Genomic DNA, 70,000 nt, shown 5'->3' with positions numbered 1-70,000 from the left:
TAATCACTTGATCCACTCTCTATATGAGGGGTCTCTGGATGATAAGAAATACTAAGATCCAAGGACGTTCCTACAACTTCAAAGATACATTCCAGAATCTCGAACTAAACTTTGCATCATGATCACTTATAGCATGGTGGGGCAATCCATGCAGCAAGGATATTAAATTTATGAGGCAATCTTATCCATATAATGTCTTGAAGGGGATCATATTTATATTATAATGATAAGAAGCGTTATAACCCAAGTCCACTAGATGTAGATAATTCATCCAATCTTAAGGCTCACAACCATAATATGATCGAAGAATATCTTTAATCACTTGATCCACTCTCTGTATGAGGGGCCTCTGGATGATAAGAAATACTAAGATCCAAGGACGTTCCTACAACTTCAAAGATACATTCCAGAATCTCGAAGTAAACTTTGCATCATGATCACTTACAGCATGGTGGGCAATCCATGTAGTCTGAAAATATCCTTGAGGAAAAATTTTGCAACATCAAAGGTTATATACCTCTTCTTTACTAAGATTGTCAATATGTCCACCACCACTAATATGGAATCATAACTTGATTGAATTAAAGACAATCATCTCCTCTGTCACATATACAACTTATCCTAAACGAAAATCCACTTCAAACTTTTATTATCAGTTACCAAAGTAAACCTTTAGCCAAGAAGGTAGTGCCTCCACAACTTCAATGCATACACTATTGCAAGAAGAAAGAGATAGGCATACACCATGCCTAACTCTTTCTTCTTCTCCTTCTCCTTCTTCGGCATTTTTCTACATTCATTGATGTAATAGCTTGGCTTTCAAAATACAGATTTCAATGACCATGTTAACGATGTCATTGAACCTGTTGAAGAGGAGCTCAAAGATGCAATGTCAAAGATGACGATGTCACTATCTGCACACCAAATGTTGTTGTTGTGCAAAAAAACCCAAAATCAAAAAAAATCCTTCGAATCGACACTCCCCCAGAATGCACGCAGAAATCCTTCAAATCGACACTCCCCCAGAATGTGCGAAGAAACCTTACAACATGCAAGTGAGTCCCAAAAAGCACTCAAAACACTCCGAACTTCAATCTTCTTGTAATTACATAAGTTCCACAATACCTTGGAGATAAATTCTTGTATTTGCTCAAAGATATCAAACTTCTTCTTGGTTGAACATAGAGAAATACCATATTCTTGGATCAGCATATTGGATTTGTCTATCTTGTGCAACTTTAATATCCTTGTGGTGGTGGGTGGATAGATTCAAACTCATGTTCCATTTCATTCAACATCTTCTTAAAGACTTCAACTTTGATTATGGAGTCTGCATAAGTTAAAGTTATGATGCAATCTTATCCGTAAAATGTCTTGAAGGGGATCATCTTTATATTACAATGATGAGAAGCGTTATAACCAAACTCTACTAGATGAAGATAATTCATCCAACTTTAGTGCTTAGGCCATAATATGATTAAAAATATCTTCAATCACTTGATCCGGTCTCTATATGAGGGGTATTTTGGATGATAAGAAATACTAAGATCCAAGGACGTTCCTACAACTTCAAAGAATACAGTCCAAATCTCGACGTAAACTTTGCATCATGATCATTTACAGCATGGTGGGCAATCCATACAGTTTGAAAATATCCTTGGGCAAAACTTTTGCAACATCAAAGGTTATATACGTCATCTTTACTAAGATTAAGTGTCAATATGTGCACCACTACTAATATGGAATCATAACCTAATTGAATTGAAGACAATCATCTTCTCTATCACATATTCAACTTATCCTAAGTGAAAATCCACTTCAAACTTTTATTATAAGTTTCCAAAGTAAACCTTTAACCAAGAAGGTAGTGTCTCCACAACTTCAATGCATACACAATTGCAAGAAGAAAGAGTTAGGCATGGTGTGCAAGAAGAAAGAGTTAGGCATACACCATGCCTAACTCTTTCTTCTTCCCCTTCTCCTTCTCCTTCTCTGGCATTTTTCTACATTCTTTGATGTAATAACCTGGCTTTCAAAATACAAATTTCGATAACCATGTTACCAATGTTGTTGAACCTTTTGAAGAGGAGCTCAAAGATGCGATGTTGAAGATGATGATGTCACTATATCTGCACACCAAATGTTGTTGCTATTGTGCAAAAAAACTAAAATTTAAAAAAAGCATCATTCGAATTGACACTCCCCTAGGATGCATGAAGAAACCTTACAGCATGCAAGTAAGTCCCAAAATGAACTCGAAATACTCCGGAATTCAACCTTCTTGTGATTACATTAGTTCCACAATACCTTGGAGATAAATTCTTATATTTGCTCAAAGATATCAAACTTCTTCTTTTGGTTGAACATAGAGAAAAACCATATCACCTTTCTCAAATTTGCATTTAGATATTCTTGGATCAGCATAATGGATTTGTCTATCTTGTCCAGCTTTAATATCCTTGTGGTGGTGGATAGATCCAAACTCATGTTCCATTTTATTCAACATCTGCTTAAAGACTTCAACTTTGATTATGGAGTCTGCATAAGTTAAAGTTATGAGGCAATCTTATCTGTATAATGTCTTGAAGGGGATCATCTTTATATTACAATGATAAGAAGCGTTATAACCAAACTCTACTAGATGTAGATAACTCATCCAATTTTAGGGCTCACATCCATAATATGATTGAAGAATATCTTCAATCACTTGATTCACTCTCTGTATGAGGGGTCTCTGGATGATAAGAAATACTAAGATCCAAGGACATTCCTACAACTTCAAAGAATACAATCCAGAATCTCGAAGTAAACTTTACATCATGATCACTTATAGCATGGTGGGCGATCCATATAGTTTACTAGGTTCAAATTGGATAAATCTTTGTTCTAGTAATTGTCTCAAGTTCGACGACTTCACCATCTTTTAAGATTTTTTTGATGTAGGTTGTGCTCCCACAATGAATTCAATGTCATAATCAACATCTCAAGGAGGTCGAATTGCTGTTAACTCTTCCAAAAAAACATTATTGTATTCACTCAACCATTGAGGTTCCTTAAAATATGATTCCTTGCTAAACAAGATTAAGCTTGATAGCGTAAATTACATGTTTCTTCTTGAGACCCTTCCACATCTTAGTAGCTTTCACTGACATGCAATTGTGGAGACACGTTCTTGCCAATTCCCTAGACTTTATTTCCATTGAGGTCATAAAAGGAGCTAGTTTGTTCGTATACACTCATGCCTACCTCTTAGCATGTATCTCACATCTATGTTTGGTGCACATTTGTAAAGGCCCCCATTATGATGAGAAGAAGCCATTGGTGCACATGTCTTTGGTGGGAAAACCGACTTGGATACAAACAAGGTCATTATTGTGACCATTGATGGTTAGGAGATGGTTAGGGGTGCAAGCGTTAGCTAGGGCTTGGGGTATGGAGAATATTCTAAGAATATTTACTAGGATACCTAAGTTCATTATTAGTGGCCGATGGATGGTTGGCCACATTCTTGATACGTGGGCAATGACCACGTCCATACTACATAATTGTCCGCATTGTATGCGTATCTACCAGACCACTTATAGCACTATATACGGACACAATTATCATAAGGTAGGGTATCAAATGCTTGTTGGGTATCCACACCCTCCACACTTAGTACTTTCTCCATGCATAGTCTGTCTAGATTGCCATCTAAGCTCTACTTGAGAGCACACAGGTGAACAACACCATCATGTTATACTTATCTCAGTATATTTTAAATTCTCTATCTATTGCATTGTTCATTGCACTTTGTTTTGCTATCTATCTTTTTGTTGTGCTATATTCTTATACAGTTTCCTTATAGCAATGGATGTTTGCCTAGTTCTGATTGAGCCAATCCATCCAAGTATATCATCATAAACTCCCAAGGGTTAAACCTTAAACTTAGATTCGCAGTGGGATTACCATCCAATAAAAACTGAATTATGTCTCTCTCATGTCTAGTGAAGGTAATCTTTCCACTCGACTTAGGTTTACCTTCTTCTATGCAAGCATCCAAGCGAAATGAATGAATGAGAATCAATCAAAAGATTAAAGTCTTTAACTTGGTAATTTATTACAGCTTGAATCACTAAAAATTGAATCACTAAAAATTGTTGATTTTGTCCTTGATGTTCCACCTTGGCATGGACACATCCTCTCTCAAGCTTTATTACAGCTTGAATCACTAAAAATTGTTGATTTTGTCCTTGATGTTCCACCTTGGCATGGACACATCCTCTCTCAGGTTCAACTTCATCTCTCAGCAAAGCTGTAATAGATCTAGAGGCCAAAGATTGTGCAAGAGTCCTTCCTCTTGGATTTTTTCAAGGCTAAGAAGAAGGCTCTACACTAAAGGACCTAGTCTTGGCTGATTCGGGCAGTCATTCATATGGTGTCCCAATGCTGACATTTAAAACATCTATTTTCATGGTATAACTAACAACGCTAGATCAATTATATAGGGAAGTCATGCAGAAGTCCCTCTATTCATTGTCAAATGCTTGAGGAAAAGATCTATGTCCTGACCAATTTTCCTTACTTCATGGTTCTGAAATTGATTTGGATCACTGCTTCTCTTAAGTCTAGGTGGAAGAGGGGCATTTGCTACTCCAAAAGGCCTCTTATAAGTTACAAATCCATTCACATTCTTCTGTGCATTAACATCTGGGAAAGCCTTCACAAAATATTTGGCCATTGTGATGGCTTTAGATATGGATGATGGTTTTGCATTTTTCACAAGCCCCCATCCAAGGTTGGATTCAACTTTCTCACAGATCTATTCAAAAGCTAGAATTCATCCATAGGTGGGGAAAACTTGAGAAGTCCTGGTGGTACTCCTCCAGTGTCCTTCCCTCTTATGAAGCTCATTCATTTTATCATCCTGCAACCTGAGTGGGCAAAATCTTTAACGTAGAAAATTATTCATATCATCCCATCGTAATTGATTCTGATCATAGTGATTAAATTCATAGAAATTATTTCAACCACCTCACGAGGATGGGTGCACAAAACCATGTTAACTAGCATGATGAAGTGGTTAAAATAATCCCCTTCCTAAAAAATAGGTACATGTTTAAGTGGGTAAGATGGCAAAGCACCATACAGTAGCACATGCGGGCAAAACCATGTTAACCACTAGTAACGTGTTTAACATATTCCCCTTCCTAATAGTGACTGCATCCTTGTGTCACCCAAGTGGATAGTGAAGATTGGCTACTACCGGGATAGAGGTGTGGATGATCGAGGATAAGCCGTTAAGTTAGTATGCAAGGTTGACAGATTAGTAAGCTAGATGCATATTGCTAATAATGTTTGAGTAACCATGGTGGTAGGTAGCTTGTCGAGGGTAGCATGAAAGGTATATGTGAAGTATAATTTCTTCATATACAAGGCTTTCTTTTGTGGTGGAAGTGGCTTGGCCCTCCAAAATGAGGTAGTTTTCTAGGTAGTACGGATAGCAAATTTTAATTTGTTGAATTAATGCCAAGACCACCATTGAATGATTTGCATAGGTAGACGACAGCCCAAGCCATGGGCCTTCTTGGTTTAGCATGGTATCAGAGCATTGGTGATCCCACCATCATAGCTATGTTTTTTCTCTATTACCCAAGCCTTAAGCTAGTTTCACAATCAATGTAGTGCCATCCATATGAGGTTTTCCCCATTTTTCCCAGCATTGCTTGGTGACAATGCTCACTTCTAGCCCACCATCTAGGATGGGAATGACTTGAAGTTCATAAAAAGCTAGGGGTAGTGCTACGTTGAGTTCGTCTCCTTCAAAATACTTCCCGAACTTGTTCACACGAACCGTAGGAACTCCGATGTTTTTTTCTAGTTCTATGAATCCTTCCTCATCAATCTTGCTGGAACTTATCAGTTCCACCTGCTCCTCCATTCCTTCTCCAAGCCTTCCTTCCATTCAATCTTTCAAGTTCTTCCATAGACTTGTGGCAATGGCAATCTGGACTTGTGAAGATAGAAAGAAAGAGATACCTATAATATCTCTCAAAACGGGTGTAGGTTCATGAATCTAGTTATCACTATTCGTGCTTAGACTTTTCAAAGTGTAGGGTATAGGGATATGAACATTAGTGTAGGGTATAGGGATATGAACATTAGTGTAGGGTATAGGGATATGAACATTAGTGTCTGATCTCCTTGGGTGGTCATCCCTCAGATTCTTATATGCAACAATAGGGTCCACTTGGTGAGGGACTGTCGTGGCTTCTGGTTCAGCTTCTTGGGGGAGATTCTCAAGGAGTACACCTAGGTTTCCTCGATTGGTTTTATGTTAGGCATAGAGGAACTTCCCCCGTCGTTTGTACTGCCTAAAGTTTCTCCTCCCATCGAGCTTCACAATCCTCGACTATCTCCTAAGCGGCCTTCAGTCTCCCCTTCTCCTTGATCGAGTTTGGACATTTGGCTAACTTCCTAGGCAGATGATTGGGGTCTATTTTTCCCTTTTCTTGAGGGGTGGATGGTAGTATCTTTTCTTTACAGAGATGAGGAAGATGACACATTTGTAGTTGTCCCCTCATTAGATCCACTTTCTATAATAACGCGACTATCACCCCTGATCTTTGTGACCTTTTTCTTTCAAGAGCACCAAGTTGTTCATGCTTGTTTAGGAACCTCCTTAGAAGATAAGACCCTTGCGTATCCTGAGGCTTCCTGCTTCTGTGACGTAGACGCATCAACAAGGCAGTAGCATATGTTGTAGCCTTCCTCTTGCTTTGCATTCATGTAACTACATTTAGAGGTACCGTTCCCTTATGCTCAGCAAGTTAATGTTGATACTTGGTTTAGCTTCATTTCCCTTCCCCATTACACCCATTCTTAATGGGCAATCCTAGTACATATGGTCTATCCCACAACCCGTGCATAAGGGAGCTAAGGTGGGAGCACTAACAAGAGCACTCTCCATCCCTTTTTTGATCCGATATTCAACTATTCGATGAGGCCCAATGTAGTGATAGCATTGCATAGGCAATCATTTAGACACTATTCAAATCTTGCCTTGTGGTATTACGACTGCTAGTAGAGGTATACAGGGTACATGTGCTTTCCCTCCATCAAGTAGTGACTCACGATTTATGGGGGTGGGCTACTTGGCTCAAGGGATTCGAAGATGGTGTTATTGATAGCCACTCCCTCCTTACCTTCTTCAAAAAATTCCATCAAGGTCACTCGAGGTAATGGGGGTTGTGGTGGAAGGATTGGGGGTGGCAAGGGTACTTCGAGTACCTTGAGGATTCCTCAATGGGCCACTTCATGGCCACATTGAGGTGTATTGTGTTGTGCTAGTGTTGGCAAGGCTAGCGGTTGCCTTGGGGTAGGTGTGGTAACGCCTGCTGTAGAGGCCTCACTAAACTTAGTGATAATCATAGAGATGTGGGCCGGTTTATTCTTTTCTGGCCTTGGCCATTACATCGACTGCACAGGTGCTAGTGATACAATTCCTAAAGCTACCCCCTCCCTATTTCCATGGCTATCCTCAACATTTCGAGTGTCAATCCTGCCATAGCCGAGGCTAATACAAGTGGGGTTATAATAGGTGGGGAAGCACGGCTTGGAGGATAGTACCCACCTATGGACCACACCTCCCTCGTGGGCTGGTTTGCTCTTAAAAAGAATCCATATGGTATCTAGGAAGGCGCATAGTGATTGCACATGGGTGTCGTGTGTTGGCTAGAGAGTTCTGGGGGAGTTCTTTCTCTTTGGTTAGAGGTCTTTGGCCCTTGGTAAGCTAGTTCTTGACCTAGGCTTGGCGCTAGCCTACGGTCTTGAAATGAATCTGCCGCCGTCACAGTGGTCAGCATCGCTGCCTAGACTGTTAGATTGGTTTGAACTAGGTTATCTTGGCCTTACCCTACCTGCGGTCTCCAATCTAGCAGGGGTGTGATTGTTCTCTCAAGTTGACAATCCATGCTCATGTCCCTGGGATGAGGCTCTTTTGAATGTGTGTTTTCCATGATAAAGTTTTTTAATCTTGAGCCAACACTCATTTGTGAACATGCAGGAGATCGTAGGGCTTGCTCTTGAGTCAATGGTCTATCCATGCACTGGGTGGCCAATCCTCTTGTCTCTAAGTCGGGGGTGGTTTTCCTCATGCTTGGATGTTCTTCACTTTCATTGGTGCTATCAAAAACCAGCACAATTTGACTCCACCCTATGTTAACCAAAGGATCAAATCTAGTAAGCAATTGTGCGTAGGAGGGTCCACCATTGTCAAATAAGGGGTTGTTTTGTACCAGTTTCCCTAAAAGCATAGATGTATGAATGTGTTGGAATAATAGTGCAAAGTTGAACTTTGGACACGGAATTTTTTGCCCTCTGGGAGTTTAGGAACGGTCGTTCATTTGCAAAGGAACAGACGTTTACCTAATGTGGGTACGACGTGCAAGCTATGACCACTCGTTGTTGGCATAGATACAGTCTTGTGCTAGAAACAAGTACGAGTGTTCCTTTGTGGAGGAATGGGCATTCATGCATCAGAAAGGTATGGCCGTGGATTGTGTTAGAAAAAGGACTCTCACCCGTGGGGGGAAACGAGCGTGAGCTCGTGAAGGTATGACCATTCACTCATGAGGAAACAAACATACGTTTATAAAGGTATGGATGTTCACTCACATACTGACACAAGCAAGTGTCTTAACTGCGTCGAAACAGCATATCTTCTAATAGCCACCTTCAAATATTCTTCTAAACAGTTCAGTTATACCACATGTATGCTCTTTTAAATGCCCATTATTCTCATTTACGAGATAAACTTAGAGAGATTCTCCAACAGGAAGTGAACGGGTGTGGCTAAAGGAAGGTACGATCGTACCTCTATGATGTGAATGGCCATTCACTTCTTAGAGATGCAACCCGAGAATGAATTGTGCCCAGATTGTTTCTTGGTTACTCCTTAATTTCTCCCCCCTTAGTCATGATTTTTTAGGGTTTTCTTTTTATGGATGGCTTAAGCTAGTCCCCAAGCTACCTAATGATACAAGGAATGCCTAATTTAACCTAAGATCAATGGTGGGATTAAGCTAACATACAGTTTTTTAAAAACCCAAAATTAATAGAACCAAGAGCAAAATTAAGGCACTTACTTGTAGCTTTCACTTTTGGTTTAGCCTCTAAAGCTCTTAATGCTCCATTGAAACTCTATTGGATAAACAAAAACAAAACAAAATAACACAAATCAAACAAGCATCTCATAACCAACTCTTACTGGTGAATTTACATTCCATTCGAGCAACACAAGACTCTAGCTTACGAAGAGATTGTGAAGGACCCTTTAAGCTAAGTGTTTTCCCTGGCAACAATGACACCAAAGATATTCACCTAAATGAGCACTCTCCTTGCATGAGAGAGGAAGAAAAGAAGAGAAGAAAGAAGATATGAGGGTCGGTTTAGGAACATGCACTTAGCCAACCCTAAATGGACTAACTCCTCGATGTGAAGTCGCTACTATGAGCTTACTCCACCACCACTTGTGTCACTCAAGTGGAGCTTTCCTTAAGCTAGGTAGGAAGCAATGAGAGAAAGAGCTTCAGAGAGCTCAACTCCTATCTCAATGCCTTGATGTGCATGTGTGTGTGTGTGTGTGGTGTGTGTGTGTAAGAGAGAGAGAGAGAGAGAGAGAGAGAGAGAGAGAGAGCAACAAGAAGAAGAGGGAAGAAAAGAAGCATCACCTAACAAGCACACACACACAAATGCATCAAAACACAAGCTCACCACCATAACCACAAGAGAGCAAGAGGAAAGAAGAAAAAGACTCAATTGTGATAATGGGATTGTATCTCTTTCATATTTCATAAAGCACTTATATACATGAGCTCTCTTTTTACAATGGCCAACTGCCCATTCAACATTGGGAACCAAAACTAGTTCTCTAGCTTTATGTACACCTAGACTTTGCTGCTTATAGGCGGCATTACAAATCTCATAAGCTCGATCATCCCATATCTTTTTACATAAAGCACTTCGCGTGGTTTTGCATAAAAATAAATTACGTTAACATGGTATCAAATCCTAGGGTTTAGCTTTAGGATTGGTCATTAACAAGTGATTAAAAACTTGTTTAGAGGTTATCTTTATTCTTACTAGTTGATCTACTTTAGGTTTTAGATATTTGATTAGAGAGGGCTAGCAAGAAAATCTCTTCAATCTAGAGAGAGAGGAGAGCTTTGGGATCCTTGCCTTGACGACAAAGAGAGGAGAGAAGAAAACAAGGCAATGAATGCCCTTTTGGAGGAGGCCCGCTAGAAAACCCTAAAGTCGACTGTCAAGTAGCCAGTAGAGTTGTTCACAGTCAATTTTTTTATCGACGGTCATCTTTGTCCACCATCGATAGACATCCAACTCTGTCAGGTACTATCTGTCACACAACCATAGCCCCTGCTCTCTTCATCAATCACTACTCTAGCACTTGAAGCCTGCACTACGTAGCTCCATCAACGAGCTTCAATCTCCAGCAGGTGAAATGCACATCTCCATGCTCCTCATCCCGGTTTTGCCATCTAGCTTGGCTACAGCTGCTACTGCTAAATCTCTCTTTCATCAGCACTACCATTGTCACATCTCACACAGTTAGAGATCCACGTCACGAGATAACGAGATAAGGTGTTGCTATTAGGTGGATACGGTTCTCACACATGTACCTTTATAAGAGGGCTCTCACATGCATTAATGCCACTAGACAATGCCTAAGTGCAAACTTGGGTAAGACCTAATTGAACTTGAGTTTTAAGCTTTATTAGCACCACACGCTCATCATTCATGAGTAATCTTCCCATCTTAGCACTCTCAGAGTCACACCTTAGCTCACACCATATTCATCTTTGCTTGAGGCACTCATGTTGAGAATAACACATTGCTCCGATTTGTTTTTCAAAATTCAAATCTCTTTCCAAGCTAATTTTCTCTCTCTAAAATTCACACACAAAAGAGGAAAAGTCATATTTCATTTATTGACTTCAGAGGGATCTTACAATGTCAAAACAAGCTTTATCATTATTGTCATACCATGTGTTAGCATCATTAATGAGAGGCATATTAGAAAGAGAATTCATGGGAATTATTGGGGCGGTGGAACACATTGTGCATGAACAAAATCCTAAATTTCTAGAATGAATTAAGTTCATTTCTTTTCAAATTATCGATGATATATACAATTCATTATGTCAAGCTTTCCATTTTGATAAGGTTCACTAACAAGGGTAGCAGTAGAGGATTAAAAGATGATTCAAATAAAAAAAATAACCAATGAAGGGTAAGGGAGGAAAACAAAGGCTACATTTTTACAAAAGTGGTTGCATACACATGTTGTTACTCTAGTGCGCACACGTCACTAATCTTGTGTTGGCTACTATCAACCCTTACTCCCACCCTATATTTCTTGTGCACCTTTGCTCATGTCTAGATCAAAGCCTCCCTTTACTTCAAATCATTAATTCAATTGTCTTTTTCACATTTTTGTTGATTCAATTACACTGAATATGATTTCTATGTTGAACCACTATAAGACAAAAAAGGTGCTCATAGTAACATAAAAGAAATAATGAGCATACATTGAGATCACCATGCACATAGCTCTACGACATGTACCCCACCCATGACACCACTCTTCTCTCCCGCCATCGTCCTCATCATTGGCATCACTCCTAGAATCAACCCTATCAACTGTGCCCCTCTCCACACCAATGTTCTCATCGATGGAAGGCATCAACAAATGTAGCTATACCTCAATAGCAAGAGAAGCCTATGCAAAGCCCACAATTGCTCCACATCTAATCAGTTCATACTCCATTGCTCAAAACACTTAATTACATTAGGCAGAGAGAGAGAGAGAGAGAGAGAGAAGAAGAAGAAGAAGAAGAAGAAGAAGAAGAAGAAGAAATATTAACATCTTGTAAAAGACCCCCCAATGTGTCTATGAGACAAAAGGTGTACAATGTGTCCATGGAATCTCATCATGGAAAAAAAAGACAAGATAACAAAAAGAACTAGATATGTAGGGATCATCATCGTCATCCTCATCATGGAGGATCACCATCCTCGTCATTGTCGACAGCGGCGGCAATAAATACAAAGTGGGTGTAGAGGATAGGGGCTGTGAGTGTGGAGAGGGAGCTATCCATCCATGTGTGGTAGGGGTCCATAAAGGATGTCCAGCATCGATAAGGGGGTGAGGAGGGCCCCTAGATCTACAAGGCTAAGGAGAAGCTAGGACAAGGTAGTAGCTACTATAGATGTTGAGTGGTAGGTGAGGATCTCATCAATCTGGGGGTTGATGAGCCTAGGGTACACGCTCAAGGTCCAGGATGGTGAGGCCGTCTAGCTCTCTGAAGTGCGATGGTAGGAAGCAGGGTAACTCCAGTCGAGGGGCAAGATGGTGGGCTCCTAATCAATATTATGGTGGCCTCATCCATCTAAATGTCCTCCTCCTATGGGTAGAAAAAATTGGTTATGGTAGATTGAGATGGGTGTGCTAGAGTCAAGAATCTCTGAATAGTAACTCTATGTGTTATCGGATCTCCACAGGAAGAGTTTGAGACAACACTAATTTGGATACTCCATAACCTAAGATAATGGCCCAAACCCCTCTCTAAATTCTCTAAATAGAAAGTGGAATCTCCCCTTGATTTCATAATACACTAACAAATATCTCAAATGTGTAACTATAGCAAGTCATATCAAATTATGTGGTTCATGTCCACATGTGTGAGCCTAGTGTAGGGGGAGTTTGGATCATACTAAAATGGGGGTACTCAACTCATCTGTAGTAGTCCATGTGTGGTGAACCATGTGAGAATAGAAGCATACCAGGATGGATGCACCCCTCTCTCTACTATCGCCCAAGAAGACTATAGTGCCAGGTATGGTAATCATGACAAATCCATGGCTAGTATCCTCTGTATGTATGTGACACTCTGGAATAAGGCCTCTACCCCACCATAGGTGTTGTAGCAAACTCTACTTAAAATCCATGGCAAGTATCCTCTATATGTATGTGACACTCTGGAATAAGGTCTACCACCATAGGTGTTGTAGAAACCTCTACTTGAATGATATAGTGAGGGACAAATGGTTTACTGCGTATCAATCTGGATAGCATTGAAATATGTGGATGCTATATGCACGTCCAATCTGCCTGCGCTAATAAGCCTGGTGCCCAAAATGGGGATGCATACATCATTACCAGATTCACTATTGTGTCAAAAAGCCAGTCCTTCATCTTGGTCTCCTAGAAGTGTGTTTGGTGGCACTGTCTCTCCAGGGAGGTAAGTGCAATGTATCCTCTAGTCATGATGCCCATCTCATGAGGAAGTGTCTTTCTAGGAGGGCAAGTGCAATGTATCCCCTAGTCAATCTGTCTCGTGATGCATGATGGAGAAGCATCTACCAAAGCCTATGAAAGTGACCCCCAACAAGTAGACATATAAGTTTGCTACCTCCACTTGGTTGCCCATGTAGGTGATCTCTATATGTTTCCTCACACTAGGGGAAGTATAGAAGACCATGACTTTGTCTTCCCAAGGTTAACTAACAAGCCCCTCTATAAACAAAAGTCTTATAGGGTATCCATGTGCTTTTGTAGTCCCTCTTGTGAGTTTGCAACAAATAAGACTATATCATCAGCATATAAGAGAATAGACACAAGTATGCTTACTAGGGATGCCCCTCCACCTCCCTCTTTATTAATAAATCCTGAGATCTCATGAACATATAGCCAGAAGAGGGTGGGGGATAGTGTAGCCCTATTTCACCCCAATAGTACTAGATATCTTCTTTGAGAGTCCACCAAGGCATCTCACCCTCCCAAACACTGACTCAAATAAAGCAATAATGCACTGTAGTAAGCGATCACATGGCACCCTATCAAAGGATTTGTGGAAATCCACAAAGAAATAGTAGAGGTGTTAACCATGAACCTTGGCCTACTCAATGATGAGGCTCATGAGTGTGAAGATGTGATCCAGTGTGGCGAAGGTCTTCCTGAACCCCACCTAGTCTCGTGCTCTATGGCCCTCTCTCTCTCTCTACCAATGAGCTAAGCTTTGTCTCCAACATGGATCCATATAGCTTAGCCAAGGTACGGCCAATCATGATGGTCATGTAGTTATTGAGCTCAATAGTGTCCCTAGAGCTTTGTGTATGGGGGAGATGATGTATGATGACCAAGTGTGCGGAAAGCCTTCCGCCCACCAGTGCCCTATTAAACATGTAAGCCAAGAGCCTTCCGCCCACCAGTGCCCTATTAAACATGTAAGCCAAGAGCTGTGCGCAATGGTGTCATGTAAGCCAAGAGGGGTGACAGTGTGCTAGTTGCATGAAATAGGTGCGCCAATCTAATCCCCTCATGATCCTCGGAGTGGCCATTTTGGAGTTCCCAAATGGCCTTTTCGACCATGGTTGATGTGAAGAAAGTGGATGTAGTGGGGCGAGGTTTGAGTGGGCATGGAAGTGGGGGCTGATTTGGGAATATGATAAAGTGAGTGTGCATAAGTGTGCTAGATGTGAGGATTTGTGATGGGTGTGGGTGGACATCATTCCCTCAACCTCTGCAAGGCCTCCTCAGAGTTTCCACTCGAGAAGAATTAGTATATCTCCCAGTATTGCTTTATCATATATTCTCGTTTCTTGCGGCGGCGGCGGGCGGCATGTGGAGAGTGATAAATCCTTTGAGAATCACAATTGAGGATTGGACCAGTCACACTGCTTCTTTCTTGAGACGAGCATGTATGGTGCGGCACTCATCATCATACCAACCATTCTAGCGCATGGTACATGCCTGGCTTAGCATTAGAGCAGTAGTAGGGGATGTACGGAAAGCTGGTTATGGCTTGTAGAAAGTATGGTGTCAGTGAGTTGGGAGGTGAGGGTGGAAGGGAAATTGATGGGTCCATATCTACCAAACCACGATCAATGTTGTTGGCATATATGTGGTCACATTCGTGTGTGGCGTGGATTTTGGTATAGCGGGAGGGAGGTGGGTGGGGGTGGCGGTGGGCTAGGTGATGTTAAAAAAATGGATAAGGAGAGGTAGGTGTGGTCGGCTCCAAGAGGGCATGTGAGGATGGTGAACTCACAAATGAGTGAAGCAAGCTCACGGCATCCCATAACATAATCCATTGTGCTTGATCCTCCACTATATGGAAAGCTTGTGGGTCTCACCAGATAGAGGCCACTATGCCATCTCATTTTATAAATAACAAGAGAGTGCCATGAACCAAACTCTAGGAGATGCCTCCCATATCTAGTGATACCTCCAAGGTTCTGAGAAGCCTACTACCATTTTGTGCCCTCTTGGTCAAGTGCATATAGCCCTCAAAGCTATATAACTAGTCCTAGTGTTGAAGTCCCCAATGAGCAAAACTTCTCCTAGTCCCAACATGGCTAAGATCTCATTAGACAATGATGCATAAGGGGGATCCTTCCTCTCCTCTATTTCCTTAGTGGTTTGGATGTCCTGACTATCCTGTATGGCATATCACAAAGTATCTGGTGCAAAGTAGCAAACTGCCACATGTATGAATCTGGTGGGTGTAAGTTGTAGCTAACCCAGCTAACCCACATGTATCTAGCATCCTCATCCCATCTGACTCTGTTGATCATACCCTGAAGGTGCAACCTAAATAGGAATGCTACTCCTCCTATCCTGCGCGTATGCTCATGGTAATTAAACGACACAAGGCAATCCCCTCTCTGAGCTTTGGTGTGTCTTTGTATAGAAGATGATATCAGAAGCCTCCCACATCTGACCACAAAGTCCCATTGTAGTTCCAGGCTACCATCTTGATGCGTGTAGTCTCATAGACCCTGTGCCCCTATGTAGGGGTGAGGTGCCTCTCCGCAATAATGACTCTCCCATCTCAGTATACTGCCCACTTCCCTTCCTTATGGGCCGCGATGACCTTCTCCATTGAGGCCTTCATGTGTGCCACCTATGTCGGGGTCAAATCCTCATCCAAGTAGATTTTCTCCCCTTTAAGGCTACCTTGGTATCTAAAAATGCTTGGCGATCCCTAATTCTGAGAGGAAACGGAGAACAAGTGGATGTGGTCGGGTGATATCCTTTCCTGCTCTCCATACATCCACAACTGGGGAACCTTCACCTTCAGTTTCTTGCATAGCTCCAAGGCATGTGCCTTGGGTGAGCTACCCTCTGGCCTACTTGTGATGCGAATGTGTAAGGTCTTAGTCTTCCTTTGCTTCTCTTCTTCGAGTGTCTCATGTATAACGTTCCTTTTTGCTTCCACTATGATGGGTGGGGCGGAGGCTTAATGTTTCTTGAGCAATGTTGCCCAATACTTCTCAAGTTCTTATTTTACTATGTCAGCCCATCCCCACAAAATTTCTTCTGTTGTTGCTACCATACTCTCTTGAATCTTTGCCTTTGACTCTTGGTAAGCTCTTCCATGTGTGTGTGCGGTCCCCCTCCTCCTTGATAGCGCCTTGGCATTCTTTGAGCTCATATGTGACACATTCCTCTAGCTCTTTCAGTTGGCTCACCTCACTGAAGAGCTTCTCAACCTTTAAGGTGTGGCATTCTTTGCGCTCGTATGTGAGACATTCCAATTTCTCTTTCAATTAGCTCACCTTAGTGGAGAGCTTCTCAACCTGTAAGGTGTGGGCTTCCTTCATTTCCCCCAATGCTTTGTCATAGGAGTCCTCTCGGATCCCCATTATGTCTTGGATTACCTTAAGGCCATCTTTGAGTAGTGACCCTTGAACTGGTTTCTCCGTGCATGCATTAGGTGTGTTTCCATCTAACTAATAGGCCATTCCATTTCATTAACCTTTGTGGCATTCTATTCAACTAGCTGGGCACAAATAGCTAGGCATAGTTTTAGAGTCCCATTTAAAGAGAGAGGATTATGCTACTAGTAGTCTTTGGGGGCCTGAGCAAGGGTGGACAGGGAAAGGGGAGGTAGAGAAAGAGGAAACAAAGAGAGAGAGAAAGAGGCAACGAAGACAAGTGGGGCAACAAAGAATAGAGAAGGGGCGGATGGGGCAATGGGGAGAGAGAGAGAGAGAGAGAGAGAGAGAGAGAGAGAGAGAGGATATGAGTGCATAGGGCTATTCCATGCGGGGAATGGATTGACCATGTCGCTTCTTGGTTTCAGAGAGAGAGAGAGAGAGAGAGAGAGAGAGAGAGAGAGAGTATTTTGATATTTAGAAATCATAAATAGACACTCATACAGATAATTATTATCTTAGAATATTCTCACAATAATAAGTTACTAATACTCAACCCGTGCGTTGCTCCGATATGTAAAAGAAATTAAGAAGAATGAAAGCTGGAACACAAAGGGCCAAATTAGGAATGGAAACCGGAATACAAAGGGTCAAATCGATGGGATTTTTTCCTTTTATTTTTTAGAAATCCAAGATTATTTTTTTCTCTCCTCTGCTTGTGCCTTGGTTGTCCATGGTTAATATGTAATACATATGAATAAAACACATATATTCATATGAGAGAGAGAGAGAGAGAGAGAGAGAGAGAGAGAGAGAGAGATCACTGGATAGACAATATCAATTTCAATGTTTTTTTAAATGAATAAAACCCTAGTTTTAAATTAAACCATGAAAAAAGGCTTTAAATTCAATTCAACCATGAAATCCTTATTATTGAGAAACCATGAAAAAAGGCTTTAAATTCAATTCAACCATGAAATCCTTATTATTGAGAAACCATGAAAAAGGGTTTACATTAAACAAAATGTTTTTTGGAATGTGTGTATTTCATGAGTGATTCCATACTTTCTTTACAATCTACTTTGAAAGGATTTAGCAAGTGCATGCAAGCTTTTAGCAAACTTGAATGGCCTTAGGCACTTGTTGCATCCTTATTAGTACACAACTTTCTATTATATCTACATGCGTAATGCTTTGTACGCATTTGTGCAACTTTCTCATCGTGACAAAGGTATGCCTCAGTTGTCTTTGCGACAACCTTTTGCTCAATCTTTGGTAGTAGTGGCCCTTTCCAAGAAGAAGAGGTAGACATAAGTACAAGTTGCAAATATTCCCACAAAGCCACTTTGAAAACCCAAGTTTGAGTATTAATGGGTGTAAAGGAAAATAAGTTGATCATTAAGGGAAAATTTTGAAAGATAATGTGTTCACTCAAGTTTGAGTATTTGGTGGGTGTAAAGGAAAATAAGTTGATCACTAAGGTAGAGATTTGAAGGATAATATGCTAACTCAAATTTGTGTATTTCAAAGATATAATGGGTGTAAAGGAAAATAAGTTGATCACTGATTTTGCACCTAGGACACAAGGTAGAGATTTCAATGATAATGTTCACTCATTTGTTTAGATGATGTCTCCTTATATGGTTGTAAACTAAGGGTCATGTATAACGATTGACAGAGGATATGAACATTTCTAGTTACTCCAAAGGTCAAGACCTTTTACATTCCATTTGAGGGATATTTAAGCAAAGCCCAAGTCATCAATTAGAACAATGTATACACTCAATCATTCTAGCTGATGCGTCTCAATTGTGATCCAATATGGATATGATGACGCATATTTGGTGATCCCATTCCATCATAGATGTGACCCTCATTAGATGACAATTGGTTATCGGGTTTATACATACGTTTTGTTGTGATAGTTTAGAGGTGATGATTGTTGATTCAAATCTTAATTTAATAAATGTCAAATTATACATGAGTGTGTGTGTGAGAGAGAGAGATCCTCACCCCTGTAAGGAAAGGTGGGAGTACCTTTGACACCTACACAACACGCGGCCCATAAGTGTCAGTATATATTCATGTGCATATACTCAATTTAAAAAACTCATTAAATTTTCTATGAAGTTATATTCTGCAATTCTAACAAAATGAACCCCTTTACAAAGAGTAGGCTAACAAGCTTTGACCAATTCTCGCAATTGGTGCGATTCATGCAAGGTCCAGTGGTGCATAGACATACTAGGCTGAAGTGTACGTGCACTTCGTCTGTGTGGTTGCTCGTTTGTGGAAAGAGAGATTCCATATATACAAGAAGTTTGGTCCTTGGCCTAGTGCCGTTGTTCATTTTATTTGTGATATGAGGCTGTGACTACTAGGAGAATTTGGAGCTCTTTTCATGGAAAGACAAGGAGTGATTCATTGGCTTGTCGATGAGCTACGTACATGTTACTTGTGAAATCATTTGTCGAAGGAGAGTGAAGATTTAGGAGTAGATGAGGGTAATAAGCTCAATCCAATCTAGTGGACCACATATATGGTTTAGGTGTGTCTTAAAGGCGTCAACGTTGGTATTGGCGAGTGGTAGACGTTTCGAATCGGTGTTTAATTCAATTGGAGCTCATGAATTATTATAGATCAGCAAGTTAGGTTCTCTTCTCTCTCTCTCTCTCACACACCCACCCACCCCTTTTGGGGAGTTTTGCAACGGCATGGTGCACCATGCACAGTAGCATGTTAGAATCCTACTGCCTAGGAAGGATCTTCATGGGAGTGGTGACGTGGTCTCTCTCTCTCTCTCTCTCTCTCTCTCTTCTGAATGATCAGCTTCCATGCAGCCACAGTTCAAAAATACTACAAAACCATCCAAGTTCTGGCTGAATAATATAATCATCATGGCATTAATAAATTAACAAGTCCATAAGATACAGTAAGTTGATAAAAAGGGTAATCGAATTATCACGTGGCATAAAAAGCCACACCACATAGTCCACCTTGAAAGCAGTGCACAACTATGCCTTGAACACTTGACCACCGGCATCAACCAGATCAAAACAGCCCTGTGAGGTGTGGGCATCCGTCCCCATGCTCAAACTCTCTTTGCAGTCTTCCAACACCATCTTGTTCTCTATAATGCGGCCATTCACAGTAATAAAATACTCAATTTAACTCCTGATACCTCAAAGATTTATTCTCTTGAGAGGCTATAAACTGCCGTGCTAAAGAATTAAAGAATTTGTAAGACCCCTTTTTTGACATGGTCTGCAGAAGAAGAAGCGAGGGAAAGTAGTTTCATGCCACATCAGTACTGACCTTGATCTTGGAAAGGCCAGGACAAAGGAGGAGCTTCCCCTGGCAATAAGACCTTGGATGAACTGGCTGTTATCTAAAAGCATGATTCTTACTGCCTTCACAGCCCCACCCATCTAGCCCAACTGAAGAACTTTGCCAATCTTGGAGGTAAAGAGTAGTCTTTCACTACAGCAGGCTCCCTTCTAACGGTCGTTGGCTTAGACCATACATATGTGCCCCTTTCTTGTCGGCTGCCTGGAACAGTGTTATCAAGAACAAATGCAACCAGAAAAGCTATGACCATGTTCATGGAGAAAGTAGTGTTCAGAAAGAAATCAAGCTGCACATATACAAACCTGAGTCAGCAGCTTTTCATAGGCACTGTAAGGACAAAATGAATTCTTATTTTTATTTTTCTTTATTTTTTTGGAGGGAGAGAAAGGGGGAGAGAGAGAGAGAGAGAGAGAGAGAGAGAGAGAGAGAGAGATCATTACCCCTTCTATGCCAGTTCGCACAGGGCCATGTGCAGCAACTGTATATGGCTGAAAATAGCTTGCTACAGTTGCAGGTATCGAACCAGCAGCATAATGCTGGAAGTACACTGGAACAGACAGGGAAAGAAAAAGAGATAACCCCACAATTATAACATTTCGTGAGCTTCCTGTCTCACTGTATCTAAGATTGGATAAGCCAAGGGCTGTGAGCATTGTCCACATGATGCACAGAAGGCCAGCCACGATCACTTGAGGTATTGAGGCAATAAAGGCACCAATCTTTCCTGCAAACAGATACCAAAGTCGATTCAAGTCCAGAATAACAAGGGAACACTTTTCTGGAATGTGCATGGAAAAGGAAATATATCATCAGTCTTGCATATCCTGATACACACGTCACACACACATGGAATGCACAGATAAATACAAGCACACAAACTGCCACACACACGTGGACTGAACAAGTGAATACACGGAGACTAACGAGATGCACAGACAGACAAGGAGTCAACAGTCCTTGTGTCTAGGCAGCATGCAGCCTTACAACCTGTCAGACATCCAGACACAACGCATGGATGGACATGTTTCTTGCATGGAAGATTCACCATTCAGACCATAGAAAATAAAATTTTTGGCAGCTGCCGTTCTAGTTCCATTGCATTTACAGCATTGGCACATGAGCATTTAGCCAAAACTCACCAAGCTTTTAAGCGCTCTTTTAGCAGATTTAGCTAGATTGTAATTGCACCCTCGTTTCACACATTCTTACAGCATACATTTCACCCTCCATAATATGTCCTCCGCAGGACTGAAAACAGTGTTTCGACCCCAACCAACTCCCAAGTTATAGAAATATATTTTCCCACACGTCGATAATATCTTTAAATATAGAACAAAAGCCATCTTGGCCGCTGTTTATCTCAGCCCCAAATTTACCTCATCATAACACTGCATAAGCAGAAGGAAACAAAACTTACTTATGAAGCCCTATCGTAAAGGTCAACATGGTACAGCTTTGCTAAATGAGTGGTAGGCAATGTTGTAAGTCTCTACGCTTCTGACCCTCTTGTTCCCTCCCTCACCCTGCCAACAACCTGCATATTCATGCACGCATTGACCTCACCACGAAGAGGTGAGCGGTCACTGTGATCATAAAAATCCACTATCTACACCACTGTTTGGCTGCAAGTAGTCCTCAATAGGGGTCCAAGTAAACTATAGCCAGTCATGACTACCCACCACAAAAGCATACAGGGATGTCGAAGTTAAGAAAAGATCCCAACCTATGACGATTCACCGCGCGGGCGGGGGGGCGGGGGGATGATGGGGGATTCAAAGCCTAAGATGAATGCATAACTTGAAATGACCACAAAACATACAAGACAACACTTGGGGTCAAAGATGGGCTGAAAACAACACCCCCTCCCCCACACTTCTAGTACTGTTACTACCAAGGAGTATTTGAAAATATATACTTGACGATGGTCAATACAGCTGAAGTGCTAAAAACAAAGCCAAAACAACAGTATTGATAGGAGAATCCCAAGTTTACCCGTAAACAGAAGGGACCCTTCCACAGAGTACCTTGCTTCTCCTTAAGCTTCAATCGCAAGCGTATCATTAAACAAAAGGAATCAATCCTTCCCAGAATACCATGGTTCCCCAAATCTTTCAATGATTGGACCACTCAAACAGCCCTGGTGCTCATTAAAGTGCCCGGGAAGCCAAGCAGTGATGTCTTCAAGAACTTCCAAAAAAGCTCTCCAGAATCTCTTCAAGTTCTCTACAGAGCAATGGGCAACTCCAAACAACTTGAAATGACCACAAAACATACAAGACAACACTTGGGATCGAAGAAGGGCCGAAAACACCCCCCGCCCCCCCGCGCCCCCCCCCCCCCCCCCCCCCCCCCCCCCCCCCCCCCCCCACACACACACACACAAACACAATTGATAGGAGAATCACAAGTTTACCCATAAACGGAAGGGACCCTTCCACAGAGTACCTTGGTTCTCCTTAAGCTTCAATCGCAAGCGTATCATTAAACAAAAGGAATCAATCCTTCCCAGAATACCATGGTTCCCCAAATCTTTGAATGATTGGACCACTCAAACAGCCCTGGTGCTCACTAAAGTGCCCCCGAAGCCAAGCCACAAGTCATCCCCGTATTTTGCCACATACGTGGGTTCAGTCCTCCAAGGCCCGTGGAGAGCTCCTAAAAAGCTCTCCAGAATCTCTTCAAGTTTTCTAAAGAGCAATGGGCAGCTCCCAACAACTTCGACACTTATTGAGCAGTCACCAAATAGATGGTACACTTCATGCATGGCCTTCCAATAGCTTGTACACTTGATGGCCCGCCTTCAAACAGAGAGTACATACACTTCATGAACGGCCTTCCAAAAGCTTGTACACTTGATGGGCAGCCTTTAAACAGCGAGAACATTTCATGGGCAACTTTCCAAAAGCTGTACACTTGATGGGCAGCCTCCAAACAGTGAGTGCACTTTCTGACCGGCCTCCAAACAGGGTGTACATTGGAAGATATTAATGGAGAGTACTCAGTGAAATCTCTAACATAAAGAACTGACTTACAAGGAGTGCCTTATGTAAGCACACGGAAGTAAATGGCTAAGCTTGAAGTGAAAGACGAAACAATTCAATTAGTAAATGGAGCAATTGAAAGAACTGTGTATCATGATGGAAAAAAAAAACAAAGAGAAAGACCCAATGGCTGTAAGAATACACAACAGTGGAAGCTGGATCAGCACAATACAAAGCACTAAATTACATAATGAAGTGGAGAGTAAACAATATTACTGCTTGATTACAAACTGATGATGTCCGCCCACCCGTGTGCTCCAGGTAAGGAGCTTTGATGGTGATCTAGACAGACTCTGGATAGAGGATGTCTTGCTTACAAGGGTGCTTGAACACAATAAACTCAATAATTAACAAAGGCTACCAAACTACTCTATATATATATAGTACCCAAGGTCAGCATGGACGTACGTCGGCCATGTAGGCCAACCCACGAGTTGGTCCAAAATGACCAACCGACCACATCATCTGACTGGGACCATATTAGAAAACAACATTGTCTTGTAGAGACTTTGTGCAACTCCCCTAACCATCTTGCCACACTTGGCCACCATCCAATGTCTAAATCGGGAATTCTCGGGTACTCGAGAGCTCACCACAACGGCTCCTCCTCATAAAGGAGGCCTTATAAAATAGAGCACATTCATCACTTCCATAGAAACATCATAAGGGTGAAGCATTGAGCAAATGCTTTCCCAACACCCCCCCCCCCCAATGTCGACTCGTAGGTGAACTACCTCTCTTTGGTCCAATGCCAAGTCGATGAAAAGATGGCACTCATGCGAATCTCTCCCCAAAGCCTTTGTGAAAATAATTGCACAATTCTCTATCGTCAAGTAGTAGACAAGCTCCACCTCTCTATCCATAATTAGCTCACACACAAAATGATATTGTATCTCAATGTGCTTCGTGCAAGCATGAAACACCGAGTTCTTGGCAATAGCCATGCAACTCTAATTGTCGCACAGCAACAGCCACTCCCTTTTGAGCAGCACCCATGACTCCTAAAATCCTCCTCAACCAGATTGCTTCACATGAAACAAAGCATGTTGCCTTGTACTCAGCCTCTGTAGAAGAAAGTGACAGGCAACTCTGATTGTCGCACAGCAACAACCGCTCCCTTTTGGGCAACGCCCATGTCTCCTAAGACCCTCCTCAACCATACACCTTCACATGAAACAAAGCATGCTGCCTTGTACTCAGCCTCTGTGTAGAAGAAAGTGCCACTGTAGACTCCTTCTTGCTGATCCAGTATGTTATTCCAAACACAATAAGAAAACAGTCACTAGAAACAAATTTCTTGCTATCACAATCTCCTGCCCAATCTGAGTCACAAAATCTAGTCAAGGAATCGCCCAATTTGTAAGTATGCCATACCCACTGATACATTTAATGTATTTCAACACCCGCATCCCTACCTTCCAATGGTTCTCTCAGGGCTGATTGAGAACCTGCTAAGGACACCAACTGCAAAGCTAATGCCAGGCCATGTATTGCATAGGAAGAACAAACTCCCCACCAACTTCTTGTACTCCTGCATATCCACAAGTGGAGAAGCATCTTCAACAAAAAGCTTTGCATCAACTTCCATGGGTGTAACCACTAACTTTTACTTAGCCATGCCAAATGCCATTAGAATTTCTCCTGCATACTTTTGCTAAGAAATAAAGATTTTGAATGGGAGTGATAATTAGGGTTAGGTTTTCATGTGGGAGACATACACAGAGTGAAGCAAGGGAGAGAGAGAGAGAGAGAGAGAGAGAGAGAGAGAGAGTTGTGGGGATAAGTCAACTCACCAAGATGAGAGAGTGTGACTCCCCTATCACACATGTGTATTGCACTAGTACACATAGTGCACTTAGTACATTAAAAGTACTAAGTGTACTATGTACTATAACTTATGGGCTTGTACACACTATAAGGGTGGGCATAATGCCTTTACCCCAACAACCTCCCACTTAAAGACAAAGTGCCCTTAAATGAAGGAAAAGAAAAAATCAGCATGTACATGATAATATACAAGGCCATATCAAGGCTGAAACTGGCCTCATCCAATGCCCATTAAGTGTCTGCAATGAGCAAACCGCTCCGGAGGCAAACTCTTTGTCAACAGATCAGCCGGGTTGTCATCCATATGAATCTTCACAAGCTGAATTTGCTTGTTCTCTATCACCTCTCTCATGAAGTGATACTTCACATCCACATGCTTCGTCTTTGCATGAAAGACAGGGTTCTTTGTCAACTGGATGGCACTCTGACTATCACAATGCAACAATGGAATATCCCCTGTATAACCCAAATTAACCACTAACCGAGATAGCCATAATGCCTCCTTGCAAGCCTCTGTGGCTGCAATATACTCGGCCTCTGTAGTAGATAAGGCTGTGCACTTCTGCATCCTGGATATCCATGACACAGCACCTCCTGTGAATGTAAACACATAACCGGTAGTAGACTTCCGGTTATCTGGATGACCGGCATAATCCGAATCCGTGTAACCATGCACTAATGCATCCTGTTTGCCAAAGCAAATGCACATATCCTGTGTGCCCTTCAAGTATCTCATGACACCTTTCACTGCTTCCCAATGCTTCTTGCCAGGGTTGGCCATGTATCTAGAAACCACTCCCACTGCAAATGCAATGTCTGGCGTAGTAGCAACCATGGCATACATGAGACTGCCACAAGCTGAAGCATACGGAATCTTGGCCATATCAGCCCTGCCACTATCTGACTGTGGGCTGTCCATAGCACTGAGTTTCACATATGGAGGCAAAGGAGTACTAGTCTTCTTCCCCCCGTCCATATTGAACCTCTGCAAAACTTTGCCAATGTATTCCTTCTGAGACAAATACAACACATGCTGATTTCTGTCCCGAAGTATCCGCATACCCAAAATGTGATTTGCATCACCCAAATCCTTCATATCAAAGGTTTGATGCAGCCTCTTCTTCAAGGCATCCATCTCCTTACGAGATTTCCCGGCAATCAACATATCATCAACACACAAGATGAGGATCAATAGACTGCCATCCAAAGCTTTCTTGGTGTATAAGCAATGATCTATGTCACTTCTCCTGAAATTCTGGGATTTCATGAATGTATCAAATTTATGATACCATTCCCTTGGTGCCTGTTTCAGCCCATAAAGACTCTTTTTCAGCTTGCATACAAGCTTCTCCTTTCCACTCACTGCATAACCCTCTGGCTGTTGCATATATATCTCCTCATGGAGATCACCGTGAAGAAAAGCAGTCTTCACATCCATCTGAATCAAGTCCAGATCATCATGCGCAACCAAAGCTAACACAGCTCTAAGTGTGGTCATTTTGACCACTGGAGAGAAGATCTCATCAAAGTCCACACCATATTCATGCTTGAAGCCCTTAGCCACTAACCTGGCTTTGTACCTTGGCTTTGCATCTGGTGCAACTTTGAGCCTGTAAACCCATTTGCATAGCAAAACCTTCTTGCCTGCAGGCAAATGCACCAACTTCCATGTTCCATTTTTGTGCAGAGAATCCATCTCTGACTTCATAAGCACACTCCCAAAGAGCCTTGTCTGCCCTCTGTAAAGCCTCCTTATAACATGAGGGCTCCCCACAGTCAGTAAGCATCAAGTAGTCAACCCCTGGAACAAACCTGTCAGGGGCTCTGGAGGGTCTTGTGGACCTCCGTACCCAATGACCATCATTTGCAGGTTGCTATCCAGCCTGCATATCACCTATTGGTGGCTCCTGTTCCATGCCATAAGGCTGAAAAATCATGCCCGGTATCTCCTCTAACTGTGGTATATCCATAGGGATATCTTCTGCCATCTCTGGCTGTCCATTTGGACCATTTTCAGCCCCATTGCTGCTGTAATGGCTGATTTACAGCCCTTGGTTGTTGTCCATGATGTCCATCATCATCAAAGATGACTCTGCCAGGCTCCTGTTGCCTTGCAGGCTCCTTATACATGCATGTTTCATCAAAAATGACATCATTGCTGCGTATAATCTTTCTATTCACGGGATCCCAAAGTCTATACCGCATTTCGCCTCGTTCACCATATCCTAGGAATATGCATTTGTGAGACTTAGGATCAAGTTTGGTGCGCATTTCCCTGCGTATGTGCACGTACGCAACGCAACCAAACACTCTCAAGTGCTTGTATGACGGAGGCTTCCCTGTCTATACTTCTTCTGGCACTTTCCCACCAAGCCTCGTGTTAGGTGACCTGTTTATAAGGTGAACGGCTGTCATAACAACTTCAGCCCAAAAACCATGAGGTAACGCAGCATGTGACAACATAGAACGGACCTTCTCCTGAATGGTCCTGTTCATCCTCTCTGCTGTCTCGTTTTGTGGAGGATCATAAGGAGTAGAGAGCTCCCTCTTGATGCCTTTAGCATCACAAAAGTCCTGAAACTGTTTGGACATATACTCTCCACCATTGTCGGAACGCAAAGCCTTCAATGTTTTGCCAGTTTGATTCTCAACAAGAGCAACAAACTTCTCAAACACTGAGAATGTATCACTCTTCAAACGAAGAGGATAGACCCACACCTTGCGTGTGGCATCATCAATAAAAGACACAAAATATTTTGCCCCTCCCAAAGAAAGCTGAGGCATCTCACATACATCTGTATGCACAAGCTCTAACTGAGCATCTTTCTGTCCAAGAGCTTTCTTGTGAGGGCACTGGAGTTGCCTGCCATATATACAATGCTCACAAAACTGAAAACTTGAAAACTTTAGAGAAGGCAAGTAACCCAAACGAGACAATTGCTCCATTCCTTTGACACTCATGTGTCCCAACCGGCTATGCCACATAGAGATTTCCGGCAGCTCGGTTGCATTTACATTAGCATGGTGACAAACACCTGCATGCATGAAGTAAAGAGTGTCCACCTTAGAGCCTCTGGCAACAACCAGTGAGCCCTTACTAATTTTCCACTTTCCACGACCAAATGTGGTAACATAATCAGCATCATCAAGCTGTCCAGTAGAAAGCAGGTTCTTCTTGATCTCAGGCACAGGCCTGACATCATGGAGCATAAGCTGTGAGCCATCTGAAAACACAAGCCTCACATCACCTCTGCCAAGAATCTTGCATGCATGGTTATCACCCAAATAAACTACTCCTGACAAACAAGTCTCTGCAACCTGTGACATGAAAGGAGGCACCTGAATCAATGATCCATGAGTGCATACCATCACCATCTCCTGTAAGAAGTGAATGGCATCAAGTGAAGACATGAATAGGACCTCATCCTCACTGTCACCTGCATGTGACACATTGATTTCTTCAATCTTGACTCCACTTTTGCCCTTTGGCTTTACATCTTTGGCTTCATCTTTGTCTTTGTCTTTGCCTTTTCCCTTTTCCTTTTGATCATTTTTCCATTTGTAGCATTGCTTTTTGATGTGTCTCTTCTTGCCACAATAATGGCATTCCAAGTCCTTTTTGGAGCGAGACTTGCTCCTTCCCCGTTCTTGGCTTTTACCCCTTTGCTAGGATCTCCCACGTGCATTCATTGCGTTGGACTTTCCAACAGAGTTGTTTTTCCTGTTCATCTCTTCTTGAAGAAGAGCACCCTCAACATCTGCATATGACAGCATAGCATTCGAATTGCTAGTGGCTGTCCTGAAAGTGTCCCAACTCTCTGGCAAAGTGCATAAGAGAAAAGTGGCTTTTAACTCATCGTCCATTGCCTACTTTTGATTTATAACTTGGCTGACAATACCATTAAACTCATTTAGATGGGCTGCCATAGACGCCCCTTCCTTCATCTGAAGACCTATGAGTTTCTTCAACCAATACACTTTGCTTGAGGCACTTTGCTGGGCATACAAGTCCTGCAATCTTTACCACATTCCCCAAGCTGTCTTCTCTTCACGAATGCTGAAAAGTAAAGAGTCTGACACAGACAACATGATAGTAGATCTTGCCAGCTCATCCATATCTTCCCACTCTTCAGCAGTAAGAGAAGCGGGCTTTACACCCCTTTCTTTGATAGGCTTGTGCTGCTTCTTCTGGAGCAACACACAATGTTAATTGTCTCGGCCCAAAAAGAATTTTGTAACCCTTTGCCTTTTGAGCATACTCCACACCATCTCCACCACTATACGATTATTGCACTCTGCAACACCATTCTGTTGCAGAGTATGAACAATTGTCAAATCTCTCTTGATCTCGTACTCCTTGCAGTAGGCATTGAACTCACTTCATGTGAATTATCCTTCTTGATCTATTCGAAACTTCTTTGGCCTCTTTCCTGGTTGATTCTCTACCAAGTTATGCCATATTTTGGACTTTCCAAAAGCTTCAGTCTTATCCCAAAATTTACACCCACATCTTTCTACTAAAGTCATCGATCACTAACAAGTAGTAGGAAGAACCACCCAAATGCAATGGTTGGCATTTTACCACAAAGATCTGCATGTACAAGCTCTAGAAGAGTCTTTGCACGATTCTTGCTTTCCTTTAGAAATGCATGCTGATGCTACTTGCCCATCATACAAGCTCCACACACATCTAACATCTCTGCAAAATGCTGGTAGATGTGCCACAATCCCAGACCTTCGCATCTCTTTCAAAACTACAAAGCTCAGGTGCCCAAATCTCCCATGTATGATCATAGCCTGCTTGTCCCCACATCGGCTCAGACTGTAAAAACAAACAGCTCATATAAGTTGATGGACCGGATTCCATTCCCAAGACATTGCCATCAGCATCCGTAATGACTACACCAGTCTAATCGAAGAGAACCTTCAAGTCACAGTCAGCTATGGCCGCAACAGTTTCTCTTGATGTATGGAATTGCTGCAACCATAGCTTCTTAGTATCACCATTGCTAGAAATAAAAGAAATAGTACCTAAACGCATGGTTGGGCATTTGGCATTGTTCTCGACTGCTACCAGAATGGACACCCCCACAGGCTTGCGGGAGTAACTCATCATATGTTGGAATGCTCCACTATCCATGATCCATGAGCCATTGGATGTTGAGGAATGTTTTTCTTTTGCATAGATTCCTTCCATTGCCACAAACAGCTTCAATTCAACGTCAGTACTGTTCCTCCTTTCCAAGGCTTCAAAGTGTCATTTTTCTCATCTATCTACATGCTTTGACCACATGACCAAGCTTGTCGCAGTGAAAACACTTTGCCTTAGATTTCTTCTTCTTTTTAGAAACATTGGGATTACCTGAGTCCTTCCCCTTGCCTTTCTTTGCATTTGCGGAGAATGCTGCATTGCTACAATCTCTAGCTTTGAAGCGGGTTGTGCATCTGCGTGTTTAGTGAGGCCACCAAATGGTCATACTTCAGGGGCAACACTCTGATGCATCTTTTTGCCAATTCTTTGTTGGTCATAGTGATCCCCACTGCCGCCATTTTGACCTTGCAGATTCTTTATCCCCGATATGAACTATATTGCTGCTTCTTTACTGTGACATGTGAGGGATTGACCGTCGTTAACACAACCTTAGGCTTACTAAACTTCACTTAATGATGCTTAAGAAATAGACACATAGTGTCAATGCAATGCAATGCAGCTATATTAAATGAGTGGGTTTACAATGAGATCTAAATAGATCTATGATGCTGTCCTAGATGAAGATCCTTCTCGGGATGAGATGGATGAGCTGAATGCTGAAGATGAGGATTGTTCCTTGCTCCGATGCTGAGGTCCACCATTCGATGCCGGCTTCCCTCTCTGTAGGAGGTAGCAATGATGACTTATATGCTGAATATGCTGCCTATGGTGCTGAATATGCTGATTTGATGACTATCTGCTGGATGAACTGCTCTCCCACTGACTTTCCCTTGTCTCCATGGAAGGAAACGCTGAAGGGAATGCTTGGAACTGATGCAATGCTGTCTGTATGCTGAACTGATGCTGAACTGATGGACAGATGACGAACTGATGCTGAACTGATGAACAGATGACGAACTGATGCTCTCCTTGTTGCCTAAGAAGGAAACGCTGAGGAGAGGATGATCAATGCGTTGCTGATCTGAGATCTATGAACTGAACTGAGATGAAGGACTGAATGGATGCGCTTCTTATATATATGTGGGAATAATGTTGGTCGGCCAGCCTTCCTGCTGTCGACCAGCTCCTGGATGCTCACCACCTGCCATAAATGCATATCTGTTGTCGGCTGGTCACAACATGCTGTCGACTGGTCATAAAGTGCTGTCGGCTGGTGCTAACAACCCCGACCTGATGCAACTAAATGCCTTATATGCTTATGAAGGCTAAGGTACTGATGTTGGTGCTCAAACACCCCCATATACATGCTTATGCTGATATATGCCTGAATAATACTTAAATGTCCTGCTTAATGCTTGATGATGCCATGTCACTTGTACACCTGATGGGTGTGTACGTGACATTCCCCTCTGCTAAACTGTTGCTAGGTGGTATACCTAGCAACCTTTCCACTCCCCTGGTGATCCTTCTCCACTGAAACCACTGCCCCCTTCTGACTTCTTCTGCTTGGATTGAGGTCGACTGTAGGAGTTGAATCTTTTGAGCCAAAGACTTGCCTACTGCGGGAACTAAATGCTTAAATGTCTTGCTTAATGCTTGATGATGCCATGCCACTTGTACACCTGATGGGTGTGCACGTGACATTCCCCTCTGCTAAACTGTTGCTAGGTGGTATACCTGGCAACCTTTCAACTCCCCTGGTGATCCTTCTCCACTAAAACCACTGCCCCCTTCTGACTTCTTTTGCTTGGATTGAGGTCGACTGTAGGAGTTGAATCCTTTGAGCCAAAGACTTGCCTACTACGGGAACTGAATGGCAAATGCTACTAAACTGCTTGGAAATACCTCAGTCACCCCTGACTTGTCTGTGGAATCCTTTCACCTACCATCTCCGTCGTTCCTCAAACTCTGAACCTCCTGAGGCGATGTTGGAGAAAACTTCCGTCTTCTTCCGTGGAAGAGATCCCCTTGCTGCTGCCAGTTGAAGTCCAAAACTTTATGTACTCCTTTGATGATGGATGTCATTCTTCCCTAGAGAACTCATGGGCAAACATGTATGCCTTGCAGATGCAAGACTGACTACTAAGATGACTGCTATGCAAGCCATGTGCAACCCTATATGTTGTGCAAGAATGCAAATGGATGGGTTACTAATGTCATTGATTCGGTGATGACCCTGATTCAGCATACTACCACAGCTTTTGAACTTTAAAGCATAGCAAGTTCGAAAGAACTAGTATGAGACGAGGAATCAGACAAGGATTCAAAACCTTCAGCTTGGAGTAGAAAGGCTTTCTAATAAACGTCATGTGCACACCCATCAGGTGTACAAGTGGCATGGCATCATCAAGCATTAAGCAGGACATTCAAGTATTATTAAGGCATATATAAGCATAAGCATGTATATATGGGGGTGCTTGAGCACCAACATCAGTACCTTAGCCTTCATAAGCATATAAGGCATTTAGTTGCATCAGGTCGGGGTTGTTAGCACAAGCCGACAGCACTCTATGACCAGCCGACAGCATGTTGTGACCAGCCGACAGCAGATATGCATTTATGGCAGGCCGTGAGCATCCAGGAGCTGGCCAGCAGCAAGGCTGGCCGACCAACATTATTCCCACATATATAAGAGAAGCGCATCCATTCAGTCCTTCATCTCAGTTCAGTTCATAGGTCTCAGATCAGCAACGCATTGATCATCCTCTCCTCAGCGTTTCCTTCTTAGGCAACAAGGAGAGCATCAGTTCGTCATCTGTTCATCAGTTCAGCATCAGTACATCAGTGTTTCGGCATACAGACATCATCGCATTAGTTCCAAGCATTCCCTTCAGCGTTTCCTTCCGAGGAGACAAGGGAAAGTCAGTGGGACAGCAGCTCATCCAGCAGATAGTCATCAAATCAGCATATTCAGCACCATAGGCAGCATATTCAGCATATAAGTCATCATTTCTACCTCCTACATAGAGGGAAGCTGGCATCGAAGGGTGGACCTCAGCATTGGAGCAAGGAACAGTCCTCATCTTCAGCATTCAGCTCATCCATCTCATCCCGAGAAGGATCTTCATCTAGGACAGCATCATAGATCTATTTAGATCTCATTGTAAACCCATTCATTTAATATAGCTGCATTGCATTGCATTGCATTGACACTATCTGTCTATTTCTTAAGCATCATTAAGTGAAGTTTAGTCAGCCTAAGGTTGTTTACGACGATCAATCTCTCACATGTCACATTGGTATCAGAGCGTTACAGGGTAACCAGTCTTAGATCATTTTCATTGCATCAGTCATTCAGTCAGACATCATGTTAATTGCTTCCGCACAGTTAAACCCAGTTCTCAAAATCTTGCAGGCCATCCTTAGGGATTTTCCCTTAGGTATGCATTGATGACGATGACATAGTGTGTACTTCATTCATTCGCCTCCTGCATAGCAAGTCTTTTGGCTGGTTATTGATGCTTTGAAGGCTCGGGATTCAAGGCAAACCACAGAGCACTCACCTCATCTCTTGGGGTAACTTTTGCAGCATGTTTGTGGGCTGAAAACAGGGCTGTGCAGTCCAATTCAGCAAGGTTCTTCGCGACAGAATTGAAGGTAAACAATCTCTAAACCTACATGAAGCCTATGGCTCTAAGGGTGGAACCTTTGGGTGGCCAGAGCCAAGGTTTTCATGGCTAGTTATTCGGGACAGCATCACTGCTAGAGGGTGTGATCACGGCTCGGAATTCAAGGCAAACCACAAAGCACTCACCTCATCTCTTGGGGTAACTTTTACAGCATGTTTGTGGGCTGAAAACAGGGCTGTGCAGTCCAATTCAGCAGGGTTCTTCGCGACAGAATTGAAGGTAAACAATCTCTGAAGAACCTACATAAAGGCTGTGGCTCTAAGGGTGGAACCTTTGGGTTGCCAGAGCCAAGGTTTTCATGGCTGGTTATTTGGGACAGCATCACTGCTAGAGGGTGTGATCACGTACTAGAGTGTGGATGTGCCCAAGAGACGCTTGGAAGCTTCAGATTGAGTAATCAGGCTCCTGTTTGATTTGTTTTCATCTTATTCTGGATGTATTTGGTACCAGTTTGAAGAGTGTTTACTCTTTCGCACCCGTTCTCTTGTACTGGAACACTCTGTTGGTAATAAAGATACCTCAAGGGGAGACTGGCCCAACTTCAACCCCTAGTGCTATCTTTGTGCAGATTTTATATTGTTGTTTCAATGGTATCAAAGTATGATGATGTCAGATGCTATGCATGATGCCATGATGTTATGTATGGGATAAGGTTTTCTGTTTACACGCTTCCATATTTGCGACAAGGAGCTTTGATGGCGATCTAGACAGACTCTAGACTCTGAACGGAAGATGTCTTCCTTACGAGAGTGCTTGAACACAATGAACTCAATGATTGACTAAGGTTGCCAAACTAGTCTATATATAGTGTACCCAGAGTCCGTATGGACGTAGGTTTGCCATGTCGCCCAACCCACAACTTGGTCCAAAATGACCAACTGACCACATCATCAGACTAGAACCATGTTAAACTACAACATAATGCCGTAAAGCATAGTAACATGGGACGGGGAACGGGGAACGAGAAAAGGCAGGGAACGGGGACGGGGGGGGGGACGGGGATGGCATATGGAATATGCAATTTATTGACTACAAAGCACACTAAATAAAGTAACATTTATGTTTTTACACTTTGAACTTTCAAGGCATCACTTTAAATGTACAATACGTGGTGCAAACACCGAACAAGCGCTAATAAGTACACCGACAAAGTTCAAACCAATATATAAGCATGGAATGATGATCACTATCAAATAACAAAAGACTAGTGTCTACAATGCACATAAAGTGCTAAGTCAAGCCTCAAAAGTAAAAACAATGAAACATAGCTATATGATAAATCATAGAGCCTACAATGCTCAATCAGAGACTGGAGCGTGAGAAGTACTGGCGTCATGATCATGGTTGCCTACATGACCAGTCTGAAAAGTAGTGGCATCGTCCTCTAGACTCTGTTGTGTCTCCACCTGCTCATTTTCCTCCTCTTGCTCCATCTCCCACTGAGTAAAGGGATCTGCCTTTGCAGTCGCACCCTTGCAAAGCATTCGCAAGTTTGCGCTTACAAAGACAAGATCATTAGCCTTTTCTACACCAAGGCGATTCCTCTTCTTTGATGTAATATGGCTGTAAGAACTCCAAAGCTGCTCCAAACAAGAGAACCTTACAGCTTGGCTTTTCTACACCAAGGCGATTCCTCTTCTTTGATATAATATGGCTGTAAGAACTCCAAAGCTGCTCCAAACAAGAGGACCTTACAGCTTGGCTGAGAAGGCGGATAGCCAAGTGTTGCAGCTTAGGTCCATCTGAACCATAGTCTTCCCACCACAAAGCAACCCCAACCTTCAACCTATCCTCCTGTGCATCCGCACAACCAAAAGCACCACGGAAGGACCTCTATGCAACAAGCTGGTCTTTGATTTTGCGCCTAATGTCTCCATCTGACACTAGACGATCCAAGATGCACCTCCAACCATCACTGACCTCTCTATCACTCTCTTGTCCATTACCCTTAAACTCAGGGTCCACCATATATGTAGCTGCATGCATAGGAGAGACATAGGAGTTCCACCTCATCACACATAAGGAACGAATCTCCTCGTATTTGTCATCATCGAGCTCTAACTATTGCAACTTCTCTATCATTCTATCCATTGCCTCATACACCTTCCCGATGCATGGCTGCATAGCATCTACAAGCCTCAACAAGTGGACAATAGGCCTCACCATAGTATCAATGCGTTTCACATCCTCCTAAAAGGAAGTGCTCTCTGCATGCTCCCTGCATAATATGCCTATGACTGTCGAAGCCAATGTAGAAGTCGTGAACTCGTCACTGATGAAGAGCTGCCTCAATGCACCACTGCACTCCATCAAGCGGGCCAACATCAAGAAGTTGAAGGCAAATCGAGTGTCTGAGTATTTGAGAAGTGAAAGCCTTGATTTCTTGGAGAACTCGTAGTGGAGGAACTCGTGGTTCAAGACAAATGTGACCATTTGATTGGCCTCCTAAATGATTGGCTCAATCCATGGCATCTTTCCAATATCCTTTTAAAAGATTGTTCAAACAATGTGCCATACGAGTCGTGTGGATACATGCCCTCAATAATAGCTCTAGCTGCCCTATTTGCAGCCTCGCCATCTGCAACAAAACCCACCACACATTTCGGGCCCATGAGCTCAATGCCACTTGCCCACTCTGCTGCAAGCACATCTGCACTCTTCCCTGTCCTTGAGGCATCATGTGAAGCAATAAAGTACATCTCGCCACGAGAATATGCAACCAGACCATGGATGGACCGCTTTCGTGTGTCACTCCATCCATCTGCAATGAGTGACACTCCATTCTTTGCCCATAGCCGCTTTGTGTTCTCTGGAGCTTGCTCAACAAGGCGCTTCTCCTTGTCGAGCAATGTGGTGCACAGAGACTCCGATGATGGGGGGGTGTAGTTTGGACCATACTCCCCAGTCATCTTCACCATAGCCTTGAAGTACTCGGATCTGATTACAAAAACAAGCGAACTTTCAAGAATGAAACTTAGAAAAATCATGTCAAGAGAGAAGAGTCGAGGCTTACCTAGCAGTATGGAAAGCAATATGGTCATGGAAGAAGAAACGAGCCACAACTGTATCAACCTCTTCCTTCTTCTTAAGATCCCAACTTCCCTCAAGTGTACTCTGTCGCCACGCGCGTGTGGGCATCGCAAAGGAGCCTACACCATGTGGCCGTGATGTAGATGTGGTAGATGCACCCCCTGACCCTGAAACAGACCCCCTCAGGTGGTGTCACAAATGTTGCAGGATCCACAGCCACACGTGCCGGCCTTACAACCCTCAAAGCCTCGTGCCCGGCAATGCGCTCAAGAAGCTCCCTTCTCTTCTCCGATGTGATTCCCGTGCAAAATCGAACCTCGTGCCCGGACTCGTGCATAAGGTGGGCTCTCACTTTGTCTAACCCACTCGTCTGCCTATAGGAGCAAAGCTTACAAGACCACGGGCGTGGACCTCCTCCACTTCCAGGGCGATTGGCATTAACCTCTTCCCACCATGACCAACCATCGGTTCTTCTACGACGTGCGGAGCCGAAGGTTGCTTGTGAAAAAGATGTCATGAGAGAGGGTGAAATTGAGAGAGAGAGAGAGAGAGAGAGAGAGAGAGAGAGAGAGAGAGAGAGCTTAAGGCTTAAGGCTTAAAAGTTAAGAGGCTAGAGCCTAGAGAAAGCTTGCGGGTTGAGACGAGAGAGAGAGAGGGTGAGTGAGGGCGTGGGAGAGAGAGTGAGAGTGAGAGAGTGGCCTGTGGGAGAGGGAGAGAGAGAGAGAGAGAGAGAGAGGGAGTGGGAGAGAGAGAGAGAGAGAGAGAGAGAGAGCGCTTGCTGCTTAAGCTCAATAGTGGGGAGAGGGAGTGGGGCGGCTGGCCAAGAGTGAGAGAGTGGGAGAGAGAGAGAGGAGAGCTCAAGCCTTATAGGCGACTGAGGGCTGCAAGAGTCAAGGCTCATGCATGGTGCGGGTCACGGGTGACGGCAGGCCATAGTGCCAACGGGAGGAAACAGGTGCAACCGCCAGCCACCAACGGGTAAAAGCGGCACAAAAAACGACGAAAAACAAAAGCTTTAAAAAACAACGCAAAAAACCAGCGAAAAAAAAAAGCACTCGTCCTCGCGTTCCGACAGCGCACACCCGTTCCATCGTTCCCGGGACGCCATCCTCTTGTGACACAGGTGCCCGAGGCATCCCCAGACCGTGTCGGAGCGCCATGCCGTTTCGGGACGGCATTTCCGCACCCCGACCCATCCGTCCCCTGTTACTATGCTGTAAAGACTATGCGCAACTCCCATGGCCATCTAAGACCATGTGGACCCTCAAACGGGCCCACAACCCGAGAACAATATGTCCCTGGTTTGTCCAACACTCACTAATACAGTCACATATCCTGCTTGGCATAGTGCCAAATCTACATAAGCCATCTCCTAACCATCTGGCCACACTGGGCCACCATCCAGTGTCTAAAACTGGCAATTGTCAGGTGCCTGGATGCTCACCACAACGGCTACTCCTCAGAAAGGGGTCCTTACAAAATAGAGCACATCCATCACTTGCGCAGATACATCACGAGGGTGGAGCATTGAGTAAATGCTTTCCCAACAGTGGCTACTTCGCAGAGAAATGCTATGTTCTAAGTTCTCAATTTTGTTCAATAAATTAAATCACACGTGACACATACACAACTATCTATTAAGGCAGCACCTCTTGCCAGGATGACTTGTTTTTAAATTGTAACTTGAGTTTTACGACTCCAAACTAGGTGATCAAGGGGTCTAAAGATATGCCCACAATCTGAATTTTTCGCTGTTGTGGAAACAGTTGAAAACTGGACAGTGCAACTCATGTTATTAAAGTTCAGGTGAACCTGAACTTTCACAGCATGTTTTTTTTGGAAAAAGTCCAGCATGTTGTATGAAGTTGAATTTTGATATCTCAACATTGAAAGCATGTACTACATACTCTTGGAAGTAATCCTTATTGAACCATTTTTGCATCAATGGCAGGATAATTTCTACATTTTGACACCACTAAGTCTTCGCTCCTTGTGAACTCCTGTAACATGAGGAGGACTTGGAGATGAATCGTAAACTTGATTAGAGCAGAAATTCAGCACTTAAACATGACAATTCGCAAAGCATAAATGAAAGAGAGAAACCAGAGAGAGTACACCGTACTGGGTCCCAAATAACCCTATGAAGGGCCCCCACCATGAAGGTGTATTTGCTCCTCTTCTGCAAGTCGGCCGATGTATTTGCCCAGAATGCTAGTAAAAACAGCCCCAAAGTCACTATTTAAAGGTGCTTCCGGGCCATGTTTCCTCATCTGAGAACCTTGCATTTTACCTTGCTTGTGCGCATGCCTTGGGCACTCCAAGACAACGGTAACAAGTAAGGGGAAAGGGCTAAATTGAAGGTGACTTGCTGTGGAATGAAAACACAGTCAGTTGAGGTATTGTTGGGGATTAATGAAAGTGCAAGGTTCTCTTCAGACTGTACCGCAGAAGGCGGCCTGTTTGTCCCCTTCGCAGGTACGTTTCAGAGGTCCAATATTAGTAGTTTTGGTGTTGATTTGTAGCCAACACTCAGTCCAATTCTCATTCAACAATATAACATATGATGTGTTTCACACGTGTGGCCCCTTCTAGGATAGGTACTTATGCATGGGCACCCTATATGGCCTTCCACATGGCCCTTTGTCGTGGCCAATGGGCCAATGGGCTGTCCACAGCCCATGGCCCCAAATAGCCACCATAAACCCTAATGTATATTGCTAGTTACTATATTAATGATGAGTCCATACCAATACAGCCTCCTCTACCTAAAACCTAACACTGACAGATGCCCATACAGCTTTATAAGTGCCCGAAACATCAAGAGGGTTATTACATCGGTGTGCGGGACAAGCACGACTTGACATGAGCGGGATATGTGCACACATGACCTTGACATTCCTATGGTGGCACACTAGCTAACTATTATGTACCCTTGGGGTTGGGAACTAATCCAGCACGGTTGGAGAGCCTTGAGATTCAGGTTTAATAAATCCAAGGTTATCGGCTATTTATGACTGGAATGTTATTTATAGCAGTAATAAGCACTTTTCTACAACTCGGATTATATTACTTAGCGCTATTGACACCCGTCTCACCTTATGAATGAAGAAGAGCAAAACTCAACTTTTTGCGAGCAAATCAACTTAAAGTAGGGCAACAACTCTTTCTTCCATCATTCGGGTGAAAGATAAACCATTTATCTACTTTCGGCAAAATTTTATCATTTATCATCAATTTTTCCTTAAGTTTTCTCTATCACGGGACAAACTCCACACCTTTTATCTATTCAAGAGCAACTTAACACTTCGCACAATCAAATAGCTACTGAGAGGGAGCTAGAAGATAGATTATCTCGAAGAAAGCGGAGTTAAGGCACAGATTCATCAGATTCTAGAGACTCTAGAATCTGTAGGATAGTTGAGGCCACATTACATGCTCAAGAGTCTAGGAAGGGTAGTAAGATCTGTAAAACTTTTACTTCTCTAAAGCATGGTGAAACTCTACACCTATTATCTAGATCCTCTAGTATAAAACCTTGCCTAAAAGTCAAGACATATCACTCATAGTCAACAGCCACGAGGTTCACTCGAATAATTATCCAAATTGGTGATACTCACACACATAATTAGCCAATCTGATGACATTCCTCTGAGCTTCTAAACAATTGTCCTCAATTGAAAAGGTCCTTCCGAGTCTCTAAACAGTTGTCCTCAATTGAAAAGCTTCCAAGTAAAGTTCAGATAGTGTCAGATACTCCTGGAAGTATATCTCAGCTAACCATTTTGCATCCATGGCTGATATTTTTTAAATTTCACTTGAAAATTATAAGAGCAATTAGATATTTGAAATTCATGTCAAGAAGTGAAGTTCAGTTTTGCCCAGTGGACTTGCAACACAAGGCCTGTTCTTGATATTTATAATAGTTTTGTAAGAGAAAAAAGGAAGTTGTTCATCTCATCTAATGCACTTGCTATGGTCTTTGGATTTGTGTTAAATTGCATTGTCACATTCCTAGCCTGAAAGCGTGGATTCGGAAAGAAAACTAGATGGTTGCTTCACGTAGATGGTTGCTTTCCATAGATGGTTGCATCAGTTCTTTCCCTACTGTAAACATTTATAGCTTGGAAGGTTTTCCGGCCTACCCGAAGAAGCCCTCCCATGCCAATCAAGTTAATTGGCTCCAGGGTTAAAATGGTTGCACACGACCATACCGACGACGAACCATGGCCTTTTGCCAAAGCCAAGGTGAACACACAAAACCTGTGCCAAAGCCAAGGTGAACACACAAAAACTTGTGCCAAAAGGCTTCCACAAGAAAGGCTTTTACACCATCCTTTGTGTTATTATCGAGATGGCAGACCTTCTGGCATGGTCCTAGGCACCCACTTTCTTGCAGGCAGTTCTTCTCCTTGCGCTGCAATTACAACCATTAAACAAACTTGGTTGCAACACACCCGTAGTCTATGCGCTCAACATTTGACAAACTCACACCGTCCGTTTCGGATGAGATCTATCATGTCACCACACAAGCCATCCAAGCCATCCAACCTGTAGGATTTCCTTTTTCTTTTCCCATCTCACTCCCATGGGTTAACATGTAATGGGAATATCTGCGAATATTCTTACCCATACTCTAGAAATGTTTGCTTGTAGTGTGACGCACTGCTTCAATGGTTTAATATAGAATACGATCCGCTCAACAACTTTTAAGCCATATTCTCTAAAACTAAGTCCTGTACCGTTCGTTCTATAACCTTTACATTTGCCCTTTTGACATTTCCAAAACTTTGTACGTTTATGATACAGCATCCGAATTAAGTCCCTTCTTGTTCTTTGAAACATGTTTGGAATACAAAATCCATATTTTGACCCCATAACAAGTGAATGTTTTTGATCTTGCATAACCAGCATAGTCAGAAGATACATGTAAGGATACAAAACCATATTTCATACGTTCAATTTAAGCTATTTTTGCACCATTCGATCAACCTCGACAACAAATATAGATTCCCTTTACACATTCGTAGTTTTCAATCTATTAGGATATGGATGTACAAATTTATACAAATGATTTCTTTTTTCCTAGAAAATAGCACCTCTAGAATATGCCACTAGTAAGTCTGCTTCTTATAAACTATACTTTCCTCGCGTTGGAGACCTCCTAAAGCTCGTCCAATTCTAGGGGATCAATGAAATTCCCTAGGTTCAGATCTTGCCGACCTCTTCAAGATGCTAACATGAAAAGTACTATAGATTTTCCAATGATCCGGCAATGTGCAAGCCATTTCATTGATCTTGAGCGATACCGATTAGAAAGCTTTGGATGCATTTCTTCCTTTCCTAAACGTTTCCAAAGTCTAGATTTCTCAAATTTGAGCAATAGCTAATCAACTTATTTGAGATCCATTTCTCTACAATGGATCAACCTTCTTGTGCTTCTCTCAAGATCTCTCTGGCTGTCCATACTTGTGTACATGCAATATGAAGATCCCTTGCATACTCATTAGCTACAAAAATGTCAAGGATTTGTCACAACCAAACCCTCGTAAAGACCCCTCAACACAAGACATAAGCATAGTTAATCAAGATTAGGTTTCATAGGCTCAAGGTCGCCACCGAACCATGGATCCAGTACATCAAGATTAGGATTCATAGTCACCCGCAAGCATAGAGGTCAAGATTCCCGTCCATCCAGACTCACACCAGTCAACCTTGGCATCCCATGCTACCAAAACCCACCCTACGGGGCCATCGTTGCATCTCCTCCTCGAACCACACAATAATACAATAACTCACTCATCACATAACCCTCACTTATAGAGCCTACAAATAAAAGCTACACTTTTGGATTATTACTTATGAGCCTTGACCCTTATAATTAGCATGCTTTTCCTAATCCATGGGTCCCCTAATAACCCTATGATTAGTTAAACTAACCCTATGGTTAACATGAAGTCCATAACATACTTCCCCTCCTTAAACATTTACATCCTTGAAAAAGAAGTTGAGGAATCTATGTTTCAAACTAGCCACTATCTCCTAAGTTGAGTCCTCCAATGCTCTATCTTTCCACTTATCCTTATATTCACGGATCAAAGTATTCCTAAGCTTCCTCTCCCTAAAATCTACTATGAACTCTCCCGGTTCGTGTGAAACAAAGAAAAAGTCCTACTCGACAAATTCCTGAGGTGACACAAGGTTATCCTCACCACCCAATCTCTCCTTAAGTCTACTCACATGGAATGTGATTGTTCTCTGCTAATCAAGCTACCGCGTGTGACATTCAAAGATACAACCGCACAATTTTTCTAGTGTTGGCAACTCGAGTTCTTTTTCCTCCACTTCCTCCATCCTCTCGTCTACCTTCCCAAGACTTTCTCTTCCTCTTTCTTGAACTCTCCTCTCTCCCTTCAACATTGTTCCCTCACTTCATATACCTTTCTGTGTCTTTACCAAAGTCCTCGTCTAGCACGTTATCGTCTATTTTTCTCACCTTCATCATTGCCACCATCCATGGCAATTTGAGAGAGAATGACAGAGAGAGTGAGAGAGGGGGGGGAAGGTTTTAGTCAAATTGGCTGCTTGTGGGGACAAGTCGACATTGTGACCAAGCACAACACCACTAATGCAGCCAAAAGACTCCTATTTAATAGCTTTGAAAAGTGGATACCTAAGGTGAGTGAAGACTGGTCTTTATGGGTAAGGCGTTCATGTATGCTTTACCCATCAAGTTGGATGCTTGTGGGGACAAGTCGACATAGTGACCAAGCACAACACCACTAATGCAGCCAAAAGACTCCTATTTAATAGCTTTGAAAAGTGGATACCTAAAGCGAGTGAAGACTGGACTTGATAGGTAAGGCATTCCTCTATGCCTCTCTAGACAGTTACTATATGTTTCCAGTTGCACCATCTTCAAACGGTTCTAAGGGCGAAGCCTCATTTGTTGCTAAAACGCATGATCCTCCAACACATTTCAGCCTCTTATACTCCATTCAAAGGCGATGCATTGACGGACAGCATAAAGTTGTATCCATAAATGAAGCCATCACACCTGTGATGGATAAGGACAAGATGAGCCACAGGATAATGGGAAAGCTGAATAAAGGATGAGGATGAGAATGATTATATGGCACAAAATCACTATCCAGATAGATAGTAGCCTTGACATGTCTGGTTTTAAAAGCCATGTGGAATAATATTGAAATTTGCAAATGCACGTTGATGAAAGCACAGTGCACAATCTCCATATGGCAGCAATGGTCACTGCTCATTGCACATCTTAGAATTTCGATGACAGTTTCCCCTTACTTGATTGCCAACAATTCATTGAAACTTGATTGATCTATAGACTTTAATTCTTCAAAGTACCTCTTCAAAGCTTCCAATCTCAAAGACTTTCTTTTTTTTCCGAGCAAAAAACTCTCAAAAACTTCTTACCTACAAGAGACATGAGAATGAGAACACAAGCCCCAAACTCGACGGCTCGACGGCTCCCCATTTTTGTGACAGCTATAGTGTGAACATTTTCTGTAAGGGTGGTTGCACCTGTGCCAATACCCCACAAGCCAGCCAAAATACTGGTCAAGCCTTCCAGCCCAATGGCCCTGCTAACAACTCCAGGAGTTGGTGCCCTTGCTGCCACAAGCAAGGATGAGGCATGGTATGATCCAACCTGTCCAACCCGAAAAACCCGTAAACTTTCATAAAAAGATCACCACAAACATCCACTAAGATACTGAACTAAGATTAGCCAGAAGACCAAATAGACTCACCGAGTCAATAGATGCAACAACAGATGCAACGATCATGACACAAGCAGTCTTCCAATGGAAGCTTGGTATTCCCCACTGAAACGGAAAAGGAAATCTAAACCATGCCGCCGTTTTCATTGCAACTGAGACATCTGTACGGCAGTGCATCATTGTAAAAACATGCTTTCTACATTTTTCTGAGATTATGTTGGAAGTAGGCACATGGACACTGCAACCACTGTAATTGTAGGCTCCGGCGGCTGTGAGAAGGAAAGCATAAGCCCACACAATGCCTAGGCCCAAAGGTACCTGGACAAAGACAACATAAAGCTACATTGGTCATGAACAAAGTGCACAGCAGTGAACATGGACATTAACATTACAACCAAAGCTTGCAAACCATTGAAATGGAAAATGCACTTAGGCTTGAGCCTTGGCATCACTTCAAATTTCAAGGTTGTTAGAGGCGTCAGAGGCGTTTGGTAAGAGGCGTCAGAGGCGTGTTAGAGGCATCTGTTTTATATATATATATATATATATATATATATATATATATATATATATATATAGTTTTTTGTGCTTGTCTTCATCTTTGCTTAAAAACAAGATGTCATTAAAGAAAATGGCCACAAAATTCTAGTGCTTCAAGAATATACGGTCCAAAAGGAATTACTAAAAACTCATAATGACCCATTTGCGTGCAAAAAGAAGTCTTATAGACATCTTCTTCAACGATTCTAACTTCATAATAACCATCGGCTCAGCTTCGACTCCAATATAGAGCCATATAGTTTGGCCAAGTAATGACCAATCATGATCGTCATGATATATATATATAATGATAGACAAATATAATATATATAGTGAAAGTTGAGAGAGAGCGAGAGAGACTAGAGTGTGTATGTATGAGCCTTGAGGGAGGGGGAGAAAGGGTGTGTATGAGAGGGAGAGAGAGTGTGTGTGTGTGAAAGAAAGAAAGCTGTATTAAACATCTGCAAAAGGCCAAAATGACCTATGAGACGAAAATAGTCCATCATCATCATCTGGATACATCATCAAGATTCAAGGGTACAAAGTAAAATGAAATGAACCGGTATAGAGAGAGCTCCAAAAGTGGGTATAAAAAACATCATCATCCTAGTGTGTTTGAAGTTTGAACTTTGAACTTTGGGTCTTGAGAAAGGCTTAAGGGAGGGAGGGAGAGAATGAGGGAGAGAGAGAGTGTGTGTGAGAGGGGCTGCCTTGGGCCCTTAAAGCCCCCGTCTAAAGACTCAAACCAGCAAAAAAAAAAGGGAAAAAAAATGTGGACGCCTCGATCAGGCAATCGTACGCCTTGAACGCCTCTAACCGTTAGAGGCGCGCCTCGCAACAACTATGACTTCAATATCAACTTTACTAGTAATAAGTCAACAACATCCATGCATGGCAGCACCAAAACACAATCCAAGCTGCTGCCTGATGCAAAAAATGACACCACCATTTCCAAGGTGCCGCATTCCCCTGTTAAAAAAATGCTTGATCCCATGAGTAGATTCTTCGATAGTTGAAAGGTTTGGTACCCGCTCGGAGGCAGCTTAGTCTTCTGGCCCAAAGGCGTTACAAGTTACAACTTGTGGTCCAGTGCTTTTTTTTTCCCATGAGTAGATTCTTCGATAGTTGAAAGGTTTGGCCCAAAGGCGTTACAAGTTACAACTTGTGGTCACAAAGTGGTCAAAGCACAAACAGAGGTCTGGACCTCCTCTCCCCAAGTCACAAGCCCTCACTGCTCGGCTACACGCACATTGGCAACTTCCTCATACTTTATGCCATGAAAAAGAAGTAAGAAGAAATTCTTGGTTTGTAGGGACTGATTGATCCTCAACGCATTCAATAAGTTCAGAAAGATGTTTTTGTTTCACTCAACACCCTACATGACCAAACTCTTCCGTATGAAACATACATACTTGCAAAATACAGTCTGCATTGGTTAGCTACTCTGATTCCTCTTTAGAGAAGAAGTTTCTCTGTCTTGATCTTGACACCAGAAGAATTACCAGTCTTACCTACTTCAAGAGGCATATTCCAGTTTAAGACACTGCCTGTAGGCTCTCTGACACTGCCTGTAGCTTTGCCGTCTTGGACTGATTGATCTTTGACACATTCACATTTCCCGATCTGTGATGCTACCAACTTGCAGAATACAGTCCGCAATGGTAGCTACTCTGAATCCTCTTTGGAGTGGTTTTATCTGTTTGATCTTGACACACAAAGAAATACCAATCTTATCTTATCTACTTCTAGCATATAGCTGTGTTTTTTAGGATCTGTCCAGTCGCAACTGGATTATAGCTTAAGAAAGGAATGAGAGGACACCAGTTTGGAGCAACTTTGCTAATAGACAGAGCACAACTTTGCTGATACGCAGGATAGCAGCTGGAAGGATGAAGAACCCTGCAGCAGGGGCCCGAGGGGGTGGGGGGGAGGCACAGAGAGAGGGAGGGGGGTGGGGGGGGGAGTGCGGGCACACACACACACACATACACAGAGGGCCTTAAGGTGTTAATTGCTTCACATATACCGGCATCACTAAAAGCCAACTATTGCTGGGAGCTTACACTCAAGCCAGAAAGAATGTTATATGCAGGAAGGACTGAACCCTCAAGTGAAGACACTGTTGAAGAAGGCCTGAAGGAGAAGTTGTGAGAGCCACTTTGTGACCCTCAGACACAAATTAGTGAACCATTCTCCAACCCTTCTTGTGTTCAACAACCCTTACTGTGTTTCCTGGCTTAGCTTTTCTCCTTGGCAAGAACTGCCCATATTCAATAGACTGTCCTCCTGCTGCTGACATCCTTACTACTACAATCAGACACAAATCAGTGAACCATTCTCCAACCTTCTTTGTGTTCTACAACCCTTACTGTGGCCAAGCTTTTCTCCTTGGAAAGAACTGCCCCATATTCAATAGACCTCTCCTCCTGCTGCTGACATCCTTACTACTACATTGAAGATTTGACAAATGTATGTCTAAGCAGCAGATTCTACCCAATTTAAAACCCACAGCCAAGTTGAACCATCGGATCACATACATTACCATGTAATTTTCACACATTCACCGTACAAAAAGACAAGAAGCAAGTAACCACCAAAATACTCACTGCATAAATTTGAAATATGCGATGCCCGAAGACTGAAATTTTGCGCAAGTACTGCAACACATTACAACAATGGACTCCCATTAGACGTACTATAATAACACCATACACACTGATGGCAGTAATGCTTTTATTGGCATCTTACCAATGCAAATAGAATTACTACAAGAATCTGTGGTATGCCAATTTCCACACAAGAGCCAACAACTGGAAAGCCATAAGTGAAGAAGGCTAGACCCACTGCAGCCACTGTTGGTGTGACAACAACAGGATTTATCAGTCTGCAAAAGCACACACATCGGAATTTATTGTAAGATACACAGTCGCTGAAACCTGCCAAATGACATTCAAGAACTCCACACCCACGTGAAAACTGAGACACTACCTTAGATAGAGGACACCTAACTAAAACTCGAAAACCAAATCAGTGTGTCCCTGATCCTTCCTAAGCTTCACATGTTAATAATTTTGAGAAAACAAGTGTGCAGATGCAACATATGTTGAAGCTTTCTAAGATCAGAGACAATGATCTACAGCAAACCTGAGGAAAACCGACATCAACCCGCTGTATCCAAGGAAGGCCTGGAATGCTGAGGCAATGATAATCGCACCTTGAAGCTCTCTCATGGTACGCTTAAATCTCTAAAATTGAGAAAACATTCAGTCGATATTTGTTTGGCTGGATGACTAACTCAAATTCGATCCACAACAGGTTTAAACTTAATACACAAAATGTAATAGAAAATGTAGCATACATCAGTGCTTATGCTCTGAAATTCAGTAGAGTTGATTATAGCTAATGCCGGAGCAAGGTACACAAAAGAAGCTCCTTGGATCAAAGGCAGCCTTGAGCCAAGGAAAGTGTGCATCAGAGTTGCCAATCCAGTAACCAAGAGCACAGTTGAGACAACGCGAGCGGTATCCTCCTGGAAGGGATACACAAGACATAAGCCTCATCTACAACTTGACAAGTAAGGCATTACTAGAGGGGGATTTCGTAAGAAATGACTTACATCACTTCCACCCATTGCCGGAACTATTACCAATGGAATGAGGATAATGGAGCCAGCAATGGAAATGTAATGTTGAAGCCCATAAAAAATTAAGGGAACTGCAAAGCACGTTTGCAGATCATTAACCCCCACCAAAAGCACTCCATCCAGAAAATCAATTGGGATCGTTAGAATTCATTATTCCACACATAGAATGACCAACATCCAGTGTTAGTGGCTCCAATTCCAATCATTAATGCTGATTGGGCATACTCACTTGTGTAGATGTACTAGGACAATACTGGGTGGGTGGGAATATGAAGGTTACAAGGCGCACTCACCAAGGCCTGGGTTCTCCCTGATCTCGTATTTCATGTGAGATTGCTTGGCAAGGAGCACGTCATCTGCATCCTGTGACTGAGACAACATGTCAGCTTCAGCGTCTTTAGATCCCCTGAAAGGCTCCAGCTTGATTTGCTGCGCAGCAACATGTTGATTGGGCTCCGGGGCCTTCCTGTCCACAGCCACAGGTAGAGGAGAGGGGATGGGAACACCGGCATCTACCACATCGGTAACCTTGGATTTGTGATTCTCTTTAGGCCCATTCACTTGTATGGCCACACTCTCTGCATCTCTAAGCCGCGTGCGATTTGTGAAGCCAGGTGGTTTGGGCAGGGAACTGTCTGCGTTGCTGATCTCCACATCACTGTTGGAGCTGGCAGCCGTCTCCCCGGATATAGTGCTCTTGTAGCCAGTACGGCGAGCCCACGATCTGAGAACTTTGGGGTTATGGCCATGGTCCGAGGGCAGGGGCTCTATCCTGGGGGGCCAAGGGCCGGGTCTTCTGCCCAGTGATGGCGATTCTGGGTCGAAATTTTGCGCTTGGGCCAGTCTGGAGGATGGAGGGATCGGCATTGCCCTTGCAGAGGACGACATGCCCTGCAAAAAACCGTAGAAAACTCTGCAGGAAGCTTCTCTTCAAGCTTAGGTAAAGATCCAGCTGAAACGGAAAAACGAGCACGCAAGGCAAGTTCTTCCAGCTGAGCAAGTCTAATAGGGTTTGCGACAGACCTCGTCAAGGTTTGCAGTGGGTTTGCAGAAGACCTGGGTGGAGTTTGCAGCAGACCTCGCTAGGGTTTGCAGCTCAAGTGAATCCTCCGCGGTTGAATGCAGAAGACCTGATTAGGGTTTTGCAGAAGACTTCGCACGGCCATGTACAGCAGAAAACAAATCCCAGAAAATCATCACAAAGAAGCCGTCAATAACTCTGCTGATGTACACTACAAGGACAAATGTGCAGGACGGGGTTACAGCTGAAGGGGAAAGAGCACTCTCTCTGCCATAGCCAAAAGCAGGCAGAGCAAATGGCCAACTGATGAGGATGATGAGGCAGATAACAGAGTGTTTTAGCTAGTGTGCAGTAGTGTCCTCCAGGTTGTGAGTGCGGGCCCCGCTGTTTTTCTCTCACACACAGACTTCCGTTGCAAGTAGCGGCCTTAGCGCCCGTTGTCCCAAGGTGGAAGGCCGTTTACACCAGTCCTGTTCGCAACGTACATTGAGCTACGTCATTTCTCTCTGTGTTTCTCTCGCATTTTGAATCTTAATAATATAGGCTAATGTTTTCATGATGCAAAGAGTGCCCTCTTCGTGCTTCCCACAACCACCCCCCACCCCACCACTCCTAAAGTATTTGGTGGTAGCTTCTAGTTTGAGATAGGCAATGGAAGCAACCATTACGTGATAGGTAGGCATCATGTTGGTTTCACATTTGGCTGCATTTTTTTTGTAGATGGACGGGGTAGCCATGGTTAGTATTTGTTGTCACACCATGCCTTGCAATTCACAAAGCAAATGCCTTGAAGAGATTGCTAGATTTGAAAAAGTTTCTATAAAGTAATTGCTAGACTTTTCCACCAACATATAGCACAATCTATCAGAGAGTCAAGAGATTCTACTGGATCACTTGAAGACATTCATGCTACATTCTACTCTCAAACACTAGACATAAATGAGCTAAAGCTGTGTTTGCCTCACGTTTGAGTTGTGTTTTCTTGGCCTCATTTATCAAAAGAATGAGATTAACCATATGCCATGCTACGAACCCTACCATAATACACACCACTCACATGCCAACAAAGTGTGTGTAACACTATGGCAATGCTTTTTTTTCCCTATGCCTAGGCTATTCTAAAACTCCATGTACTTTCTTCACTCATGCTTACAACGTTGACGAACATGATTTTTTATTCTTTGCACATCCATGAGAGTTATGTAAAAGATTTATGGGCTTCTTCATTACAATGGTCCCTTAGGAGAGAGTCAATAAAATTGTTAGACCCCCTTCCATAATGCACATTATGTGACTTGACTGGCTCACTATGAACTTAATCCCAAACACATTGTAGAGAAGGGATCGTATTTCATTCAAGCCTGACCCACTAAGTCTATAGCTAGCCTTAGCTTCACAAAACCCCACTCCTATATGCTACACGAGAAGGGATCATATGTCATTCAACCCCGACCCACTAAGCAAGTCTATAGCTAGCCTCAGCTTCGCAAGACCCCACTCCTATATGCTACCACACTTACCTCTTGATCCTATATTAGTTATGCAAGCATTACTCTTCTTTCACCACAAACACCCCACCACACATCTCATCCTACACACCTCGAGCATTTTCTCCTCTCACCTTCACATGATGCATACCCCCACACTCCTCTTCAAAGAATGACTTTCCAACAGCCAATGATGTTGGCTCCATGCACTTCTAGCCATAAACTTGTTGAAATGCATTTGTCAAGGCTTGCTCCATTGAAAATGAATAAATATACATTGCATTTTGAAGATTGTATCACGTGGCATTCAAACTTTTTATTTCAATCATTATCCTTAGGAAAAAGGAGGTTGTGCTTATTGTAAAAGATTTCCCACTTCCTCTCTTTTCTTTTTCTTTTACCAAAAACCTTACATTTTGGAAATTTAGGCAAAGAATGTGACTAAAACTAGCATTGAAAAAGATGCATCACCAAAAAAGAATACCCAATGCCCCAATCTCATTATACCTTTCAATTTACATTTGTAACAAAGATAACCACAACACCATAAGAATGTATTACCAAGCGCTTTAAATAAATACAAAAGGGTGATGAAATTTTGAGGTCATATTATTTTTTAATAGGCCTATGCTTATGGAAGTCATGTATTTGAAACTTGAAATGGGGATAGGTACCACCTTTCTATCCTTCTCTTCATGGCAATAAAGAAAAACAAAACTAATGAATGCAACTTTGTGTTTGTCTAAAAGCAATCACCAAATAGACTTTTGTTTTGAATGGAACAAAACTTGCAAAAGCTTGAAAACTATACTTTTTTAAAGTCCTATTGGCTTTCTACATGGGCTAGGATATATGCCTTTTTCCCTTAGAACATGGAGTTTCTATTGTACTCGATTCACCACTATTGAAAGCTTCCTCAAAGTTCACTAACACTCCTCAAAATATATCACCCCTTTCGTGCTCATTAATGCTCACTTTTTTTACATGTAACTCACAAAATCTATAATAGATTTAATATGTATACATTTTGAAGTTTACAATATGCTAGTCATTTTTTATCCCCTTGGTCAGAGTGAAAGGTGGTTACTATCCATAGCAATAAAAACTATGGATCAAAGCATATAGCCCTACTACGTTTTCTTTTTTACCTTCGGATAAACAAAGTAGGTGACACACACCCCAAGAAAACAAACTTGGGCTTAAAGCTATACACATCTAAATGAAAAGTTGTCATTTACTAAAGCATCATTTCTATATCTTTTAATTGCATTGCATGTGAATGAAATACTTTGTCTATTTAGCCTAAAGGATGATGTCTATACTTTTTCTGTATGAGGATGGTTTTCGAATCAAACCCATTCACATCTCCTTTAAATGTTTACATAAGGTTTGTCACATGCATACATGTGTATACGTCTACTTATCATAATGTTTGATGAGTATACTTCTACTTATCTTCTATCTAAATGACATGATAAACTTTATCCAACAAACCTTTTGTAAACATAAAACATAGAAGATAAGTAGAAGTATACACATAAAACATTATGATGTGTTACAATGCAGTTATGATGCATCGGTTGCATCGGTTGCCAACACTAAATATTTGCATTGCCCTTCCCTTAGTCGACACAAACCATGAGTCATGTGCTTGTTCAAATATTTAAAAGAAACATACAAATTTATTGATCTTGATTGTGATCAATGGTGTAAATGACGTGGGTAATTGACTTGACATTTTTTTATACTGTGAGTACATATGTACATAGAGCTTCATAAAAATAAGTCTACAAGAGTCAAGCTCTAACAATGCCATGAGTGAATGTCTTTCTTTTATTTTTTGAAGTCCATGCAAAAGTTTTTGTGACTATAGAAACACATTCTCTGCAAATGTGACAAGAAATAGACTAAAATGATTTATTAGAACATAACTTTATGTATAAATGTTACTAGTTAGGATGAATACATGCTAGTCAAGTTTAGTGAATCCATGCAAAGTTTTTGTGTCTATAGAAAAACATTCTCTATAAATGTGACAAATAAAAGATAAAAATGTCATTTTTTGAAACATTACTTTATGCCTAAATGCTGCTAGTTAGGATAAATAGATGCTAGTTAAGTATAGTCAATAAAAGCCCATCCCGGTGTGATTATTCAACTCATAATAGAGACTATTTACCAATCACTTTATGTCTCTCAATGGCTATACTTTTGTTTTTTTTGGCATTACACTAAAAGCGTGCATTGATTGTTCACTTTTTTGTGTCGTTTATTAAGGGTAGGTGGAGAAAGAGCATGCACTGTGGCCCCAAATCCTTTTGCACCAAAACCCAAGTAAATTTTTCTAGTCAAAGAAGTTGTTTCCAAAAGGCAACAAAAGAATAAGTAGTAGATACTTTGAATGAAAGAAACCTTTAAAGAATGTTATGCTTGTCTTGACTACATCTTGGACAAGGAGATATTAATCCACCACATACATGTCTGCAACCATAGCTTTAAAATTTGGCATAAGAAAATTAAACAACCCAAAAAGCAAGAATAAAAGCACAAGACATAAGCATTGTGGGTGCAATCTCCTCCCTACCTCAACGTGAGAGGCTCCCTCTTCTCACGTGGGTATTTAAAATTGTATTACCAAAAATTAGCCCAATGATCCAAAAATAACTTTCCTTATCAAATTGGCCTTCCCTTTACAAAAAATAACCACATGTCCATGCATATAATGTTTTTACATAAAATTATATAGTAAAGTATGTAAGCACATAAATCAACACCCCAACCATACAAAATGGGTGAAATAATATAAAAATTATGCCACACGGCCAACCAAACTTCATAGTACAACACCATAGTGGGTGTTCGCATGCTATGTTAGTCATAAATCAACACCCCAACCATACAAAATGGGTGGAATAATATGAAATAAAAAATGGTGACACATGGCCAACCAAAATAGTACTTCAAACAGCACCATAATTGGGTGTTTACTCACTATGTACATACCATCATTAATGTAGCGCTTCAGTCGGTGCCATTGCACTACTCATTACCTATCTCAAAAGCGTTAAGTAGTCTTTTCAACAACAATTAATTGGAAAATCCACTCAGTTGATCTTAACATGACCGTAAAATATGCACAAACACATACACCAATAATACACTAGCTCAATATTTAACAAGAAGATCACCCACCGCAACACTAATAACATAAAGATCACCCACAGTACTAATAACACAAAGATCACCCACAATACTAATAACACTACCATGGTACCAAATACATATACCAATAACAATGAGTTGTCAATATTAAGTGGTCTCACCCACGATATTAACCCATCAGCATGGTACAATGGACATCCAGGTGTTCCCACCACATAACCATAGAGGGATGAGATTTAGCATTCTCTCTTACTTAAGTTAGCAGATGTGTGTTAGATGTGTGTTAGATTATATGAGTGAATGAGGTATGGACATAAGAATGGAACTGCTTACACTGGGCATCTTCTTTAGGATGATACTTTAAGGTCAAAAGATATTTTGCATAATGATAGTGTTTGGCTCAACTAATTCTTCTCGGTCAACAGCAAGTGGTGGTTCATAGACTGAATGTGTAGGAAGTCTTTCTTTGAAAAGTCTTCAACAAGATACTGTGAAAGTAATTGTGTATGTTATAATGTGATGGCAGATCTAATTGATAAGTAAGGCTATTACTTTTTTTTAAATAAATGTTTACTTATTTAGCATACTGTCTTGATTTCTTGTCAGAATTGTTGGAATACAATGTCAGAATCTCAATGTCAGAATCTCGTACAAAGTCATCAGCTACTACTCGGATTCTATGAGAAAGACGTGTAGTCAAAATGGAATCTCGAATGGTGCTCACCAAATAGTTGAGTGAGGTGGGTTGTTGTAGGCAAATTGTAGGAGATGAATATCTTTATTCCAAAGTTTTGGCTCATGGGAAACATAAACTATAAGTAAATTAAAAAAAAGTACTATCACTCACTTCTATTTGTCCAATTATTGGTTTTCGGGTGGAATGCCTAAGTTCTCAAATAATGTAGTCAAAAAATGGCTACAAAACTTTGAGTTTCTGTCAGATACAATGTCCCAAGGTAAGCCATATTGCACAAATATTTGCTTGTTGACGAATAAGTGTGTGGCTTATTGAGATGTCAACATCTTCTTATAACGAATGAAATAGGCTTGTTTACTAAAGCGGCCCACTATTATCCAATCATATCATTATGACTTGTTGTAGGTAGGAAATTCTACATGATGAAGTCCATCAAGATTTACTCCAATCGGTAATGGCATCAATATATCTTATTGCTTACCTTTGTATCTCTTACTTTTTTGACATGTTATACACTCGACAACAAAGGTAGCTACGTCCTTTTCCATTGTAGGTCGATAAAATTCTTTAGCCACTTGCAAAACCCGAAACCCCCCCCCCAATGTCCCATGTTTGGAGGCTCGTGCATCCCTTCCATTGTTCTCTATCTAAAAAAATCATGTGATGTACAATCTTTTCTAAAAGGAAAGATAACCCTTATGGCATGAATAATTAGTGACAAGAATCTAATTATTATCTTCCAACGTGATCCAAATGTTAAAAAAAATGGACCTTGCTTGTATGATTCCTTCATAGCCTCAAAGGGTGTACTCTCTATGGCTATGATGTGATTGATGCTAATAGGTCTTTTACCCTTTAAAGCTATGATTCCTTCATAGCCTCAAAGGGTGTATTCTTTATGTCTGGGATGTGATTGATGCTAGTAGGTCTTCTACTTAGTGTAATGAAGCTGTTTTAGGGCGCACATGGGGCAGATTGGGGGCATGGACCTAGGCACAATTGACCCTTTTTGACATATTATACACATTTACCTTTCTTGGAGGTTATGCAAGTTTTCATGGCTATGTCATGGCATACTTCCATGTCCAGGTGCTACTCCCAATGGGAGTGGATCTATGTTGCTACTCCCTATGATGAGTGGATTTATGGGTCTCTCAACTCAGCACAAGGGTTCGTAAAAGGCATCATAGAGCCTTGGGAGCTCTCAGCAATGGTCACAAGCTAGCTGTGCCATAGCTACATATGTGTGTGTGTGTGTGTGTGTGTGTGTGTATATATATATATATATATATATATATATATATATACTGTCACGTAGGCTGTAATGCCTGTGATGACCGACGGCAGACCGGATGGCCATGTCCGGGGTTCAGTGGGAGAGGACGCCCATGCGGAGTCATGGGCGGCCAGGCTAGTGTGGACGGCAGGCCACACACTATATAGCCTGGGGGATGAGGGGCAATCCTCATTCTTCCTCTATGGCTGGGTGGTGAGCCAGAGGCCGTCCCCTCTTGTGGTAACGCCCGTTTAGCGGCGTTACGGGAATGTAACACTGGTATCAGAGCGTGGTTCGATGGGATTGTCAGAGCCCGCGCGTGACCGGGGGACCGGAGCCCACTCGATGGTTTTCGACCATTCGTCTCCTTATCCTTATCTCGAATGGAGGGTGAGGAGGGAGGCAGCCATGGAAGAATGGAGGGGAAGAACTCTCTCTCTCTCCCCGTCACATACACGAAGGAGTATCGCAGGTAAGCAATTTTTGTAAGCGATTGAATTTTTCCGAATTGAATATCTGCGTTGAAATTCGTTTCATAAACTGTGTGCGGGGGAGGTGGAAGGGGCGAAGAGCAGCCCCACTGTCTGTGCAAGAAGTTGTTGACGCTTGTGTAGGGGCTTGCCTTGGAAACGCGAAGAGCCCACGACTTGCGTTGAAGCTGTGTGGAAGGGGGGGGGCGCAGACCCGAAAGCGTTGAAACACACAGGGGCGCAGACCCGAAAGGGTTGAAACACACGACTGTGTGTGGGGTAATGCGAACAGCAGCCGCTTGTGAGATTTGGCTTGCCAGGCGGCCTTGGAAACGCGAAGCTCCTCAAGCCAGGCGGCCTTGGAAACGCGAAGCTGCTCAAGCCAGGCTTGGCCTTGAAAATGACTGTTGTCCCTGTTCGCTTGTACCTGAGCAGGCCGGCCTTAGAGGCGTGCAAGCCGGCAAATGGGGGGGCGACCCACGGCGGTGCCCAGGCAGGCCAAGCCAGCCAGTGGGCGGCCATGCCAGCGGGCGGCCAGGGCGGCGGCAGCCAACCCCACCCACGGCGGCGCCCAGGCAGGCCAAGCCAGCCAGTGGGCGGCCAGCCTAGCGGGCGGCGCCCGCCCAGAGGGCGGCCAGGGCCACGGCCAGCCTTGGGCGGCCAGGCCAGCCACCAGCCCAGCAAGCGCTGCAGGCACCAGCAAACGCTGCAGAAAAAAAAAACAAAACAAAAATAAAATAAAATAAAAAAAGGTTTAAAAACCTATATATTTTTTTAAATATATTCTTATTGTTCATTTTTATGAAATTAAAAATGAAAGAATTCAAACAAATCCTCTCTTGAATGGGGAGGAAAGATCTGGCAGGGCACAGCCTCTCAACCATTTTTATTTTTGTTATGAAGACTCTGGGAGCGTAGCCTCGCCAGATTTTAATTTACACTTTTGCGAGCGTCGTCTTGCTAGAGTTAAAGTTTTGTTCGGACAAATTTGTGTTTGTTCTGTGGTGACAAACAAATGTGTTCTTCTCTAGACACACCCCACGAAACAAACTAAACACGACCGTCGTGCCGTGTAATCGTCGCGCCTGTTTTCCACGAAAGAGACCCACCGCATACGGCCGTAGCACTGCGTGCTAAGAGAGAGACAAGTCCCACAGCCGTAGTGCCGAGTCCTTCGAGAGAAAGCCGTTCAATGGCCGTTGTGCCTAGTGAACACGTCTATGGCCGTAGCGCCGCGAGAATAACACATGTGGTGATCACACATTTGGTTCGGAGAGACTAATTTTAAGCTGAGCATACACTTAGTGTTGACCATCAAAGTCACGTAGTTTGGCTAGTGTAAATCTAAAACTGCAATGTGTTTAACTTGGGCTAAGAGAACCGACAATGGCGTCAGTTGTGCCCAAATTAGACGAAGTGCTTATCACGAGAAATCAAGGTAAGCCTAATTGAGCCGTAGTGCTCATAACCCTTCACAATCTTTTAACAGTTGCTAGAAGATTGCGATAAACTTTGGCAAATGAGAACCATGTACAAGCGTAGTCTTGATGTGGTTATGCCTTGTGTCCAAACAAGTTGCTTACTGTTTGTAACAACAAAAGGCTTTGGCCCATAGAGGCAAGCTGGCCCTTGTTAAAAGTAACAAAATAGTGTCACTACTTGGGCCTAGAGAGTGGTGACTAGTTTGATTTAGTCACCTACATTGCCTGGTAAAAGTAATCCCTAAGGTGTGTATTACTTGGGATTAAGGGGCTAGGAGTGCTGCTAACAGTACTCAATTGAATGGTTTATCTAGGAGTACTAATAATAATAACAGATTTAGGATTGATTTGTAGAAATCAAAAATAAATCTGAAAGGGTATAGTCTTGAGATGTAATGCTCAATGCCCTTATAAAATTTGATCGAAGAGGACTATTCTTAAACTCACTAGCATGGTTTTCTCTTCTTTTTATTGCCATGCGTTGACATCCCACTGCTCGAGAGTTTGTGGTGATCTTTCGAGGGGGGAAAGAGCCTTTTTATATATCACATCAATTGGTTTGGTGGTAATTTGATGGTATGGGACATCAAATTCTCACGGAATCGATTGTAGTCTTGGTGGAATGGGACGCCAAGGCTTGTGCATGTAACTTGACTCTTTGGCAGGTCTGTATGTACACTTGTCTGTAGTGATAAAGTGTGCAAGATAAAATTTGAACTTTGACAATTACAAATATAGCCATGAGTTGGGATAAAACCCAGTTACAGAGTTCGGAGAAGCTCTAGGTAGCAAGACCATGATAATGTACTAGTGCTAACAGAGTGATTTAGTTCCGGAGTGATCTAAATCTAGAGGTTAACAGTAAGACTAGTTGGTTGGACAGTTTCATGCATGGGGGACGCCCTATAGCACTTTGCAAGCGTAGTCTTGTCTATGTTCAACATAAGTGTGCGATTGTGAGCACATTTTAGTTGCTACCATATGAATTTGGAAAATATATTACTTTCCTACATAAGCAATTGTAATATTGCATGACAGGCTATTTTGCTTACAAAGTTCATGTGCGTGTAAACCCTATAAGTCGTATGACCCCTGGAAAATGAGTGGAGCATTTCTAGGATTTAATAAGGTTTTACATGGCAATAGTGAGTAGTATCTCACTCCAGATGAGCCTGGTTGTTGTTAGTATTGGATCCGATATATGAAGTGTACATAAACTCGGGCTGAGTTAGGATAGGAGGCTAAGCCGGAGAGCTTAGCGGTAAATCCTACTGTATCTGGTGAGTTTTGACTTAACCGGAGTGTTAAGAAGTAAACTCAAAGTCTGGGGCTGAACTGGAGTGTTCGGAAGCAGACATATCTTTTGTTAAATCGGAGAATTTAGCAACAGATGAGCTTGGGGTGAACCATGGTACCCAGGAAAAAAGCTCTTCACACTAAAATAGTGCACAATAATTTTAGGGTGATAAAAATCCATCGCAGGAATGTTTTACAACTTTCCATAGATGATAGATGAACACCATGTACTTTACGGAGTTAAAGTACATAGGTGGTGACTTTGGCGCCACATTTTTTGTAGGAAGTCACCAGTGGTGTGGTTAGGTCAGCCGGGACTCCACAAGACCTATGCACTAGTTTTTAAGTTGACCTCTATGATAAGGACGTCCAAAAATTCGTGTTTCAATACCAGAAATTGTACTGCAATGTGCAATGGAGGGGTCAATTTGTGTAGTCACTTCTTAGCAGCAAGTGACTTAAGCATCTTGTTATAGATGGTTGTATATGGGACTCCCACTCGGGGGAGGTACGCCATGGGTACGGAGTTACTCACAGACTAGTATGGAGCTACTAGTGTGATGATAGTGCGTACGTAGTTACTCACTACTAATACATAACTGCTAATAACATTAAGATCCTCGAGTGAAAAATACTCTAGATCAACATTTTAAATTACCGAACCACAATTCATGAGTATCGAGGTACTCATAAATATGTTGACGTTGCTCAAATCGAGGGACCGATTTGTTCGATGGTATGGAATAAGCAAGGAGAGTGGAATAACTTAAAAGTTACACATCACTAGTCCTAGTGAGTTGTCAAGGTCATCCGTAGTTTGATGATCCCCTCTACCTATCAGACAACATTCAATTTTGCAAGCCCTGGCATTTAATCCGTAGTGATTATGAGTTTGGTGTGAGATATGGTTATGAAGTTCTTACAAGAGTACTCGTTTATTTGCTAGTCATTAATTATAGCTTGGTAGAGATTGCCACCTGTGATGGGTAGGTAGCTTTGCCGCTATGATGAGGAGGCAGCAAATAATGTTCTCATAGTTATACTTCATACCAACACCAAACAGGGATAGGATGAAATTCCTAAGTTCATCATCACGAAGTACTGTGATGTTTGCATTTATATTGAATGTATGATGTAATGAGACATTGGGCTTGTGTAATTACCATCAATTATTTAGCAACCTATGGCTTTGCAGCAAGCTCAGTCATTATCTGTGGATTGATATGTGGTTATTAGTAGTTTGAAATTTTCTTGATAGATGGTACAACCCACCCAAATGATTCATAAGTGTGTAACCGCTTATGAAGGGTGATAATATGCAACAATGACGTACTTTGTTACAAGTGTGAAACCACTGATCTGTTGCAAAGCAGTTTATCAATAGTACCACCATATGTGCGTAGACACTATACCACATCTTCGTTGCAAGATGTTTAAAAGTTTCTTGGAAGGACTCAAGAATATAACATATGATATTAAACACGGTCTAGATTTGTTCTTGGACCTATGACACTAGCGCGTAGTCCGCTTGACAGTAGAGTTTTTGAGGACAAAAACCTTTCTTGAGGGAAAGGAGGGATATCCTCAAATATCACATAAACTCGAATAGTTGTGTGAGTCCAGACAATACTGGAAGGGATGTGTCTGGTAATAGCAACAAAGAGTTGTAAGTGATTGGATGTAACTCCAGACACCCGCAGTGGTGCAAGAACCTTTATCAAACATCTCCACATACTATATGATCTGCCTGCATATATAGTATGGCATAAGAGATAGGAAGTTTGATTGTTATATTTGAAGGGAAATCTTCAAAAAGTTACATTTACTCTAAGATAGAGTGGAGTTTAACCATCCGTAGATTGATGGTAGTTAGAAACTCAACAAGATTCTAGAGCATATGCTTGTGCAAAGACGTTACTCTAAGAGAGAAAGTATCTCTCAACTTTGGAACTAATCCTTGTGATGCATGATTAGATTGACTCTAGTTTATTTCTCCTATGGCCGTAGAGCTTTCCAAGGAGAAGTTTTAACAAGTTGGTAATGCAACATGGTAGCGTAGTCTACAAATATCTAGTAGCATAGTCTGAGAACTTGCGCTACTAGAGTGCTCTCCAGTACATTAGCTTCTGTGCTAATGACATGATGCAAAATCAAGGCATGAAATTTGCCTTAAGGTTTTGGTTGAAATACCAAATCAAGGCTTGTGTGCGCATGATCCTGTCTTTACAGAGGTCTGGCGCGCTGTACGCGTACGCACTTTGTCACAGCCTCGCCCACCTTCCTCGCCGGCACGTAATGCTAGTCCAGAGAGACTGGCCGTAGGTGCGGCAGGTAGCGAGGCGAGAGTTAATCCGGAGAGGCTAGCCGAGTCTTCGGAGTATAGTTTTGATAGTCCAAGTGTGGGTCATCCTGGGATTCAGAAGACCTATGCACTAGTAAAAAGATTGTTTTATTAACCTAGTTTGTTTAAGAACGTCTGGACTTATGTGCTGAAATGCAGTAAGTGCCAGGTCAATAAACATGAACGTCTTAAGGTTGGAGGACTACTCCATCCGCTGGAGATTCCTCAAGGGAAATGGGAAAGCATTTCCATAAATTTCATTACCGGTTTACCCAAGACGAGTCGAGGGAATGACTCGGTGTGGGTAGTAGTGGACAACTAAACTGGCAAAGTTTATTACCACGAAGAAAACTGTAAAAACGCCAAAGTTGGCAAAACTCTTTATTGAACATCTCTACAAGCTATATGGCCTGCCCGCAGATATAGTGTCAGATAGAGATAAAAAAGTTCAATAGTCATTTTTGGAGGGAAATCTTCAAAAAGTTGGATACTACTCTGAGTATGAGTACGGTAGATCATCCAGTGTCTGATGGTCAAACAGAAAGGGTTAACCAAATACTCGAGGATATGTTGCGTTCTTATGTCAGTAAGAAGCAATCTAATTGGGAAGAGTACTTGCCCTTATTGGAGTTTGCCTATAACAGCTCCAAACACTCAGCGACTGGATTTACACCATTCATGTTAATGTATGGATTCCAGCCGAGATCTCTGATGGCTGTAGGCCTAGAAAAGGAGAAGATTCAATCTGTCAAGGATTCCCTTGAAGATATGAATGATATGCTCAAAGCTGCACGCGAGAGCATTCGTAGCGCCAGGATCGCGCTAAAACATTTGCCTATAAAGGACGCAGACAAGTGACCTTTGCAGAAGGTGACTGTATTTTTAAAGGTTCCTGCGCAGTCAGCAACCATGAAACGGGAAACTGTGATAAACTTTCTCCTAGATATTGCGGTCCGTTCAAGGTCCTTAAGAAGATTGGGGACGGATACCACATGAACCGGAAAGGATTCTTGGGTATTAAGACAGACAAACCCGACATAAAGTGTACCAGGAGGTACTTGTTAAATGGACAGATAGGGATGAGGAGTAACAACCTGGGAACGCCGTAGTGCAATTTCCAAAAGGTTTTCCCAGTTTGTTTTCGAGGACGAAAACTCTTCTTAAGGGGGGGTAATGTCACGTAGGCTGTAATGCCTCTGACCGACGGCAGACCGGATGGCCATGTCCGGGGTTCAGTGGGAGAGGACGCCCATGCGGAGTCATGGGCGGCCGGCTAGTGTGGACGGCAGGCCACACACTATATAGCCTGGGGGATGAGGGGCAATCCTCATTCTTCCTCTATGGCTGGGTGGTGAGCCAGAGGCCGTCCCCTCTCGTGGTAACGCCCGTAGCGGCGTTACGGGAATGTAACGGCAATCCTCATTCTTCCTCTATGGCTGGGTGGTGAGCCAGAGGCCGTCCCCTCTCGTGGTAACGCCCGTAGCGGCGTTACGGGAATGTAACATATACATCTTCCTCTATGGCTGGGTGGTGAGCGAGAGGCCGTCCCCTCTCGTGGTAACGCCCGTAGAGCGGCGTTACGGGAGTATATGTTACATTCCCGTAACGCCGCTACGGGCGTTACCACGAGAGGGGACGGCCTCTGGCTCACCACCCAGCCATAGAGGAAGAATGAGGATTGCTATGTGTATATGTTACTTCTCGTAACACCGCTACGGGCGTTACCACGAGAGGGGACGGCCTCTGGCTCACCACCCAGCCATAGAGGAAGAATGAGGATTGCCCCTCATCCCCCAGGCTATATAGTGTGTGGCCTACCGTCCACACTAGCCTGGCCGCCCATGACTCCGCATGGGCGTCCTCTCCCACTGAACCCCGGATATGGCCATCCGGTCTGCCGCCGTCGGTCAAGGCATTACAGCCTACGTGACATTACCCCCCCCTTAAGAAGAGTTTTCGTCCTCGAAAACAAACTGGGGAAACCTTTTGGAAATTGCACTACGGCGTTCCCAGGTAGCTACCTCCTCATCCCTATCTGTCCATTTAACAAGTACCTCCTGGTACACTTTATGTCGGGTCTGTCTATCATGATACTGTAGAATCTTTTCAGGTTCATGTGGTATCTTTGGTGGTTCTATCAAGTCCACCAAAATCTCTGGAGAAACTGCGTTCTCTAACCCGTGAACTGATTTCTTCAGTTTACTGACATGGAAGACAGGATGGACTTGAAAACTCTCCGGTAACTCAAGTTTATATGCTACATCCCCAATCTTCTTAAGGATTTTAAAAGGACCACAATATCTCGGAGAAAGTTTATCACACTTTCCCGTTTTCATGGTTTCTGACTGCGCAGGAATCTTGAGGAATACAAAGTCACCTTCTGCAAAGGTTACCTTTCTTCGTCCTTTATCCGCATAAGTTTTAGCGCGATCCTGAGCGCTACGAATGCTCTCACGTGCGGCTCTGAGCATATCATTCATATCTTCAAGGAAATCCTTGACAGATTGAATCTTCTCCTTTTCTAGGCCTACAGCCATTGGAGATCTCGGCTGGAATCCATACATTAACATGAATGGTGTAAATCCAGTTGCTGAGTGTTTGGAGCTATTATAGGCAAACTCCAGTAAGGGTAAGTACTCTTCCCAATTAGATTGCTTCTTACTAACATAAGAACGCAACATATCCTCTGGAATTTGGTTAACTCTTTCAGTTTGACCATCAGACTCCGGATGATCTACCGTACTCATACTCAGAGTAGTATCCAGCTTTTTGAAGACTTCCCTCCAAAAATGACTGTTGAACTTTCTATCTCTATCCGACACTATATCTGCGGGCAGGCCATATAGCTTGTAGAGATGTTCAATAAAGAGTTTTGCCAACTCTGGCGTTTTAACAGTTTTCTTCGTGGCAATAAACTTTGCCATTTTAGTTAACCTGTCCACTACCACCCACACCGAGTCATTCCCTCGACTCGTCTTGGGTAAACCGGTAATGAAATCCATGGAAATGCTTTCCCATTTCCCTTGAGGAATCTCCAGCGGATGGAGTAGTCCTCCAACCTTAAGACGTTCATGTTTATTGACCTGGCACTTATTGCATTTCAGCACATAAGTCTGGACGTCCTTAAACAAACTAGGCCAATAAAACTGTCTTTTTACTAGTGTATAGGTCTTCTGAATCCCGGGATGACCCGCACTTGGACTATCATGACTTTCTTTAAGAATTTGGGCCCGAAAGTCACCAATAGTTGGTACACATATTCTACCCTTGTAGAGTAAGTACCCGTCGTCAATGGAGTAATTAGCATATTTCTCCCCCCGACGAAGTTTATCACTTCCCTTTGAAGCCGTGGCAGTCAAAGGTGATGAAGGGCCTACGTCAGAACTCTCCGGTTCCAAACTATACCCAGAAGACACGGCTAGTCTCTCCGGACTAACTCTCGCTTCCCTTCCCGTTGCACCTTCGGCCAGTCTCTCCGGACTAGCAATACGTGCCAACGAGGGAGGTGGTCGCGTCTGTGAAGAAGTGCATACGCGTACAGTGCGCCAGACCTCTGTAAAAGATGGATCATGCTCACATAAACCACGTAGGGACTCCAAGAAATCATTCTTGAAGACTGTGAAACTAAGTTCATTAATCTGTGGCATGCGACTAAGTGCATCTGCCACCACGTTATACTTACCTTTCTGGTAACGTATCTGAAGGTCAAACTCTTGTAGAATCTCCGCCCACCGAGCTTTTCTACCCTTCAGTTCATTTTGACTTGAAAGCCATTTCAGACTTTCATGGTCCGTCCGGACCTCAAAAGTGGCACCATATAAATAGTGTCTCCACTTTTTCAGTGCATGAACTATCGCTAGTAACTCTCGCTCGTAAGCCGAGTAGTTACGCTGCGCACGATCTAACTTTTTACTTTCAAATGCAATTGGGCATCCCCTTTGCATAAGTACGGCCCCAATGGCCTCATTACTAGCGTCTGTTTCCAAAACAAACGGCTCATTCGGATCGACAATTGTCAAAACAGGTGCAGCTGCTACGGTCACCTTGAGCTTGTCAAAGCTCTTCTGTTGGGCGTCCCCCCAACTAATGTTTTTTGTTTTTGACCGTAACTGGTCAGTCAACGGGACTGCGATCTTCGCGTAGTCCTTCACATACTGTCGGTAGAACCCCGACATGCCAAGAAAATCTGCAGTTCCTCGAGATTCTTCGGCGCTGGCCATTTAAGAATAGTCTCTACTTTTTCTGGCTCCATCCGCGTACCATCGGCGGATATAATATGGCCAAGATAGTGAATTTCTATTTCAAAAAATTCACATTTGCTCTTCTTTGCAAATAATTTGTGCTCTCGCAACAACTTGAACACTAGACGCAAATGCTTTATGTGTTCTTTCTGTGTCTTACTGTACACAAGAATATCATCTAGGAAAACTACTACGAATTTTCCCATATATGGACGTAAAATACTGTCCATCAGCGTCATAAACGTCGCTGGAGCATTGGTTAGCCCAAATGGCATAACCAAAAACTCAAAATGCCTGAAACGGGTCCTAAATGCTGTCTTCGCAACATCTTCTTGTTTAATTCTAACCTGATGATACCCAGATCTCAGGTCTATTTTTGTGAAGTATCTCGATCCATAGAGTTGATCAAACAACTCATCCATGCGTGGGATCGGATACTTGTTCTTAATCGTTATCTGATTAAGAGCCCTATAGTCTATGCACATCCTCTTATATCCGTCTTTCTTCTTTACCAGAAGAATAGGCGATGCCCACGGACTTGAACTAGGCCAAATAAAGCCTTTGTTCAAATATTCCGTTAATTGTTTTTCCACCTCCTGTGCCTCGGAGTGGCTTAATCTATAAGCAAGTTTGCTTATAGGTTTTGATCCTGGCATAACTTCGATGCCATGGTCTACTTCCCTAGATGGTGGTAAACCATCTGGTAAATCATCAGGAAAAACATCCTGAAATTCCTCTAATAAATTCGTTAAAGTATCTACGTACTTTTTCTTTAATGTCTCATTCACCTTGGATTTTTTCTTGTTTGAATCACATGCATGCCAAACAGGGTTTTCAAACAGTGTGTCTTGTCCAAGGTTATTTTGTTTTTCTTGTTTGTCTACGCAAACATCATTTATCGTTTCATCTACGGAAACAGAATTCAAAAGAGGGTAACAAGCATATACCTCTGCTATCTGGTCTCTGCGGACCGCTGACTCTACCTCCATGCTCAAAACATAGCGTGTTATGTAAGTAATTCCGAGCTAGACTAGGGTCCAAGCCATACAGCCACTCCCTGCCTAGATATACGTCTGCTCTGGCTAAGTGCATGACCTGAAAGTCAAGCGGAGCCTTGTAGTCCTGCATAGATAATGGGACCCCCAATACTACGGTATTCCATACCGTTTTGTCATATCCGTTGGCTAGGCCAACAGTATACTCATGATCACTCCGGGTCTCAGTCAATCCCAATTTCTTGACTAACGAGTAGTTCAAGAAGTTGTGACTAGCTCCATCATCAATAAAAACTGACTCTACGGCCACCTATGGTGCCATACATGCGCACCATGTCATGCGGACCTACAGTAGGCTGCCACATCGCTGGTGTCACTGAACAAGCGTGATGCTCATCACAATGACACACTGTCACCTCTCTGAACTCTGCGGAACTGAGAGGGAGTCTCTGCACTGTATGCAACTGCCTAGAAGATTTACCATCTTTTTTGGGCTCGTTGCCACTCGTGCTGGCTTTAGGCTTTGGACACTCAGCCTTCGTGTGTCCTACTTCATTGCAATTAAAGCAGCGATTTTCTTTTCGCGCTTTAATATATTCCTCTTTCTTTTGGTTTTCGGTGTCTCTTTTTTTTCTGGATGGTCGCGGTTTTTTAGACCAATGACCACCCTGTCCTTCCTGGTCCGTCCTATCCCCTTGTTTCTCACTGCGGAACGCTTTTCTTTTGAGCCCTGACCTCCTCTTTTCACTACCCTCGGCCCTGCTAGAACCACCACGTGCACTACGGCGCTTGATGTCATTGAATATCTGTGCATATTGAATTGCCTCTGCTAAGTCTTTAGGCTGTAGGGGTTCTACGTACTCAAGGTAATCATCTTTGAGGCCTCTTTTAAAACCTCGCAATGTCTGGAATGCATCGATTCCCTTTAACTTGAGTACTATCTCCCTGTAGTTTGAGATGTACTGAGTTAGGGATTTGTTCTCCATCGAGCACTTGTCCCATAACTCCCAGCTTCTCTCTGCCTCATTAACAGGCAAAAATTCTTTTCGAAACATTGTTTCAAATTCCGTCCAAGTGGCAGGGCGAGTTGTCAGACTCATCCACCACTTGTACGCTTTGCCGGTTAAAGAGAGGCTAGCCTCTACGGGCTGTATACGGCTAGGCTGCTGTCGCAACGCGTGCAAATCTGACCACTTCGCTAGAAACATATTGACTGAGTCCTTGTTTCTCTCCTTTTCCTCGCCACCAAAACTAGGCGGCTTTAAGTCTTTTAACAACGACGAAGCTGTCGCTACGGACGGCCTCGCAGGCGCATCGGCCTGTACTCCTGCAACCATTGGCGAGGCTACGCTCACCCGTGCTGTAGGAGCTCGGCTACCACGAGGAGTCGGAGTACTAGCCGAGGCGGCTGTCAGTGCATCTAACCGTGTGGAGATGCTCTGTAGCATCGTGACTAAATCAGCCTGGACTTTACCCATAGTGTTCAATTTGGCATTAAGATATTTAAACAGTCCACTAGAGAGCTCCGTCTCTGTCAGGACATCAGCAGGGTCTAGTAGGTCATAGTCATCGTCGTCATAATCCAAGAGGTCCTCCTCGGTCCCCTCGGCGACGTTAGTGTTCATGTCCTCTGGCTCATCGGCCAAAAAGGGGTCATCAGCCAATGCGGCCGCTGCGGGCTCGCTGGGTCCTAAGGCAGGGTCAATAGACGAGGAGGGCGCTGGCGGATCACGAGTGATCGATAAGCACGCTCCGGACCGAACAACGGTCGGGCGTGTACGGCCTGACAATTCGATCGGGGTCAAACCCGCGACCGAGGACAAGAGACTGGAAAAACCTAGAGAAGTAGAAGGCGGTGGGGACACACTACGCCTAGCAGACATTTTAATTCTTGCAAAAAAATAATGCGAGAACTCGGAAATTACTAAAAAAAACGCTAATAAAAATGAGCAATGGTGGAGAGAGAATAATAGTCACCCCCCTTTACGGTCGCCTGTCGATTTGTTGCGTTGTGAGCCTCTACAAGGACGCTTCCGGGATGCTCCGATCCACGAGAAAATATGCCTGCAACTCATAACAAAAATTAACTTCCAAAACACTTATCCCTTTCCGGGATTTTTTTTTTTTTTTGCGGGGATGATTCTCCTCCCTAGCCGAGAGAGAGGGTTTCTTGAATTTTTCATTTTTATTTTTTTTTCAAATTGAATAATGAAAAAAAAAAATATATATATATATATATAATGGTTTTTCTTTTTTTTTCTTTTTCTTTTTTTTTGGTTGTCTCTGGCCGCTGGTGGGCGTCTGGCGTGTGCTGGGCGTTGTGGCCGGTTGTGTGGTGGCCGCCGTCGTTGGCTGGCCGGCGCCACCGCCCGTTGGCCGCCCATGGCTGGCCTGGCTGGCTGGCCGCCGCCGCCGCCGCTGGCCGGCCTGGCTGGCTGACCGCCGCCGCTGGCCGCCGCCAGCCTGGCTCCTAGGCGCTTGGGCTGGCTACTGAAGCGCGCGCCCAAACACACCGAATTTTAGCTTCCGGCTTCCCGAAAAACAACAGCAGCAATGCATGACGAAAGCTCAACAGTATTTCACTACTGTTCCCTGCTTAGCCTGTGACACCCACCATGATAGCTGGCCTCTAGCTCAGCTCTGCTACCCGTATTTCTGTTTGCCTTTGTTTGCGCCCACACCTCCACGCATTATTGCATTTTATTTCTGTTTCAAGGCTTGCTGGGGCTGGCTGGTCTTCGCCCCCCCACCCCACGCATTTCAGCAAGGCATGGGTTTCGCCGCCCAACCCCCACACACAGGGGCTGGTCGTGGGCGTGGTCTGCGCCCCCCCCCCCTTCAACACAGACGATTTTTTTT

At 42.9% G+C, this 70,000-nt stretch overlaps 1 protein-coding gene across 1 annotated transcript; it reads right to left on the bottom strand.

Annotated features, from left to right (window-relative positions):
• Nucleotides 1-19,592: 19,592 nt before the first annotated feature.
• On the bottom strand, nucleotides 19,593-50,210 carry LOC147621101 (nucleobase-ascorbate transporter 12-like). The gene is made up of 10 exons (XM_086823829.1): nucleotides 48,968-50,210; nucleotides 48,648-48,745; nucleotides 48,390-48,560; nucleotides 48,176-48,276; nucleotides 47,780-47,915; nucleotides 47,638-47,688; nucleotides 44,522-44,809; nucleotides 44,187-44,421; nucleotides 20,508-20,791; nucleotides 19,593-20,353 (listed from the first exon to the last, which is right to left on the bottom strand). Exons 1-10 carry the CDS (start codon nucleotides 49,560-49,562, stop codon nucleotides 20,132-20,134), a joined length of 2,181 nt encoding a protein of 726 aa, XP_086679955.1. The 5' UTR covers nucleotides 49,563-50,210; the 3' UTR covers nucleotides 19,593-20,131.
• Nucleotides 50,211-70,000: the final 19,790 nt, after the last annotated feature.

This window comes from Cibotium barometz, chromosome 30 (genome assembly GCF_041138505.1).
Source record: "Cibotium barometz isolate CiBa-2024 chromosome 30, ASM4113850v1, whole genome shotgun sequence".
Taxonomy (NCBI): Eukaryota; Viridiplantae; Streptophyta; class Polypodiopsida; order Cyatheales; family Cibotiaceae; genus Cibotium; species Cibotium barometz.
Note: the sequence above shows the minus strand (reverse complement) of the source record. Positions and strands in the feature narration are given on the sequence as shown.

Bases quoted from the DNA above. Each gene is read 5' to 3' on its own strand.
- LOC147621101 (XM_086823829.1), bottom strand. From the start codon at position 49,562: ATGTCGTCCTCTGCAAGGGCAATGCCGATCCCTCCATCCTCCAGACTG. The intron at 47,689-47,779 runs GTAAGATGCCAA...AATGTGTTGCAG, and splicing joins TAGTAATTCTATTTGCATTG to TACTTGCGCAAAATTTCAGT. The intron at 44,422-44,521 runs GTGAGTCTATTT...CGGGTTGGACAG, and splicing joins TTGTTGCATCTATTGACTCG to GTTGGATCATACCATGCCTC.